The sequence below is a fragment of the Triticum aestivum genome, chromosome 3B (genome assembly GCF_018294505.1).
Source record: "Triticum aestivum cultivar Chinese Spring chromosome 3B, IWGSC CS RefSeq v2.1, whole genome shotgun sequence".
NCBI lineage: Eukaryota > Viridiplantae > Streptophyta > Magnoliopsida > Poales > Poaceae > Triticum > Triticum aestivum.
The window spans coordinates 127905767-127977855 of NC_057801.1; the positions used below are offsets into that span (position 1 = coordinate 127905767).

The 72089-nt window shown below is 50.2% G+C and overlaps 1 protein-coding gene and 1 non-coding gene across 2 annotated transcripts; one reads left to right on the plus strand and one right to left on the minus strand.

The window, feature by feature from the left end:
* The first annotated feature begins 13252 nt into the window (after window positions 1-13252).
* LOC123068967 (type IV inositol polyphosphate 5-phosphatase 3) lies at window positions 13253-16370 on the plus strand. Its single transcript, XM_044491674.1, has 7 exons — window positions 13253-13502; window positions 13612-13714; window positions 13825-13887; window positions 14356-14443; window positions 14533-15534; window positions 15636-15744; window positions 15825-16370. The coding sequence occupies exons 1-7, from the start codon at window positions 13467-13469 to the stop codon at window positions 16173-16175; spliced, it is 1752 nt and encodes a 583-aa protein (XP_044347609.1). The 5' UTR covers window positions 13253-13466; the 3' UTR covers window positions 16176-16370.
* A 118-nt stretch (window positions 16371-16488) lies between these two features.
* Window positions 16489-16559, minus strand: TRNAG-GCC (transfer RNA glycine (anticodon GCC)). The gene has a single exon. It is a non-coding gene; the product is annotated as a tRNA-Gly (tRNA).
* Window positions 16560-72089: the final 55530 nt, after the last annotated feature.

Genomic DNA, 72089 nt, shown 5'->3' on the forward strand with positions numbered 1-72089 from the left:
AAAAGAGTTGTAATTTGATTAACGGGATCACATCATTAGGAGAATGATGTGATTGACTTGACACATTCCGTTAGCTTAGCACTTGATCATTTAGTATGTTGCTATTGCTTTCTTCATGACTTATACATGTTCCTATGACTATGAGATTATGCAACTCCCGTTTACCGGAGGAACACTTTGTGTGCTACCAAACGTCACAACGTAACTGGGTGATTATAAAGGAGCTCTACAGTTGTCTCCGAAGGTACATGTTGGGTTGGCGTATTTCGAGATTAGGATTTGTCACTCCGATTATTGGAGAGGTAACTGGGTGATTGAACTAGGTATTGAGATACCGATGATCAAATCTCGGGCAAGTAACATACCGATGACAAAGAGAACAACCTATGTTGTTATGCGGTTTGACCGATAAAGATCTTCGTAGAATATGTGGGAGCCAATATGAGCATCCAGGTTCCGCTATTGGTTATTGACCAGAGATGTGTCTCGGTCATGTCTACATTGTTCTCAAACCCGTAGGGTCCGCACGCTTAAGGTTTCGATGACAGTTATATTATGAGTTTATGAGTTTTGATGTACCGAAGGAGTTCGGAGTCTCGGATGAGATCGGGGACATGACGAGGAGTCTCGAAATGGTCGAGACGTAAAGATCAATATACTGGACGACTATATTCGGACTTCGGAAAGGTTCCGAGTGATTTGGGTATTTTTCTGAGTACTGGAGAGTTACGGGAATTCGCCGGGGAGTATATGGGCCTTATTGGGCCATACGAGAATAGAGGAGAGAGGCCAAAAGGAAGGAGCCATGCGCCCCCCTCTGGTCCGAATTGGACAAGGGGCGCAGCCCCCTTTTCCTTTTTCCTCTCCCCCTCTTTCCCCTTCTCCTACTCCAACAAGGAAGGAGGGAGTCCTACTCTCGGTGGGAGTAGGACTCCCCTTGGCCCGCCCCCTCCTAGGCCGGCCGCCCCTCCCCCTTGCTCCTTTATATACGGGGGTGGGGGGGGCACCTCTAGACACAACAACAATTGATCCCTTGGATCTCTTAGCCGTGTGCGGTGCCCCCCTCCACCATAGTCCTTCTCGATAATGTTATAGCGGTGCTTAGGCGAAGCCCTGCGACGGTAGAACATCAACATCGTCACCACGCTGTCGTGCTGATGGAACTCTCCCTCGACACTCGGCTGGATCGGAGTTCGAGGGACGTCATCGAGCTGAACGTGTGCTAGAACTCGGAGGTGTCGTAGTTTCGGTGCTTGATCGGTCGGGCCGTGAAGACGTACGACTACATCAACCGCGTTGTTCTAACGCTTCCGCTTTCGGTCTACGAGGGTACGTGGACACACTCTCCCCGCTCGTTGCTATGCATCACCATGATCTTGCGTGTGCGTAGGATTTTTTTGTTTGAAATTACTATGTTCCCCAACAGTGGCATCCGAGCCTTGGTTTTATGCGTAGATGTTATATGCACGATTAGAACACAAGTGAGTTGTGGGCGATACAAGTCATACTGCTTACCAGCATGTCATACTTTGGTTCGGCAGTATTGTTGGATGAAGCGGCCCGGACCGACATTACGCGTATGCTTACGCGAGACTGGTTCTACCGACGTGCTTTGCACACAGGTGGCTGGCGGGTGTCAGTTTCTCCAACTTTAGTTGAACCGAGTGTGGCTACGCCCGGTCCTTGTGAAGGTTAAAACAGCACCAACTTGACAAACTATCGTTGTGGTTTTAATGCGTGGGTAAGAACGGTTCTTGCTAAGCCCGTAGTAGCCACGTAAAACTTGCAACAACAAAGTAGAGGACGTCTAACTTGTTTTTGCAGGGCATGTTGTGATGTGATATGGTCAAGACGTGATGCTATATTTTATTGTATGAGATGATCATGTTTTGTAACCGAAGTTATCGGCAACTAGCAGGAGCCATATGGTTGTCCCTTTATTGTATGAAATGCAAACGCCCTATAATTGCTTTACTTTATCACTAAGCGGTAGCGATAGTCGTAGAAGCAATAGATGGCGTACTGACAACGATGCTACGATGGAGATCAAGGTGTCGCGCCGGTGAAGATGGTGATCACGAAGGTGCTTCGGAGATGGAGATCACAAGCACAAGATGATGATGGCCATATCATATCACTTATATTGATTGCATGTGATGTTTATCTTTTATGCGTCTTATCTTGCTTTGATTGACGGTAGCATTTTAAGATGATCTCTCACTAATTATCAAGAAGTGTTCTCCCTGAGTATGCACCATTGCGAAAGTTCTTCGTGCTGAGACACCACGTGATGATCGGGTGTGATAGGCTCTACGTTCAAATACAACGGGTGCAAAACAGTTGCACACGCGGAATACTCAGGTTAAACTTGACGAGCCTAGCATATACAGATATGGCCTCAGAATACGGAGACCGAAAGGTCGAACGTGAATCATATAGTAGATATGATCAACATAGTGATGTTCACCATTGAAAACTACTCCATCTCACGTGATGGTCGGACATGGTTTAGTTGATTTGGATCACGTGATCACTTAGATGATTCGAGGGATGTCTATCTAAGTGGGAGTTCTTAAGTAATATGATTAATTGAACTTTAATTTATCATGAACTTAGTCCTGGTAGTATTTTGCAAATTATGTTGTAGATCAATAGCTCGCGTTGTTGCTTCCCTATGTTTTTATATGTGTTCCTAGAGAAAACTAAGTTGAAAAATGTTAGTAGCAATGATGCGGACATGGTCTGTGATCTGAGGTTTATCCTCATTGCTGCACGGAAGAATTATGTCCTTGATGCACCGCTAGGTGACAGACCTATTGCAGGAGCAGATGCAGACGTTATGAACGTTTGGCTAGCTCAATATGATGACTACTTGATAGTTTTGTGCACCATGCTTTATGGCTTAGAAACAGGACTACAAAAACATTTTTGAAACGTCATGGAACATATGAGATGTTCCATGAGATGAAATTGATATTTCAGACTCATGCCCGTGTCAAGAGGTATGAGACCTCTGACAAATACTTTGCCTAAAAGATGGAGGAGAATTGCTCAACTAGTGAGCAAATACTTAGATTGTCTGAGTACTACAATCGCTTGAATCAAGTGGGAGTTAATCTTCCAGATAAGATAGTGATTGGCAGAGTTCTCTAGTCACCATCACCAAGTTACTGGAACTTCGTGATGAACTATAATGCAAGGGATGACGAAAAGGATTCCCGAGCTCTTCGTGATGCTGAAATCGACGAAGGTAGAAATCAAGAAAAGAGCATCAAGTGTTGATGATTGACAAGACCACTAGTTTCAAGAAAAGGGTAAAGGAAAAGAAAGGGAACTTCAAGTAGAATGGCAAGCAAGTTGTCACTCCCGCGAAGAAGCCCAAAGCTGGACCAAAGCCTGAAACTGAGTGATTATACTGCAAAGGAAATGGTCACTAGAAGCAGAAATGCCCAGAATATTTGGTGGATAAGAAGGATGGCAAAGTGAACAAGGGTATATTTGATATACATGTTATTGATGTGTACTTTACTAGTGTTTATAGTAGCCCCTGAGTATTTGATACTTGTTCGGTTGCTAAATATTAGTAACTCGACACAGGATTTACAGAATAAACAGAGACTAGTTGAGGGTGTAGTGACGATGTGTGTTGGAAGTGGTTCTAATATTGATATGATCATCATCGCACACTCCCTATACTTTCGGGATTAGTGTTAAACCTAAATAAATGTTATTTGGCGTTTGCGTTGAGCATGAATATGATTTGATCATGTTTATTGCAATATGGTTATTCATTTAAAGTCAGCGAATAATTGTTATTCTGTTTACATGAATAAAGCCTTCGATGGTCATACACCCAATGAAAACAGTTTGTTGGATCTCGATCGTAGTGATACACATAATCATAATATTGATGCCAAAAGATGCAAAGTTGATAATAATAGTGCAACTTATTTGTGGCACTGCCGTTTGGGTCATATCGGTGTAAAGCGCATGAAGAAACTCCATAAAGATGGATTTTTGGAATCACTTGGTTATGAATCATTTGATGCTTGCGAACCGTGCCTTTGGGCAAGATGACTAAAACTCCGTTCTCCGGAACAATGGAACGAGCTACTGACTTATTGGAAATAATACATACCGATGTATGTGATCCGATGAGTGTTGATGCTCGTGGCGAGTATCGTTATTTTCTGGCCTTCACAAGATGATTTGAGCAGATATGAGTATATCTACTTAATGAAGCACAAGTCTGAAACATTTGAAAAGTTGAAAGAATTTCAGAGTGAAGTGGAGAATCATCATAACAAGAAAATAAAGTTTCTGCGATTTGATCGCGGAGACAAATATTTGAGTTACGAGTTTGGTCTTCAATTAAAACAATGTGGAATAGTCTCACAGTTCACAGCACCTAGAACACTATAGCGTTATGGTGTGTCCGAACGTCGTAACCGCACTTTATTGGATATTGTGCGATCAATGATGTCTCTTACCGATTTACCAATATCATTTTGGGGTTATGCATTAGAGATAGCTTATTCACGTTTAAATAGGGCACCATCAAAATCCGTTGAGACGACGCCTTATGAACTGTGGTTTGGCAAGAAACCAAATTGTCGTTTCTTAAAGTTTGGGGCTGTGATCCTTATGTGAAAAAGTTTCAACCTCATAAGCTCGAACCCAAATCGGAGAAGTGCGTCTTCATAGAATACCCAAAGAAAACTGTTGGGTACACCTTCTATCACAGATCCGAAAGCAAGATTCGTTGCTAAGATGGATCTTTCTAGAGAAGGAGTTTCTCTCGAAAGAAGTGAGTGGGAGGAAAGTAGAACTTGATAAGGTAATTGTACCTTCTCCCAAATTGGAAAGTAGTTCATCACGGAAATCAGTTCGAGTGATGCCTACACCGATTAGTGAGGAAGTTAATGATGATGATCATGAAACTTCGAATCAAGTTACTACAGAAACTCGTAGGTCTTCCAGAGTATGGTCCGCACCAGAGTGGTACGGTAATCCTGTTCTGAAAGTCATGTTACTAGACCATGGTAAACCTATGAACTATGAGGAAGCGATGATGAGCCCAGATTCCGCGAAATGGCTCAAGGCCGTGAAATCTGAGATGGGATCCATGTATGAGAACAAAGTGTGGACTTTGATTGTCTTGCCCGATGATCGGCAAGCCATAGAAAATAAATGGATCTTCAAGAGGAAGATGGACACTGATAGTAGTGTTACTATCTACAAAGCTCGACTTGTTGCGAAAGGTTTTCGAAAAGTTCAAAGTGTTGAATATGATGAGATTTTCTCACTCGTAACGATGCTTAAGTCTGTCCGAATCATGTTAGCAATTGCCACATTTTATGAAATCTGGCAAATGGATATCAAAACTGTGTTCCTGAATGGATTTCTGGAAGAAGAGATGTATATGATGCAACCAGAAGGTTTTGTCGATCTGAAAGGTGCTAACAAAATGTGCAAGCTCCAGTGATCCATCAATGGACTGGTGCAAGCATCTCGGAGTTGGAATATACGCTTTGATGAGTTGATCAAAGCATATGGTTTTATACAGACTTTTGGAAAGGCATGTATTTACAAGAAAGTGAGTGGGAGCACTACAGCCTTTCTGATAAGTATATGTGGATGACATATTGTTGATCGAAAATAATGTAGAATTTTCTGGAAAGGATAAAGGAGTGTTTGAAAGGAGTTTTTCAAAGAAAGACCTCGGTGAAGCTTCTTACACATTGAGCATCAAGATCTATATAGATAGATCAAGACGCTTGATAAGATTTTTCAATGAGTACATACCTTGATAAGATTTTGAAGTAGTTCAAAATGGAACAATCAAAGAAGGAGTTCTTGCCTGTGTTGCAAGGTGTGAAGTTGAGTAGGACTCAAAACCCGACCATGGCAGAAAATAGAAAGAGAATGAAAAGTTATTCCCTATGCCTCAGTCATAGGTTCTATAAAGTATGCTATGCTGTGTACCAGACCTATTGTATACCTTGCTCTGAGTTTGGCAAAGGAATAAAATTTTGATCTAATAGTAGATCACTGGACAGCTGTCAAAAATATCCTTAGTGAGGACTAAGGAGATGTTTCTCGATTATGGAGGTGATAAAAGAGTTCATCGTAAAGAGTTACATCGATGCAAGCTTTTACACCGATCCAGATGACTCTAAGTCTCAATCTGGATACATATTGAAAGTGGGAGCAATTAGCTAGAGTAGCTCCATGCAGAGCATTGTAGACATAGAATATTTGCAAAATACATACGGCTCTGAATGTCACAGACCCGTTGACTAAACTTCTCTCACGAGCAAAACATGATCATACCTTAGTACTCTTTGGGTGTTAATCACATAGTAATGTGAACTAGATTACTGACTCTAGTAAACCCTTTGGGTGTTGATCACATGACGGTGTGAACTATGGGTATTAATCACATACAGATGTGAATATGGGTGTTGAATCACATGCTGATGTGAACTAGATTATTGACTCTAGTGCAAGTGGGAGACTGAAGGAAATATGCCCTAGAGGCAATAATAAAGTTATTATTTATTTCCTTACATTATGATAAATGTTTATTATTCATGCTAGAATTGTATTAACCGGAAACATAATACATGTGTGAATACATAGACAAACATAGTGTCACTAGTATGCCTCTACTTGACTAGCTCGTTTATCAAAGATGGTTATGTTTCCTAGCCATGGAGAAAAGAGTTGTAATTTGATTAACGGGATCACATCATTAGGAGAATGATGTGATTGACTTGACCCATTCCGTTAGCTTAGCACTTGATCGTTTAGTATGTTGCTATTGCTTTCTTCATGACTTATACATGTTCCTATGACTATGAGATTATGCAACTCCTGTTTACCGGAGGAACACTTTGTGTGCTACCAAACATCACAACATAACTGGGTGATTATAAAGGAGCTCTACAGGTGTCTCCGAAGGTACATGTTGGGTTGGCATATTTCAAGATTAGGATTTGTCACTTCGATTATCGGAGAGGTATCTCTGGGCCCACTCGGTAATGCACATCACAATAAGCCTTGCAAGCATTGCAACTAATTAGTTAGTTGCGGGATGATGTATTACAGAACGAGTAAAGAGACTTGCCGGTAACGAGATTGAACTAGGTATTGAGATACCGACGATCGAATCTCGGGCAAGTAACATACCGATGACAAAGGGAACAACGTATGTTGTTGTGCAGTTTGACCAATAAAGATCTTCGTAGAATATGTGGGAGCCAATATGAGCATCCAGGTTCCGCTATTGGTTATTGACCAGAGATGTGTCTCGGTCATGTCTACATTGTTCTCGAACCCGTAGGGTCCGCACGCTTAAGGTTTCGATGATAGTTATATTATAAGTTTATGAGTTTTGATGTGCCGAAGGAGTTCAGAGTCCCGGATGAGATCGGGGACATGACGAGGAGTCTCGAAATGGTCGAGACGTAAAGATCGATATATTGTACGACTATATTCGGACTTCGTAAAGGTTCCGAGTGATTCAGGTATTTTTCGGAGTACCGGAGAAGTTACGGGAATTCGCCGGGGAGTATATGGGCCTTATAGTTATTGGGCCATACGAGAATAGAGGAGAGAGGCCAAAAGGAAGGAGGCCTGCGCCCCCCCTCTGGTCCGAATTGGACAAGGGGCGCAGCCCCCTTTTCCTTTTTCCTCTCCCCCTCTTTCCCCTTCTCCTACTCCAACAAGGAAGGAGGGAGTCCTACTCTCGGTGGGAGTAGGACTCCCCTTGGCGCGCCCCTCCTAGGCCGGTCGCCCCTCCCCCTTGCTCCTTTATATACGGGGGTAGGGGGGCACCTCTAGACACAACAACAATTGATCCTTGGATCTCTTAGCCGTGTGCGGTGCCCCCCTCCACCATAGTCCTCCTCGATAATATTGTAGCGGTGCTTAGGCGAAGCCTTGCGACGGTAGAACATCAAAATCGTCACCACGCCGTCGTGCTGACAGAACTCTCCCTCGACACTCGGCTGGATCGGAGTTCGAGGGACATCATCGAGCTAAACGTGTGCTAGAACTCGGAGGTGCCGTAGTTTCGGTGCTTGATCGGTCAGGCCGTGAAGACGTACGACTACATCAACCGCGTTGTTCTAACGCTTCCGCTTTCGGTCTACGAGGGTACGTGGACACACTCTCCCTGCTCGTTGCTATGCATCACCATGATGTTGCGTGTGCGTAGATTTTTTTTGAAATTACTACGTTCCCCAACATACCCGGCCTCCCGAAACTTTTTGATATCCTTCTCCTGGACGGTAGAGGCCATCCACTTGCCTCCTGCCCCGGATCCGGACATTTTCGGAAGAACCTTTGTTGGTGGAGAAGATGAACGCTCGGGTGTTAGGGCTCAAGCGAAAGAGAATGGATGAGCAGAAGGAGAAGGCATGGATGAAAAGGAAGAGGACTTTCCTCTTTATAGAGGCAATGAAACTTTGCGCCTCCTCGCTTGCCTAATGAAACCTGCTCGTTCTCCACTCATCGCGTTTGGTGGTGCGGTTGGGTTACCCACACCCGTATTGATGAGAATCCCGCGATAAGGGGGGCACGACCTCTGCTTCGACAAGACGTGCCAAGGAAACCGCATCACAATATGCGCAGTTGCTGGTTAGACGAAAATGGTTTGAATAAAAACCGGACCATGGCGTGATATCACTCTACGGAAATTGTCAGTAGATGTGATTTGTTAAAAACTATGCTCTCTACGGTGAAATGTGGGAATTGCCTTTTCATAGCCGGGCACGATCCTTGTGTTCGAAATCTTCGACGGAGTATTCGGAGATGGAACCCGCCTTGCAATGCCGAAGACAATCTGCGCGTCGGACTCATTGTCATTGAAGCCTGGTTCAGGGGTTACTGAGGGAGTCCTGGATAAGGGGGTATCCGGACAGCCGGACTATATACTTTGGCTGGACTGTTGGACTATGAAGATGCAAGACTGAAGACTTCGTCCCGTGTCCGGATGGGACTCTCCTTTGCGTGGAAGGCAAGCTTGGCGATTCGGATGATAGATCTCCTTCTCTGTAACCGACTCTGTGTAACCCTAGCCCCCTCCGGTGTCTATATAAACCGGAGGGTTTAGTCCGTAGAAGAAGAACAATCATACCATAGGCTAGCTTCTAGGGTTTAGCCTCTACGATCTCGTGGTAGATCAACTCTTGTAATACTCATATCATCAAGATCAATCAAGCAGGAAGTAGGGTATTACCTCCATCGAGAGGGCCCAAACCTGGGTAAACATCGTGTCCCCAGTCTCCTGTTACCATTAGCCTTAGACACACAGTTCGAGACCCCCTACCTCGAGATCCGCTGTTTTTGACACCGACAGCCGCCCCTAGGGCGCGCCGGGCAGGCTTGTCGCTCCCTCGTGGGCCCCCATGACGTGAGACCGACACCAAAAATTCCTATAAATATCCAAACCCCCAGAAAGAACCCTAGATGAGAAGTTCCGCCGCCGCAAGCCTCTGTATCCACGAAAACTCAAACGGGACCCTCTTCTGGCACCCTGCCGGAGGGGGAAAATCATCACCAAAGGACGTCTTCATCATCCCGGTGGCCACCATGACAAGGAGGGAGTAGTTCACCCTCGGGATTGAGGGTATGTACCAGTAGCTATGTGTTTGATCTCTCTCTCTCTCATGTTCTTGATTTGGCACGATCTTGATGTACCGCTAGCTTTGTTAATATAGTTGGATCATATGGTGTTTCTCCCTCTCTATCTTGTTGTAATGGATTGAGTTTTACCTTTGAGGTTTCACTATTATCGGATTGAATACTTTTATGGATTTGAGAACACTTGATGTATGTCTTGCTTATGGATACCCGTGGTGACAATAGGGTGTTCTATTATTCACTTGATATATGTTTTGGCACTCAACTCGCGGATTCACAAGGTGACATTGGGGTGATCTATGCATATGGGTTGATGCACGTTTTCGTCCTATTTTCTCTGATAGAAATGTTGGAGCACTCTTTGGAGTTCTTTGTGTTGGATTGGATATTATGAATCTGAAGTTGTTTGATGCGTATCATATAATTGGCGCACGGATACTTGTGGTGACATTGGAGTATCTATGTGACATTAGAATTGGTTGATGCACCCCTAAAAAAAGATTTTGTTGATGCATATCATATGGTGTTATTTTAGTACGAACTCTAGGGCTGTTCGTGACACTTATAGGAATAACTCCATAGATTGATCGGAAAGGATAATTTTGAGGTGGTTTTGTACCCTACAAACAATTTCATCTTTTGTTCTCCGCTAGATAAGAACTTTGGAGTGATTCTTTGTCGCACGTTGAGGGATTTTATATGATTGAATTATGTTAGCACTGTTGAGAGATTGCACTAGTGAAAGTATGAACCCTAGGCCTTGTCTCTAAGCATTGCAATACCGTTTGTGCTCCGTTTTATCACTTGCTACCTTGTTGTTTTACTTATTTCAGATTACAAAAACATATATCTATTATCCATACTACAATTGTATCACCATCTATTCGTCGAACTACTACACCTATACAATTTGCCATTGTATTGGGTGTGTTGGGGACACAAGAGATTTCTTGTATTTGGTTGCAGGTTTGTTTGAGAGAGACCATTTTCATCCTATGCCTCCCATGGAATGATAGACGTTAGGTCATCCACTTGAGGGAAATTTGCTACTGTCCTACAAAACTCTATGCTTGGAGGCCCAACAGAGTCTACAAGAAGTAAAGTTGTGTAGTAGACATCACTGCCGGATAATACATATGAAGGGCGGTCCGAGTGCGTCCGCAGGCATGCCCAGACGCGTCTGCGGACGTATAGGGGGTGCGTTTGCCAAGTCCAGTTGTAAATGATCTTATGCTTTGTTATTTGCAAGATAACCACGGTGACACAGTTCGCGTCTACCGGTCACGGCAGCCACGCACTGTGCAGCTTGTGTTGCCGAGCGCTAACGGCTTGACAGCCAAACAAGTGTGCAGGCTTGTCTCCGGGCAAAATCCGTCCATGTGAATACACAGAACAAACAGGAAAGGAGAAAGGCCCCTAGCGCAACCCCCGCGTCACTCCCAGGAGGGGCGACTCGGGCGGAATCCTAGCGCAGCCACCACCTCTTCCCGCTCCGATCTTGCTTCCCCCGCCGCCATCGAAGGAAAGCCTTCAGTCAAAGGTTGCGAGCTGACGGCGGCGACGGGTCCTCATCCTCCTCGTGTGACTGATGGCGTCAGGGGCCCCATCCTTTCTCGCATTGCGGGGTTTTCGGCTGTGGCTTCATGGTGGCCCTGGACGAGGTGGTTCGTTAGGTGGAGATGGGCGCCGACACGGTGACCCCGGATTTCTTCGGTGACTTCGACAGCCGCTGTGGCCGCGAGGGCGGCACGACGGTTGGTTCGGGGGGCTCGGTGCGACTCAGCTACACATCTCCGCGTGGTGCGGGTTGTGGCGACGATGGCCGCTGAGATATCCGGCCTGCTGTAGGGAACCAGCGGTGGCGCGGTCCTTGGGTCCTTTTTGCTCTAAGATGGTGTTTTGCCGGTTGCTGACCCTCATTGATCTGTCCGTTGACGAGTTTTGGAAGGCTCGGTCGGAGATCTTCATTGGGCGCGTGTAGATTTCTGGAGCGGATGGGATTCAGTTGTGTGCGCCCATATTTCATCCCGAGTGGTTTCAGGAGGGTGTGACGCGAAACTTCGGTATCTATTGACATTATGGGGCACGTCGGTATTTCAATTTCCATTGTAAAGACACTGTCGGAGAACATCATGGTGTCTAAGAACTGAGGCCTTGTAATGGCAGATCGAGTCTTCGTGGCGATGAGGATTTTGCTTGGTGATTCGTGACTCGTTGCAGCGGTACGGCAAGTGGGGGCGACATCACAGGCGGAGTACATAGTCTTAGCTTTCAGGGTGAAAACCCAAGGCCTGGACTTAATTGGTTGTGCCTGGTAGTGACCTTGTTGAAGGCATTGTTTTGAGAGCGCGGATCTTTTCCACAGTGAAAACGTAAAGATTTAGGATCGGGCGAGGGATGGTGCTTGTGCACTGTTTCATTCTTGGAGGCGGCGCTTTTGAAGAATTTGCACTTCAGGTGTTGTCTAGGTAGTTGTTCGTGCTGCAACTACAAGAAATTGATCACTCTAGTGAGATCTTTTTTTCTTTTTTCTTCTTCCTTTTGTCTTTTGGCTGTGTGCACCTATAATGTCTTTATGATATTGTGTTGTTGCAGAGATGGGATGTAATTGAAATCTCGACGATATTAACATACTCCCCTTGTCGAAAATCTCTATTCTCTATGGAACGGAGCAATGTAGATCCTGACTAATCAGCAGCAGCAGAGCCCAAGCAAATGAGAAAGTGACGCGAACAGCTGCTAATCAAGAAGCAATTGAAGGGAAAAAGAAAAGTCTTAATTGCCTCTGTCAAGCCGTAATCAGGATCGTGCGCAACGATCACGACACGCCCCTCCATCATTGCTCACAGATCGTGCCGGCGGTTTCAAACTTTCAAGGGGGCCCATGCTTTGCTTGCCACACGGTGATATGATGACCACACCACGGTGAGACAGGTTTAAAATGCAGGAAAATGTGCCACACGGTGATGCCATGACCCCATGGATTTTACAGGGAATTTGCTATGGCAATTAGCCAGTGCGAGACAATGATATATCGGGTGGGTTATACTCCATGATTCGGTTGGGTTCAAAGTGACCACCGAAGATGACCTACTTGATTCCCTCCATCATGTGGCATAGATTGTGGTTTGGTGGCAACCAACAAGAAGTACAGAAACGTCTTCTCCGATCTTGAGAAGAGGAGCGATAAAGCAAAAAAATCACAAGGACAACGCGTGTCAGTGAGTCAACAAACACGTAATGGCCGAGAGATTCGACATCGCCGCATCATTCTTAATCCCATTCCGATCAGCTGAAGTCGTCTGCACTATCAGACACCGAACTCCCGGCCACAAAATAAACAGGAAACAGGATAATAACCATGAAACACCACTCCAAAAATGAATAGGCTAATCGGAGGTTCCTTTCCGGTAAAGATAATCATTTTATTTCAGCAGACCATGGCATCTCCGTGATGATGGATCAAATGTCAACAGGTTGGGCTAATTAGGCCGGCGTCAGCGTAAGTGCGCAGTAATGGCCGTGTCGCCGAAAGGAAAACAAGTACACACGCGTGACCCATCGATGGATTGAACGTCTCGCCTATATATATTCACGGCTAGCTTGGCGCCACCTGCTGTCTACTCGGCCCAGCGCGCGAACCACCACCATGTGCCCTTGTCCCGTCTGAGCGAGAATCGTTGTCGCAAGCTCACGGGCGCCCGCACCACCAATCCACCACAGCACCGGCTGTACGGCGGCTTTTAGATTCAGTTGGCATCCGGGGCACTGCAGAGCACAGGGAAGAAGAAGAAGAAGTAGGACCAGAGCTGGGGGAGATGGTGGCACAGAATCAGAGGACGCCGGGAGACCAGGTAGAGGAGGGGCGCCGCTCAGGGCCCGTCGATCGATCGAGTGTAGGGTGTGTGTGTGTGTGGTGTGTTCTTGGTGATTGATTTGGTGTGTTGTGGGCTGGTGATGCAGGTGTTCTGGCCCAAGGTGGTGCTCAAGAAATGGCTCAACCTCAGGAGCAAGGACGCCAAGTTCAACGCGGACGAGGACGACGGCGACGACGACGGGGAGCAAGGTGGGTGGGTGCTAGCAAGATCGAGTTCCCGGTTCGAGTTGCGCTCGCCGGGGATCGCAGCCTCCTTCATCCCCTTCTCACCATTTTTGCTTCCTGTCCATCTCGTGCAGAGGAGAACTGCGGCTGCGACGGCGCCGGGGCGGAGCGGGAGGCCGTCGGCGTGAACATCGCCGGTGAGCTCTTTCACATCTCAGTTTCACCTCATTTTTATGTTTGGAAAATTGGTTGCGTGCTTCCGCGGATCCATGAGCTGTTCTTATCCGATCCTGAAGACGGGGAAAAGTGCAGCTTTGGACCGTTTAGCCCTTTTGGGGAAACATTGCTGATACCAGATTCCCACCGTCAAAAGTAGATCAGTGCCAGTACTTGATTTTGGTTGAGGACTTGTTGTCGATTTTGCGCATTTTCACAATCATCAGCGTTGCTTCTGACCATCGAACACCTGTTACTACTCCCTCCGTTCCAAATTACTAGTCGTGGTTTCAGTTCAAATTTAAACTAAAACCACGACGAGTAATTTGGAACCGAGGGAGTACGTGTTACCACTGCCAAATTTGCATTCTGAACTACTGGTACTAATCGGAAGCAAAATTCAGAGTAATTCCTCATGAACCGCCCTGTTGTTCTTGAACGATCTGCAGAAGAGAGCCTGGATGCCGCGCCGTACAAGCTGCGGCGGCGGAACTCGGAGACGATGCGCGCGCAGTACATCAACACCAAGGAGCTCAGGTACAGCCCAAGTGTTCGGCACGATCGCGGCGCATTCCCGTTTTCTCGCGGTTCTTGGCGTGGTGCTGATTGATGGATTCGTGCTGCAGGATCTGCATTGGCACGTACAACGCCGCCGGCATAGAGCCGCCGGAAGGCCTCGACATCGCCGAGTGGCTCGGCACCACCGGCGGCGAGCAGGCCGACATGTACGTGCTCGGCTTCCAGGAAGTGGTGCCGCTCAACACCGGCAACGTGTTCGGCGCGGAGGACGTCCGGCCGGCGCTGGCGTGGGAGGCGCTCATCCGCGACACGCTCACGCGGACGCAGCCGTCCTGCTCGAGGCCCAAGTACCGGTACCGCAGCCACCCGGCCACTCCGACCCGCGACGACTCCGACGAGCTGTTCCCCGGCGGCACCGACACTGAAACCGACGACGACGCGCCCTTCAGCTTCCCGGTGTACCCCGAGGAGTACGTGGCCGCCACCCCCAGGATGCTCGGGGCCATGGAGGACGAGCAGCCAAGGGCGCAGCAGAGGGCGCTCCTGAAGACGATGAGCAAGACGGACAGGATCGGGCTCGCCTGGCCGGAGCAGCCGTTGGACCTGATGGCCACCGCGTCCTTGTCATCGGCGTCGTTCAAGTCGCCGAGATCGTTCGGCGCGCACAGGTCGTTCATGAAGTCCAGGGTCGCCGCCGCCGACTGCCCGGCCATGGTCCCCGACCTGGACCTGGATCTCGACGGCAAGGCCGCGCGTGGAGGCAAGAAGAAGGGCGGCGGCAGGTCGCCGTTCGTGAGGATCGTGAGCAAGCAGATGGTGGGCGTGTTCCTGACCATCTGGGTGCGGCGCGGCCTGAGGAGGTGCGTCCAGAACATCAAGGTGTCCACCGTGGGCGTGGGCGCCATGGGCTACATCGGCAACAAGGGGTCGGTGTCGGCGAGCATGTCCATCTACCAGACCATGTTCTGCTTCGTGTGCACCCACCTGTCCGCCGGCGAGCGGCCCGGCAACCTCCTCAAGCGGAACGCCGACGTGCAGGAGATCCACCGGCGGACGCGCTTCGCCGGGCCCGGCGGCCTCGAGCTGCCCAGAGACATCTACGACCACGAGTCAGTGATCAACTGATCATGCACGCAACACATCTTACTACTACGAAATTGCATCCACCAATGCATCACCCCGGTGATTTGACAGAGATGTTCTTCCGCAGGAGGATTTTCTGGCTGGGTGATCTCAACTACCGGATCGACGTGCCGTACGACAGAGTGCACGGCCTGGTGTCCGCCATGGACTGGCCTCAGCTAGCCGAGAAAGATCAGGTACGCAGTGTCGCTCTTCATCATCGCCGCCATGGAACTCTGAACCATGTTGCTGATGCTCCGTTTGTTGTGATGATCAGCTGAAGCGGGAGCTGAGGAAGGGGCGGGCGTTCGAGGGGTGGAGCGAGGGGGTGCTCGAGTTCGCGCCCACGTACAAGTACGAGGTCGGGACGGGGAAGTACATCGGCGACGACCAGAAGGGCGGGAGGAGGACGCCGGCGTGGTGCGACCGGGTGCTGTCGTTCGGGAAGGGGGTGAGGCTGCTGGGTTACGGCAGGTCGGAGCTGGCGCTGTCGGACCACAAGCCGGTGACGGCGACGTACGCGGCGGAGGTGGAGGTGTTTTGCGGGAGGAAGCTGCAGAGGGCGCTCACGCTCACGGACGCCGAGGTGGAGAGCGGCGACGTGGTCGTGCCGGACCTCGAGTTTTGAGCTGGTCGGCGGTGCCGAACACGACATGGACATGCAGCTAGTTTTCAGCTGCGTCGACAAATCTTGGACGGGATGGTGTCGTGTGGGTGATGCTCCGCTCTGACGAAACATGTGTGACGGTGTCACTGGCATCAGTCGGTCTGGTGGTCTTAATCATCGGCAGATCAATGAATCTATAGGATTTTTTTCCCGTCACCTTTGAGTTAGTTACCTTTCTCCCCTGTCAGGCTGTCAGTATGGTGAGATAGTGTGCTGTTTGAATCACACCCAGTGGCACAGAAGCATAAAAAACAGAAAGAATGAGGCAAAAATATGCACCAGCCGGAAATCGAACCCGGGTCTGTACCGTGGCAGGGTACTATTCTACCACTAGACCACTGGTGCTTATGATGCTAATCAAAAGGAAAAAAGGGATTACTTGGTTTGTGTTCTAAACAGAGAACAAAACAGTTTTTTTTTTGGCGAAACACAAGCTTTACTGCTTAAACAGGAGAATTATATAGAGCTTGAATACAACCTAGAAGAAAAGAGGGTACATAGTTAACCCATAAACATCTTCTACGATCCTCGCTAGCCTGTCTGGCGCATCTATGCTGTCCCGGTTTGCATGCGCGAGTTCGAAGGAATCAAAACTGGAGCTCACCTCTTGGACCTCATAAACAAATGGAAGCAATATCCGCCCTCTTGAAATTTGCAACATCGATCATCCGGACAACCTCCTGCGCATCACTCTCGATGATAACCTTGCGGAAGCCAAGATCCATTGCTAAACGGATACAATCCCGGGTTGCCAAGGCTTCCATGAACCTTGCATTTTGCGTGTACCGGTACCATATAGCCTGAGCTCAGATTAACTCACCATTGTGGTTTCGAATCACCATTCCCGTGTCTCCATGAGCCAAGTTTCCTGAATAGCTGGCATCAACATTCACCTTGATAAAGGTTTTCACTGGCGGTAACCAGCTCGTATTCTCTCTCAGCATTCGGTGCTTCTTCACTCCTTCTAATGTAGCAAGATCATGAATAGTATCAGTTGCAAATGGAACGACATCGTTCCCCATGTCTCATATTGTTCCATTCTGTCCAGACGCGTCCAGGTCCAGCACCCAACTAAGATAATGGCAGCAAGTGATTCCGAAACTTCCTTGTTGTCAACAATATCAACAGCCCAAGAGTCTGGATGAAGAACTGGAATTCTGGCCGAAAGGAAACGCTTTAGTTCTGATAAAAAAAACCTTGGCTCATGTACAAGAGAATGAAACAGAATTAAGCTACGGGTAATAAAAGGAGGCCTTTGGTCTGCCCTACTTAAGGACTGCATGGGTCATGTCTTTTTTTATTTTTTTTAAGAAGATGGGTCCTAGTCGTTGCTCGTGAGTCCTCTCGCGAAAGCAACGGCGGCCTGCACAGACAAGACTCACGAGAGGACACGATGTGATGCAACCACGTGACACGACCGCCGTGTTGATCATGTCACAGTATAGTTGAACGCGCATGACAGGTCCGCTCTTTTTCTTGCAAAATAATATCGAGCAAAATAGATGCAAAAAAGAAGACGAAATGCATAACCTTCGTTACATTAATACTACTAGACGTTAACGCGCCCTTATCCGCGCCGTTATTCACTCGTTAGATTAACACTTTTATATCTTTTCCTAAAAAATAAACTCTTTTATACCCTCCGTCTCAAAATAAGTGCCTCAAGCTTAGTACATCTTTGTACTAAAGTTTACAAAATTGAGACATTTATTTTGGAACGGAGGGAGTAGATTACTCTCGCGAAAAAAAAATCTAATAGATTACTGCGATCGGTTGTTTTGTTTGGATTTTATCTGTGTTGGGTTTATGTTTTAGTTATATTACCAGGGTGTTTTTTCCGTTTGTATATTGCGTTCGGTTGCAGTTGGAGACAATATTTTGTTCCAACAGGACAGTGGAGTTATCTGGTGCGTGGTTGGGGTGTCTTTACACATGATGTCAGCCGATGATGATTCGTTTGGGCCTATTATGAGCTTCTGTTTAACGCTAAAATGTGAATTATTGTTGCAACGCTAACATGGGTCGGCCTACAAAGCTCTTTGTTCGCTTAGTTTGGCTCCTTGCTCCTCTCATTCATTTAGTTTTTTCCGCTCGGCCCACTGCTACGTCAGAAAAAAGGCTATCTTTTTTGATAAAGTTAGTTGAATTAAAAGATGTTCAAGGATTTTTAAGAAAAATTGCAAATTTGAAAAATTATGCAATTACGAAATAATCATGTATTTTAAATATATTCATGGATTTCACAAAATGTTGGCGAATTAAATAAGTTCTCATATTTAAAAAATATTCACAAACTTGAAAAATACCCACAAATTTAATAAAATTAATGAATCTAAAAAAAGTGATTTTTATGTTTTTTATGTTCACAAAAATTAATAAGAACTCATGAATTAAAATGTGAAAAAAGAAAAAAAAGAGAAAAAAACTAAACAACACACACCATTATAGGAGAGGCCCAATGACCCCACCGTCCCCGAAGCATCAGGACACTTCAAATCAAGGGAACTTAGGGGCTGTTTGGTTCTCGCGAGTGTCGGCCCTGCCGATCTTAGCGAGCCAAATATTTGGCGCAGGATCTGGCTGTCCAGATTTGTCAACAATTTTGGCGTCAAAGTAAACTGAAAGAGTTGGGGTGGGCTGGGTGCGCCAAAAAATTGATGCCAATTCAAACAGGACGTCAAGCCTGGTCGACGACCAAATTTTTGGATTGGCAGCTAAGGGTTGCGATCAAACAGCCCCTTGGCATCTCTATACATATGGCAGTCCACCCAACGATGCTCTGGAAGTAATCATACTCCTACTACTGTGGTGTCGACAACACTATGTGAGATCGGCTCAAGCTATGGGGAGAAGAAGCTGTCGATATCTTGCAAATGCTAACGTTTGCCATGACCAGTTGCTGCCAGGGATTTCCGTTTCTTGCCAAACTGAATCTAGGCATTTTATTGCAACATGTCTTGTGAATTTATCATGACCTTAGCCGCCTCCTCCTCCAAGAAAAAAGTTAGGGTTCGTGCCTCTCGCTAGCGCCGCTGCAGGTCCGCCTCGTCTTCAGTGGCCCTAGGGCCCTGGAGGCGCGGTGGATCCTGGTAAGGGCCGGTGGGAGGGCTATGTTTTTAGTCGTTTTTTTCAATCTTGTTAGGGTTTGCGTCCTGACCAGGAAGGCGAGACGGCGGCGGCTCCCTGAAGATGGAATAAAGGTCTCGCCGTCTAGCCCCCGTTTGTCAGGCCCTGTTCATGTTCTTCCCTGTTTCTATTGCCGTTCTGGTGGTGCGTCTAGCATCATTGGTGGGCGTGTGGAGGTGTGTCTCCGGCGGATTTATTTTTGGTGGATTTGCTCAGATCTCGTTGTTGTTCGTCTACGTTCGCGTATCTTTGATTTGGATTTTTTTCTGATCTACGTTATTCTTCGTCGGCGGCGGTTGATATTCTGGTGTGCTCCTATGGTGCCTTAGCACGACGACTTCTCGACTGTCTACTACAACAAGTTGTGTCCGACTCTGGTGATGGAGGGGCGATGATGGTGGCGCGCCTTCGGCTCGCTTCAGTGCTTGTAGTCGTCGCTGGGTGGTCTACAAAACTGGATGTAATTTTTATTTCTAGTGTCCATTGTACTGTCATGATTGAAGATGAATAGATCAAATTTTTTTTCAAAAAAAGAATTTATCGTGACCTTGCAAACCACAAATTGGTAGCAAGGGGGCATGCATCTGATCCTGGGTGTCCGTGGATTGTTACCATGCACTTGTCCAACGGCGCACGCGTGACATGATTGCCCGCCATTCGCCCCAGCGATCCGCCACTGGCCACCAGATGCTAGCTACCACCCCGTGACCGACTAACATGCATATGCTTCACCTCTAGCAGCTTTACTGAAAAGGAAGTGTCACACTCCAACTGTCAACGCCCCTGACACGAGTGCCCCATAAGGCAGCGACCACGGCCAGCCTCGCGCTGTCCCGCGCGCGGCCCGCACCAGGATGCCCAGCTGCAGGACCAGCGACCCGGAATGGAGCAAGTGAAGCCCCACCAGGTCAAGTACTAAAGGAGACGGTGGCACCAGCAATCGCCATCCAGAGGATCACGGCAACGGCGGCACGAGTCTCCCCTTTTTCCCCTTCCTCTACCTCATGAACCCTAGATCGTGATTCGTGTAATCCGCCTCTGTAATCGCTACCAAGACTACTGTTAATCGAGAGCCCTAGTAGTTCCTATCATCTGGTATCAGAGACCACTAAGATTCCCACCTCCACTCCATTCTGGCGCAACTAATCGAGACCAGGGGCCTCAAGCAAGCGCGTACACACTTGGCAGCCATGGATCTGGCGATCGAAGCCTTCCTCGACCGCCTCGACAACACCCTCAAGGCCCAGAACAAGGCCATCGCGGAGATCCAGGTCTCCACCGCCAAGATCGACAATCTGGTTCACCGGCGTCCCGATCTGGAGAAGCGAGTGGCCGATCTCGGCGATGCGGTGGTGGCGCTCCACATGGTGCAACCACCAGCAGTCAAGACGGGAGACGAGCCTCAAGGGGCGATGCAGAAGCAAGGCCCTTCTGCGATGACCGGCGTCCTTCCGGGGGCCGGTGGCGGCGCGGGCAACGAGCTTCAAGGGCCAAGCGGCCACGACATGTTCAATTTGCCACGGGGGAACATAGCGGCGTCTTTTCAGACGCCGCCGCCACCCCCGGCAACAGGTCCGTCATCCTCTCTGACCACATCCCCACCCTCACTGTCGCCGTTTGCCCACGCGAGTCAGCTGCTAGCGGGTTTAGGGCAGTCTCACCCGTCCATCGCCTTCCCTCAGTTCACGGGCGACAACCCAAACTTGTGGAAGACGATGTGTGAACAGTACTTTCAAATGTTCGGCATCTTACAATCGTTCCGGGTTCCCATGGCGGCCCTGAATTTCTCAAGATCAGCGGCTGTTTGGCTGCAGTCCATTCAGAAACGCCTAGCAGATTTCGACTGGGAGCAATTCACTGCATTACTTTGCACTCGTTTTGGTCGCGATAGGCACCAAACGCTGATCATGTAGTTCTATTCTGTCCGTCAAACAACATCAGTAGCGCAATACATTGAGCAATTCGAACTGATTATTAATCATCTTGCATCTTATTCTAACACGATCCACCCGTTTTATTTTCTGACTCGTTTTGTCGAGGGCTTGGGGAAGGATATCCGAGCAGTGGTGCTAGTTCAGCGGCCGCCGGACCTGGATACGGCGTGTGCCCTGGCGCTGCTCCAAGAAGAGGTGATGGAGGGATCACTAGGCTCGCTGGTCAGGCCACCTGAACAAGGGCCAAGGCAGAGCGCTCCTCTGCCTCTGCCTCCACCGCCGGTGCGATCAGTCCCAGCGGCACCCACAACGGATCGGCGCGGCACGGAAGCAGCCCGTGCCGATCAGTCCAAGCTCAAGACGCTCCGTGACTACAGACGTGCCCGCGGACTATGTTTCAAGTGCGGCGAGCGGTGGGGGCATGACCATGTTTGCCCCACCATGGTGCAGCTGCACGTGGTCGAGGAACTCCTCGACCTCTTCGGCCTCGACAACAACATAGACACGCAAGTTGCAGAAGAAAGCACCAACGAGACAGCCATGGCGATTTCACTCTCAGCAGTGGCAGGAGGAACATCAGCCAAGGCGTTTCAGCTTCGCACGTGGATACAAGGGCAAGAAGTGCTTATGCTGGTGGACTCAGGCAACTCTAACTCCTTTGTCAACGAGCAGCTAGCAGCCAGACTGACGGGCGTTCAACCGCTTACCAAACCAGGCCGTGTCCGTGTCGCAGACGGGGGTGAACTACTTTGCACTCAAGTGGCTCCAGGATGTGTGTGGTATGCACAGGGGCATGAGTTTTATACAGATCTGAAGGTTCTCGCCCTGGGTATGTATGATGTAATCTTGGGTATGGACTGGCTCGAAGAGCACAGTCCAATGACCGTTGACTGGCGCGTGCGTTTCATCGAGATACCAACTCCGGCAGGACCACTGCGTCTCGTGGGGCATGACGCGGCCTCGACGAGCTGCCAAACAGTCAACAACATTCAGCTACAGAGCTTGTGCAGCAAAGGGGCGATCACACATGTGGTCCATCTTTGTGTGGTGGCACCGCAAACAGAGGAGCTGGAACCAACTCCAGAATGCATTCAGAGAGTGGTCGACCAGTTTCCTGACGTGTTTGAGGAACCAGTAGGTTTACCACCCAGGAGAGCATGCGACCATCGCATTCCTCTGATCCCAGGAGCTCAACGAGTTAATGTCCGGCAGTACAGATACAAGCCAACGCAGAAGACAGAGATAGAAGCTCAGGTCGAAGCTCTGCTCAAATCAGGGGTCATACAACGCAGCACCAGCCCATTCTCCTCGCCGGTCATTTTGGTCAAGAAGAAAGATGGCACATGGCGACTCTGCATCGACTATAGGCACTTGAATGCGATCACGGTACCCAGCAAATACCCTGTCCCGGTCATTGAGGAGCTGCTGGATGAGCTGCATGGTGCGGCCTGGTTCTCAAAATTGGATCTGCATGCAGGGTACCACCAAATCCGGCTCGCACCAGGAGAAGAACACAAACCAACATTCTCCAGACACCAAGGTCATTTCGAGTTCCTGGTGGTCTCTTTTGGGTTAACGGGTGCCCAACCCACATTTCTGGGTGCAATCCACGGCACTCTCAAACCCGTGGTCCGAGTCTGTGTGGTCTGTTTCTTTGATGACATCCTGATCTTCAGTGCCACTCTAGAAGAACACAAGCAACACGTCAGACAAGTCCTGGAACTCCTCCGCAAGGACAAGTGGAAAGTTAAACTCAGCAAGTGCGCGTTCAGCCAAAGCAAGATAGCATATCTCGGCCACGTCATCAGTGCGCAGGGCGTGGCAACGGATCCGACCAAGATTGTCTTGGGGAACGTAGTAATTTCAAAAAATTTCCTACGTACACGCAAGATCATGGTGATGGCATAGCAACGAGAGGGGAGAGTGTTCGTCCACGTACCCTCGTAGACCGTAAGCGGAAGCGTTAGCACAACGCGGTTGATGTAGTCGTACGTCTTCACGATCCGACCGATCCAAGCACCGAACGTACGGGGTCTCCGAGTTCAGCACACGTTCAGCTTGATGACGATCTCCGGCCTCCGATCCAGCGAAGCTCCGGAGATGAGTTCCGTCAGCATGACGGCATGGTGACGATGATGATGTTCTACCGGCGCAGGGCTTCACCTAAACTCCGCGACGATATGACCGAGGTGGAATATGGTGGAAGGGGGCACCGCACACGGCTAAGGAACAATCCGTAGATCAACTTGTGTGTCTACGGGGTGCCCCCCCGCCCCCGTATATAAAGGAGCCAGGGGGGAGGAGGCGGCCGGCCAAGGAGGGCGCGCCAAGGGGGGAGTCCTACTCCCACCGGGAGTAGGACTCCCCTCTTTCCAAGTAGGAGTAGGAGAAGGGGGGAAAGAGGAGGAAGAGAGGAAGGAAAGGGGGGGCGCCGCCCCCCTTCCCTTGTCCTATTCGGACTAGGAAGGGGAGGGGCACGCGGCCCCCTCCTGGCTCCTTCCCTCTTCTCCCTCGAGGCCCATGTAGGCCCAATACCCCCCCGGGGGGTTCCGGTAACCTCCCGGTACTCCGGTAAAATGCCGATTTCACCCGGAACCATTACGATGTCCAAACATAAGCTTCCAATATATCAATCTTTATGTCTCAACCATTTCGAGACTCCTCGTCATGTCCGTGATCACATCCGGGACTCCGAACAAACTTCGGTACATCAAAACTTATAACTCATAATAAAACTGTCATCGTAACTTTAAGCGTGCGGACCCTACGGGTTCGAGAACTATGTAGACATGACCTAGAACCATTCTCGGTCAATAACCAATAGCGGGACCTGGATGCTCATATTGGTTCCTACATATTCTATGAAGATCTTTATCGGTCAAACCGCATAACAACATACGTTGTTCCCTTTGTCATCGGTATGTTACTTGCCCGAGATTTGATCGTCGGTATCTAATACCTAGTTCAATCTCGTTACCGGCAAGTCTCTTTACTCGTTCCGTAATACATCATCTCATAACTAACTCATTAGTTACAATGCTTGCAAGGCTTAGGTGATGAGTATTACTGAGAGGGCCCAGAGATACCTCTCCGACAATCGGAGTGACAAAACCTAATCTCGAATTATGCCAACCCAACATGTACCTTCGAAGACACCTGTAGAGCACCTTTATAATCACCCAGTTACGTTGTGACGTTTGGTAGCACACAAAGTGTTCCTCCGGTAAACGGGAGTTGCATAATCTCATAGTTGCAGGAACTTTGTATAAGTCATGAAGAAAGCAATAGCAATATACTAAACGATCAAGTGCTAGGCTAACGGAATGGGTCATGTCAATCACATCATTCTCCTAATGATGTGATCCCATTAATCAAATGACAACACATGTCTATGGTTAGGAAACATAGCCATCTTTGATTAATGAGCTAGTCAAGTAGAGGCATACTAGTGACTATATGTTTGTCTATGTATTCACACATGTATCATGTTTCCGGTTAATACAATTCTAGCATGAATAATAAACATTTATCATGATATGAGGAAATAAATAATAACTTTATTATTGCCTCTAGGGCATATTTCCTTCAGTCTCCCACTTGCACTAGAGTCAATAATCTAGATTACATAGTAATGATCCTAACACCCATGGAGTCTTGGTGCTGATCATGTTTTGCTCGTGAGAGAGGCTTAGTCAACAGGTCTGCAACATTCAAATCCGTATGTATCTTGCAAATCTCTATGTCTCCCACTTGGACTTGGTCCCGAATGGAATTGAAGCGTCTCTTGATGTGCTTGGTCCTCTTGTGAAATCTGGATTCCTTTGCCAAGGCAATTGCACCAGTATTGTCACAGAAGATCTTCATTGGTCCCGATGCACTAGGTATGACACCTAGATCGGAAATGAACTCCTTCATCCAGACTCCTTCATTTGCTGCTTCCGAAGCAGCTAAGTACTCCGCTTCACATGTAGATCCCGCCACGATGCTTTGTTTAGAACTGCACCAACTTACAGCTCCATCGTTTAATAAAAACACGTATCCAGTTTGCGATTTTGAATCGTCCGGATCAGTGTCAAAGCTTGCATCGACGTAACCATTTACGACTAGCTCTTTGTCACCTCCATATACGAGAAACATATCCTTAGTCCTTTTCAGATATTTCAGGATGTTCTTGACCGCTGTCCAGTGATCCACTCCTGGATTACTTTGGTACCTTCCTGCCAAGCTTATTGCTAAGCATACGTCAGGTCTGGTACACAGCATTGCATACATGATAGAGCCTATGGCTGAAGCATAGGGAACATTTTTCATTTTCTCTCTATCTTCTGCTGTGGTCGCGCATTGAGTTTGACTCAACTTCACACCTTGTAGCACAGGCAAGAATCCTTTCTTTGCCTGATCCATTTTGAACTTTTTCAAAATTTTGTCAAGGTATGTGCTTTGTGAAAGTCCTATTAAGCGTCTTGATCTATCTCTATAGATCTTGATGCCCAATATGTAAGCAGCTTCACCGAGGTATTTCATGAAAAACTTTTATTCAAGTATCCTTTTATGCTATCCAGAAATTCTATATCATTTCCAATTAATAATATGTCATCTACATATAAAATTAGAAATGCTACAGAGCTCCCACTCACTTTCTTGTAAATACAGGCTTCTCCAAAAGTCTGTATAAAACCATATGCTTTGATCACACTATCAAAGCATTTATTCCAACTCCGAGATGCTTGCACCAGTCCATAAATGGAACACTGGAGCTTGCACACTTTGTCAGCACCTTTTGGATCGACAAAACCTTCCGGCTGCATCATATACAACTCTTCTTCTAGAAATCCATTCAAGAATGCAGTCTTGACATCCATTTGCCAAATTTCATAATCATGAAATGCAGCAATAGCTAACATGATTCGGACAGACTTAAGCATCGCTACGGGTGAGAAAGTCTCATCGTAGTCAACCCCTTGAACTTGTCGAAAACCTTTTGCAACAAGTCGAGCTTTATAGACAGTTACATTACCATCAGCGTCAGTCTTCTTCTTAAAGATCCATTTATTCTCAATGGCTTGCCGATCATCGGGCAAGTCAACCAAAGTCCATACTTTGTTTTCATACATGGATCCCATCTCAGATTTCATGGCTTCTAGCCATTTTGCGGAATCTGGGCTCATCATCGCTTCCTCATAGTTCGTAGGTTCATCATGGTCAAGTAACATGACTTCCAGAATAGGATTACCGTACCACTCTGGTGCGGATCTTATTCTGGTAGACCTACGAGGTTCAGTAGAAACTTGATCTGAAGTTTCATGATCATTATCATTAGCTTCCTCACTAATTGGTGTAGTTGTCACAGGAACCGGTTCTTGTGATGAACTACTTTCCAATAAGGGAGTAGATACAGTTATCTCATCAAGTTCTACTTTCCTCCCACTCACTTCTTTCGAGAGAAACTCCTTCTCTAGAAAGGATCCATTCTTAGCAACGAATGTCTTGCCTTCGGATGTGTGATAGAAGGTGTACCCAACAGTCTCTTTTGGGTATCCTATGAAGACACATTTCTCCGATTTGGGTTCGAGCTTATCTGGTTGAAGTTTCTTCACATAAGCATCGCAGCCCCAAACTTTAAGAAACGACAACTTCGGTTTCTTGCCAAACCACAGTTCATAAGGCGTCGTCTCAACGGATTTTGATGGTGCCCTATTTAACGTGAATGCGGCCGTCTCTAAAGCATAACCCCAAAATGATAGTGGTAAATCAGTAAGAGACATCATAGATCGCACCATATCAAGTAAAGTATGATTACGACGTTCGGACACACCATTTCGTTGTGGTGTTCCAGGTGGCGTGAGTTGCGAAACTATTCCACATTGTTTCAAGTGTAGGCCAAACTCGTAACTCAAATATTCTCCTCCACGATCAGATCGTAGAAACTTTATTTTCTTGTTACGATGATTTTCCACTTCACTCTGAAATTCTTTGAACTTTTCAAATGTTTCAGACTTGTGTTTCATCAAGTAGATATACCCATATCTGCTCAAATCATCTGTGAAGGTGAGAAAATAAGGATACCCGCCGCGAGCCTCAACATTCATTGGACCACAAACATCAGTATGTATGATTTCCAACAAATCAGTTGCTCGCTCCATAGTTCCGGAGAATGGCGTTTTAGTCATCTTGCCCATAAGGCATGGTTCGCAAGTACCAAGTGATTCATAATCAAGTGATTCCAAAAGTCCATCAGTATGGAGTTTCTTCATGCGCTTTACACCTATATGACCCAAACGGCAGTGCGACAAGTAAGTTGCATTATCGTTATCAACTCTGCATCTTTTGGTTTCAACACTATGAATATGTGTATCACTACTATCGAGATTTAATAAAAATAGATCACTCTTCAAGGGTGCATGACCATAAAAGATATTACTCATATAAATAGAACAACCATTATTCTCTAATTTAAATGAATAACTGTCTCGCATCAAACAAGATCCAGATATAATGTTCATGCTCAACGCTGGCACCAAATAACAATTATTTAGGTCTAATACTAATCTCGAAGGTAGATGTAGAGGTAGCGTGCCGACCGCGATCACATCGACTTTGGAACCGTTTCCCACGCGCATCGTCACCTCGTCCTTGGCCAGTGCTCGCTTATTCCGTAGTTCCTATTTCGAGTTGCAAATATTAGCAACAGAACCAGTATCAAATACCCAGGTGCTACTACGAGCTCTAGTTAGGTACACATCAATAACATGTATATCACATATACCTTTGTTTACTTTGCCATCCTTCTTATCCGCCAAATACTTGGGGCAGTTCCGCTTCCAGTGACCAGTCTACTTGCAGTAGAAGCACTCAGTTTCAGGCTTAGGTCCAGACTTGAGTTTCTTCTCTTGAGCAGCAACTTGCTTTCTGTTCTTCTTGAAGTTCCCCTTCTTCTTCCCTTTGCCCTTTTTCTTGAAACTAGTGGTCTTGTTGACCATCAACACTTGATGCTCCTTCTTGATTTCTACCTCCGCAGCTTTTAGCATTGCGAAGAGCTCGGGAATAGTCTTGTTCATCCCTTGCATATTATAGTTCATCACAAATTCTTGTAGCTTGGTGGCAGTGATTGGAGAATTCTGTCAATGACGCTATCATCCGGAAGATTAACTCCCAGTTGAATCAAGTGATTATTATACCCAGACATTTTGAGTATATGCTCACTGACAGAACTATTCTCCTCCATCTTGCAGCTGTAGAACTTATTGGAGACTTCATATCTCTCAATCCGGGCATTTGCTTGAAATATTAACTTCAACTCCTGGAACATCTCATATGCTCCATGATGTTCAAAACGTCGTTGAAGGCCCGGTTCTAAGCCGTAAAGCATGGCACACTGAACTATAGAGTAGTCATCAGCTTTGCTCTGCCAGACGTTCTTAACATCGTCAGTTGCATCAGCAGCAGGCCTGGCACCCAGCGGTGCTTCCATGACGTAACTCTTCTGTGCAGCAATGAGGATAATCCTTAGGTTACGGACCCAGTCCGTGTAATTGCTACCATCATCTTTCAACTTTGCTTTCTCAAGGAACGCATTAAAATTCAACGGAACAACAGCACGAGCCATCTATCTACAAACAAACATAGACAAGCAAAATACTATCAGGTACTAAGTTCATGATAAATTTAAGTTCAATTAATCATATTACTTAAGAACTCCCACTTAGACAGACATCTCTCTAGTCATCTAAGTGATTACATGATCCAAATCAACTAAACCATAACCGATCATCACGTGAGATGGAGTAGTTTTCAATGGTGAACATCACTATGTTGATCATATCTACTATATGATTCACGCTCGACCTTTCGGTCTCCGTGTTCCGAGGCCATATCTGCATATGCTAGGCTCGTCAAGTTTAACCTGAGTATTCCGCGTGTGCAAAACTGCCTTGCGCCCGTTGTAGATGGACGTAGAGCTTATCACACCCGATCATCACGTGGTGTCTGGGCACGACGAACTTTGGCAACGGTGCATACTCAGGGAGAACACTTCTTGATAATTTTAGTGAGAGATCATCTTAAAATGCTACCGTCAATCAAAGCAAGATAAGATGCATAAAGGATAAACATCACATGCAATCAATATAAGTGATATGATATGGCCATCATCATCTTGTGCTTGTGATCTCCATCTCCGAAGCACCGTCGTGATCACCATTGTCACCGGCACGACACCTTGATCTCCATCGTAGCATCGTTGTCGTTTACGCCATCTATTGCTTCTACGACTATCGCTACCGCTTAGTGATAAAGTAAAGCAATTACAGGGCGTTTGCATTTCATACAATAAAGCGACAACCATATGGCTCCTGCCAGTTGCCGATAACTTCGGTTACAAAACATGATCATCTCATACAATAAAATATAGCATCACGTCTTGGCCATATCACATCACAACATGCCCTGCAAAAACAAGTTAGACGTCCTCTACTTTGTTGTTGCAAGTTTTACGTGGCTGCTACGGGCTGAACAAGAACCGTTCTTACCTACGCATCAAAAACCACAACGATAGTTCGTCAAGTTGGTGCTATTTTAACCTTCGCAAGGACCGGGCGTAGCCACACTCGGTTCAACTAAAGTTGGAGAAACTGACACCCGCCAGCCACCTATGTGCAAAGCACGTCGGTAGAACCAGTCTCGCGTAAGCGTACGCGTAATGTCAGTCCGGGCCGCTTCATCCAACAGTACCGCCGAACCAAAGTATGACATGCTAGTAAGCAGTATGACTTGTATCGCCCACAACTCACTTGTGTTCTACTCGTGCATATAACATCAAAGCATAAAACCTAGGCTCTGATACCACTGTTGGGGAACGTAGTAATTTCAAAAAATTTCCTACGTACACGCAAGATCATGGTGATGGCATAGCAACGAGAGGGGAGAGTGTTCGTCCATGTATCCTCGTAGACCATAAGCGGAAGCGTTAGCACAACGCGGTTGATGTAGTCGTACGTCTTCACGATCCGACCGATCCAAGCACCGAACGTACGGGGCCTCCGAGTTCAGCACACGTTCAGCTCGATGACGATCTCCGGCCTCCGATCCAGCGAAGCTCCGGAGATGAGTTCCGTCAGCACGACGGCGTGGTGACAATGATGATGTGCTACCGGTGCAGGGCTTCGCCTAAACTCCGCGACGATATGACCGAGGTGGAATATGGTGGAAGGGGGCACCGCACACGGCTAAGGAACGATCCGTAGATCAACTTGTGTGTCTATGGGGTGTCCCCCGCCCCCGTATATAAAGGAGCCAGGGGGGAGGAGGCGGCCGGCCAAGGAGGGCGCGCCAAGGGGGGAGTCCTACTCCCACCGGGAGTAGGACTCCCTTCTTTCCAAGTAGGAGTAGGAGAAGGGGGGAAAGAGGAGGAAGAGAGGAAGGAAAGGGGGGGGGGGGCGCCCCCCTTCCCTTGTCCTATTCGGACTAGGAAGGGGAGGGGCGCGCGGCCCCCTCCTGGCTCCTTCCCTCTTCTCCCTCGAGGCCCATGTAGGCCCAATAACCCCCCGGGGGGTTCCGCTAACCTCCCGGTACTCCGGTAAAATGCCGATTTCACCCGGAACCATTCCAATGTCCAAACATAGGCTTCCAATATATCAATCATTATGTCTCGACCATTTCGAGACTCCTCGTCATGTCCGTGATCACATCCGGGACTCTGAACAAACTTCGGTACATCAAAACTTATAAACTCATAATAAAACTGTCATCGTAACGTTAAGCGTGCAGACCCTACGGGTTCGAGAACTATGTAGACATGACCTAGAACCATTCTCGGTCAATAACCAATAGCGGGACTTGGATGCCCATATTGGTTCCTACATATTCTACGAAGATCTTTATCGGTCAAACCGCATAACAACATACGTTGTTCCCTTTGTCATCGGTATGTTACTTGCCCGAGATTTGATCGTCGGTATCTAATACCTAGTTCAATCTCGTTACCGGCAAGTCTCTTTACTCGTTTCGTAATACATCATCTCATAACTAACTCATTAGTTACAATGCTTGCAAGGCTTAGGTGATGAGTATTACCGAGAGGGCCCAAAGATACCTGTTCGACAATCGGAGTGACAAAACCTAATCTCGAATTATGCCAACCCAACATGTACCTTCGGAGACACCTGTAGAGCACCTTTATAATCACCCAGTTACGTTGTGACGTTTGGTAGCACACAAAGTGTTCCTCCGATAAATGGGAGTTGCATAATCTCATAGTTGCAGGAACTCTGTATAAGTCATGAAGAAAGCAATAGCAATATACTAAACGATCAAGTGCTAGGCTAACGGAATGGGTCATGTCAATCACATCATTCTCCTAATGATGTGATCCCATTAATCAAATGACAACACATGTCTATGGTTAGGAAACATAACCATCTTTTATTAATGAGCTAGTCAAGTAGAGGCATACTAGTGACTATATGTTTGTCTATGTATTCACACATGTATCATGTTTCCGATTAATACAATTCTAGCATGAATAATAAACATTTATCATGATATGAGGAAATAAATAATAACTTTATTATTGCCTCTAGGGCATATTTCCTTCAGATTGCTGCCGTAGCCAGCTGGTCTACGCCGCAGGATGTGAAGGGGGTGCGTAGTTTCTTGGGCCTGGCAGGGTATTATCGCCGTTTTGTCCGTAATTTTGGGGTGATCACCAAGCCACTGTTCCATCTTCTGAAGAAAGGGGTTCCCTTCCTATGGACGTCCATGACTGAAACAACCTTCCAGGTTCTGAAATAGCATCTAACAATGACACCAGTCCTTGCTCTGCCCAAGTTTGAGCAACCATTCACAATGGAAACTGACGCCAGCAATCGAGGCATTGGAGCCATCTTGCAACAGAAAGGGCATCCCATAGCATTCATGAGCAAGGCCCTCAGCCCGCGTTATCAGGGCCTGTTGACGTATGAAAAAGAGTATCTAGCCATCATAGTTGCAGTGGATCAGTGGCGTCCCTATCTGCAGCATGCAGAATTTGATATTTACACCGACCAGAAGAGTTTGACACATCTGGAGGAACAACGACTCACCACACCATGTTAACAAAAGGCATTTGCAAAGCTGCTCGGTCTGAGGTATCGTATCAGGTACAAGAAAGGAGCTGAAAATAACGGAGCAGACGTGCTGTCCCGCGCGAATCCATCAATGATGCTGTCAGCCATCTCATCATGCCAGCCAGCGTGGCTCGAGGACGTGGTCAGCAGCTACAATAACAATCCCCATGCTCAGAAGTTGCTGGAATAACTAGCAGTTCAAGAGGATCCGAAGGGCAGATTCCAGCTATATCAAGGTATTTTGCGCTTCTGGGGAAGAATCTGGCTCGGGGAAGGGACACAGATTTAACAAAGAATCATGCAAGCATTCCACGACAGTCCAATTGGCGGCCACTCCGGCTTTCTAGTGACGTATAAGCGCATTTGGCGTCTATTCGCGTGGCCCAAGATGAAAGCATAGATCAGACAGTACGTCCAGTGCTGCACTGTTGGCCAACAAGCGAAACCAGGTCGCGCGGCATCTCCAGGACTGCTAGCCCCTCTGCCTATTCCCTCTCAGCCGTGGGACATGATAACCATGGATTTCGTGGACGGACTGCCGCAATCCAGCCGATTTAATTGTCTGTTGGTCATTGTGGACAAATGCACCAAGTTCAGCTACTTCCTACCTCTGGCTCATCCATACACCACAACGTCAGTAGCCCAGCTGTACATGCAACATGTGTACAAGATACACGACCTTCCAGGAGCAACCGTGTCGGACCGCGACCCAGTCTTTACCAGCCGTTTTTGGCAGGAGCTGTTCAGGTCAGCAGGCACTCAACTGCGTCTCAGCACGGCGAATCACCCGCAGACCGACAGTCAAACGGAATGGGTCAACCAGTGCGTGGAAACGTTCCTTCGTTGCTTTACTCAGGCATGTCCACGACGATGGAGTTTTTGGATTCCTCTAGCCCAATTCTGGTACAACAATGCCCATCATTCAGCGATTGGTATGACTCCCTTCAAGGCCATGTTTGGCTACGAACCAAAGCATTGGGGGATTTCGGTAGAAAATGTGACCTCAGTACCCACTCTGAACTCGTGGATAGAAGAAAGAGACATGGTTCAGGAACTACTGCAGCAACATCTGAACAAGGCTCGCCAAGTCATGAAGGCGCAAGCAGACAAGAAATGGTCGTTCAAAACATTCCAGATCGGGACGAGGTATACTTGAAGCTCCAGCCCTACATACAAACATCAGTGGCACCTCGAGCAAATCACAAGCTCGCATACAAGTTCTACGGACCATTCCCGATCATAGGCAAGATCAATGAAGTGGCCTACAAGCTCCAACTCCCTACCAATGCAACCATTCAACCAGTCTTCCATGTCTCGATGCTCCGCTACACCCTGCACCCGGGTATGACAGTGGAATCTCAACTACCTCATTGTCCTGATGAACTTGCGATTCCTACAACAATCTTGCAGACCCGATGGAAGCAGAAGAACGGCAAGATGCGCGAGCAGGTTCAAGTGTGCTGGTCCAACTCTGACGCGCTAGCAACAACATGGGAAGACAAGGAGAGTCTCCGAGCAAGATTTCCCTTTGCTGAGGCTTGGGGACAAGCCTCGACTCAAGAACGGGGGGATGTCAACGCCCTTGACACGAGTGCCCCACAAGGCAGCGACCCCGGCCAGCCTCGCGCTGTCCCGCGCGCGGCCCGCACCAGGAAGCCCAGCTGCAGGACCAGCGGCCCGGAATGGAGCAAGTGAAGCCCACCAGGCCAAGTACTAAAGGAGACGGTGGCACCAGGAATCGCCATCCAGAGGATCACGGCAACAACGGCACGACTCTTCCCTTTTCCCCTTCCTCTACCTCATGAACCCTAGATCGTGATTCGTGTAATCCGCCTCTGTAATCGCTACCAAGACTACTATTAATCGAGAGCCCTAGTAGTTCCTATCACCAATAAAAAGGAAAACATGGTTCTGGTTCTTGCAAAGTTTTTCTTAAAACTATACGAATTTATGAATCACGTGTTCTCTTTTGGTGCATGGCTTTCATACCATTTTTCTATTTATATATGATACACATATCTATGTGTATTTTAGAAGAAAAAAAAGTATTCTCCTGTGTATGATGTATGAATTACATGATGTATTGATCATGTGCAAAGGCATGTATATATAATGTACAAAGGTGGGACACGACATCAACTATACAAGGAACTTGGAGGTGGGCCCAATACACAGTTATGCACAACACATATACTCAACACCCCCACAGTCGAAGCGGCACCGCTGCTGACGCAAAGACTGGACCGGAACTCCTCAAATGACGCCGTATGCAAGCCCTTGGTCATAATATCTGCAAATTGTTGGGAAGTAGGAATGTGTAGAACACGAATATGGCCAAGAGCCACCTGTTCCCGAACCAAATGGATATCCAACTCAATATGCTTGGTCCGATGATGATGTACCTGGTTGGCGGAAAGGTAGACCGCTGACACGTTGCCGTAGTAGACCACCGTAGCATGACCCACAGGACAAGAGAGCTCCTGAAGGAGCTGGCGAAGCCATGAACACTCGGCGACGATGTTGGCCACCGCACGATACTCAGCCTCAACACTGGAACGAGAGACCGTAGGCTGCCGCTTGGATGACCACGAGATAAGTGAGGGTCCAAGGAAGACATAATAGCCCGAGGTGGAGTGATGAGTGTCACGGTAGCTCGCCCTGTCTGCATCGGAGTAGGCGGTGAGGGCGGTGTCGGCGGAGGCATGGAGCGTGACGCCAAGATCCATAGTGCCACAGACATAGCGGAGAATCCGCTTGACAGCGGCCCAGTGAACGTCCCGAGGAGCATGCATATGAAGACACACCTGCTGCACGACATACTGGATCTCCGGTCGAGTCAGAGTGAGGTACTAGAGAGCACCAACGATAGACCGGTAGAATGCAACATCCGAAGCGAGAGAACCATCCGTGGCAGAGAGCTTGGCTTTTGTACCAACAAGCGTAGCGGCGGGCTTGCAGTTAAGCATGCCAGCACAATCCTGGAGCTCATGAGCGTACTTCCACTGATGAAGAAAGAAGCCATCCGGACGGCGCACCACCTCAACACCGAGGAAGTAGTGCAAAGGACCCAAGTCCTTGATGGCGAACTCAGCGCGAAGACGAGCAGTGAGCTGATTGAGAAGACCAGTCGTGCATGCGTCAGGATGATGTCGTCGACATAGAGTAGCAAGTAGGCTATGTCGAAACCCTGGTGATAGACGAAGAGCGATGCGTCCGAGCGGGTGGAGAGGAACCCGAGATGGTGTAGAAATGCCGTGATGTGCTGGTACCAAGCGCGTGAAGCCTGCTTGAGTCCGTACAAGGACCGTGAAAGCAGGTACACGTGGTCGGGAAGTGTTGGATTAATGAACCACGTGGGCTGCTGGCAGAAGACCTGCTCCTTGAGTTGACCATGAAGGAAGGCGTTGGAGACGTCCATCTGGTGCACTGGCCAAGCACGGGAGACCGCAAGGTGGAGAACCGTGCGAATCGTGTCGGGCTTAACGACCGGAGCGAAGGTGTCGGTGAAGTCGATGCCAGCATGCTGCCGGAAGCCACGAACAACCCAACGCGCTTTATAGCGATCAAGGGTACCATCAGGGCGGAGCTTGTGTTTGAAGACCCACTTCTCGGTAATCACGTTGGCGTGCCGGGGACGGGGAACAAGCTACCACGTCCGGTTGCACTGCAGGGCGTCAAACTCCTCTTGCATCGCAGCCATCCAGAGCGGGTCATGAAGAGCAGATCGAACGGAGGACGATAACGGCGATGGCATAGAGGTGGATGCCGTGTGGATGTAGTCATCCGAGGCATAGCGCGAGCTTGGGCGAAAAACGCCCGCATGGGCATGGGTGACCGGACCGGCCACGGGAGACTCGGCCGCAGGCGCCGACGAGGAGGGCGTCGGAGTCACCGGGACCGCGAGCGCCGAGGCCACGGAAGCCGGCAGGGCCGCGGGTGCCAAGGGGGTCACGGGGGCATCAGGGCCAGCAGGGGCCGCAGCTGGGGTCAGGACCGCAGGGGCCACAGACGCCACAGGGGCCACGGGGGCCGAGTGGACCGCAGTAGGGGCCGGAACCGCGGGTGCCAGCGCCGCAGCCAGAGGAGGCGTCGTATGCAAGGGGCGTGCCTCAAAGCCAGGGGGCGGGCCAAGGGCGGCACCCGAGCGCCCGGGGAGAGGTGTCGAGGATCCCGCGTCATCGGTGGCGGGAGGAGCAGCCGGGGAAACCTGCTGAGACGGAAACACATGCTCATCATAGTAAACGTGCCGGGAAGAGAACACACGGTGGGAGACGGGATCGTAGCCCCGATATCCCTTGGACTTAGAGGGGTAGCCGATGAAGATGCAAGCGACAGAACATGGTGCAAGTTTGTGAGGAGCGATGTCTAGGATAGCAAAGGCACCCAAAAATATGCAAGCCATCATAAGACGGGGGAGTACCAAAGAGAAGATGGTGAGGTGCAAAGTTCCACTTTGGGCGGCAAGGGCGAAGGTTAAGGAGAAGAGATGTAGTAGCAAGTGCATCCGATCAGAAGCGAGGCGGCACTTTAGCCTGAAGCAGGAGTGTGCGAACGCAGTCATTCAGAGTGCGAAGGACGCGTTCGGCTCGATCGTTCTGCTGTGAAGTGTACGGGCATGTGAGACAAAAAACAATATCGTGGTGCGACAGAAAAGTACAGAATGCAAGACTGTCGAACTCTTTTCCATTGTTAGTCTAAAGAGCAAGAATGGGACGCCCAAACTGCATGCTGACATAGGAGTAAAAAGCCATCAAAGTGGAGAGTGCATCTGACTTTTGTCGCAAAGGAAAGGTCCACACATAATGAGAATAATCATCAAGGATAACCAGATAATATGAATAGCCCAAATTAGTAGGAACCAGAGAGGTCCACACATCGCTATGAATCAACTGAAAGGGAAAACAAGCAATGGTGGTGGAGTTATTTAGCGGGAGGTGAGCATGTTTGCCGGCACGACAGACATGATAAGTGTGATCCTCTATTTTATTACAACTGAAACTGAAACTCCTAAGAATACGACAAAGGGTGTAGGGATTGGGATGACCCAAATGAGCGTGCCAGAGATCGACGCCAGCGGAGAGAGCAACCGGTGCGGTGGTGCTGGATGAAGGCGAATGCACCGGATAGAGCTCATCAGGGCTGTCACATTGGTGGAGTACCATCCTGGTTCAAGCGTCCTTAACACAAAAACCAAGCTCGTCAAGTTCAACAGTGATAGGATTTTAACGAGTGAGGGAGTCTTGGACTAGGGGATGTCCGGACAGCCGGGCTATCATTATCCGCCGGACTCCAAGACTACGAAGATACAAGATTGAAGACTCCGGCTCATGTCCGGATGGTACTTTCCTTGGCGTGGAAGGCAAGCTTGGCAATACGGATATGTAGATCTCCTACCATTGTAACCAACTCTGTGTAACCCTAGCCTCCTCCGGTGTCTATATAAACCGGAGGGCTTTAGTCCGTAGGACAACATACATTACAACAATCATACCATAGGCTAGCTTCTAGGGTTTAGCCTCCTTGATCTCGTGGTAGATCTACTCTTGTACTACCCATATCATCAATATTAATCAAGTAGGACGTAGGGTTTTACCTCCATCGAGAGGGCCCGAACCTGGGTAAAACATTGTGTCCCTTGTCTCCTGTTACCATCCGCCTAGACGCACAGTTCGGGACCCCCTACCCGAGATCCGCCGGTTTTGACACCGACATTGGTGCTTTCATTGAGAGTTCGTCTGTGTCGTCACCGATAGGCTTGATGGCGTCTTCGACCAACAACGCTGTCCTAGGTGAGACTTTTCTCCCCGGACAGATCTTCGTATTCGGCGGCTTCGCACTGCGGGCCAATTCACTTGGCCATCTGGAGCAGATCGAAAGCTACGCCCCTGGCCGTCAGGTCAGATTCGGAAGCTTAAAATTCACGGCCGATGTCTGCGGAGACTTGATCTTCGACGGACTCGAGCCACAGCCAAGCGCGCCGCACTGTGACAACGGGCATGATCTAGCTCTGCCACCGAACAGTGCCCTGGTGGCTGCACCCGGATCCACTCCGGCCATTAGCCCGGAGCCGATCGCCCAGACCGAGGGTCGGTGGATAGACACGCCCTAGGGGCTTCAACATCCACGGCGATGGAGCCGAACACTGATCTTGTCCCCTGCGAAATTCATGATTCCGAGACGCCGGACTCCTCGCCGGACTCCGAACCTCCCGCGCCCCTACCAATCGATCCGGATTGGGCGCCGGTTATGGAATTCACCGCCGCGTACATCTTTCAGTACTCGCCTTTTGGCGATATCCTGAATTCACTAAGGCATCTCTCGTTATCAGGAGAGTCCTAGCCGGACTATGGCCAAGAGGGCTGGGGTACGGACGACGAAGAAATTCAAAGCCCACCCACCACCCACTTTGTAGCCACTGTCGATGATCTAACCAACATGCTAGACTACGACTCCGACGACATCGACGCTATGGACGACGATGCCGGAGACGAACATGAACCAGCGCCTACAGGGCACTGGAAGACCACCTCGTCATACGACATATATATGGTGGACACCCCAAAAGACGGGGATGGCGAAGAAGCAGCGGAGGCAGATTCCCTAAAGAAGCAGCCCAAACGCCGACGTCAGCGGCGCCGCTCTAAATCCCGCCACAGCAAGAATGGAGATTCCGACACGGGAGATAATAATACTCCGGAGAGTGCCGAAGACAATCCCCTCCAGCAAGACTCAGCGCAGGAGGATGCAGAAGCAAGCCCTCATGAGAGGGCGGCAGACGAAGAGGTTGAGGATCATAACTATATGCCTCCCTCCGAAGACGAAGCAAGCCTCAACGACGATGAATTCGTCGTACCAGAGGATCCAGTCGAACAAGAGCGCTTCAAGCGCAGGCTTATCGCCACAGCAAACAGCCTAAAGAAAAAGCAGCAACAGCTTCAAGCTGATCAAGACCTGCTGGCCGATCGATGGACCGAGGTCCTCGCGGCCGAAGAGCATAAACTCGAACGCCCCTCCAAAAGTTACCCAAGACGCAAGCTGCTCCCCCGATTAGAGGAGGAAGCATACATACCTTCATCACCAGCGCACGATATGGCTGACCGACCACCTCGTGGTCATGACAGAGAGGCATCCAGGCCCCCAGCCAAGACCATACCCCAGCATCGCTCCAAAAGTACGAAGCCAAGAGGGAACGCGCCGGACTTGCGAGACATATTGGAGGACAAGGCAAGGCAATCTAGATCTATCTACGGATCACGTGGGCGCCCTACGACCCACGATGAATACCGTCGCGCCGGATACAATAACCCCGGTCGGGCCGAACACAGCAGACAGCGCTCTCTCGAGCTGCGTCACGATATAGCTCAATATAGGGGCGCCGCACACCCTCTATGCTTCACTGACGAAGTAATGGATCATCAGATCCCCGAAGGGTTTAAACCCGTAAACATCGAATCTTACGATGGCACAACAGACCCCGCAGTGTGGATCGAAGACTATCTTCTCCACATCCATATGGCCCGCGGTGATGATCTCCATGCCATCAAATATCTCCCACTCAAGCTTAAAGGACCAGCTCGGCATTGGCTAAATAGCTTGCCCGCAGAGTCAATTGGGTGCTGGGAAGACCTGGAAGCCGCATTCCTCGACAACTTCCAGGGCACGTATGTGCGACCACCAGACGCCGATGACCTAAGCCACATCATTCAGCAGCCAAACGAATCGGCCAGACAATTCTGGACACGGTTCTTGACAAAGAAAAACCAAATCGTCGACTGTCCGGATGCAGAGGCCCTTGCAGCCTTCAAACATAACATCCGGGATGAATGGCTAGCCCGGCACCTGGGGCAGGAAAAGCCAAAATCCATGGCAGCCCTCACATCATTAATGACCCACTTTTGCGCGGGAGAGGATAGCTGGCTAGCCCGCAGCAACAACCTCCGCAAAAATTCTGGCAGTCCGGATACCAAGGACAGCAACGGCAGGTCACGTCGAAACAAAAACAAGCGCCGTATTAACGGCGACGATAAGGAGGATACGGCAGTCAATGCCGGATTCCGAGGCTCTAAACCCGGTCAGCGGAAGAAGCCATTTAAAAGAACCACTCCGGGTCCGTCCAATCTGGACCGAATACTCGACCGCTTATGCCAGATACATGGCACCTCTGAAAAGCCAGCTAACCACACCAATAGAGATTGCTGGGTGTTCAAGCAGGCTGGTAAGTTAATTGCCGAAAACAATGACAAGGGGCTAAACAGCGACGACGAGGAAGAGACCCGACCGCCGAACAACAGAGGACAGAAGGGTTTCCCCCCACAAGTGCGGATGGTGAATATGATATACGCGACCCACATACCCAAGAGGGAGAGGAAACGCGCAGTTAGGGACGTCTATGCGATGGAGCTAGTCGCCCCAAAGTTCAATCCATGGTCTTCCTGTCCGATCACTTTCGATCGAAGAGACCATCCGACCAGCATACGCCATGGCGGATTCGCCGCATTGGTTTTAGACCCAATCGTCGATGGATTTCACCTCACGAGAGTCCTGATGGACGGCGGCAGTAGCCTGAACCTGCTTTATCGGGATACAGTGCGCAAAATGGGCATAGACCCATCAAGGATTAAACCTACAAAGACAACCTTTAAAGGTGTCATCCCAGCAGTGGAAGCCAACTGTATAGGCTCAGTCACACTGGAAGTGGTCTTCGGATCCCTGGATAATTTCCGGAGCGAAGAGTTAATCTTCGACATAGTCCTGTTTCGCAGCGGCTATCACGCCCTGCTCGGACGAACCGCGTTTGCAAAATTCAACGCGGTGCCGCATTATGCATACCTAAAGCTCAAGATGCCAGGCCCTCGTGGAGTCATCACGGTCAATGGGAATACGGAACGCTCCCTCCGAACGGAGGAACATACAGCAGCTCTCGCGGCAGAAGTACAGAGCAGCCTTCTAAGGCAATTCTCAAGTCCGGCAGTTAAAAGGCCGGATACAGCAAAGCGCGCCCGGAGCAATGCCAACCAAGACCACCTGGCGCGATCAGAGCACGCGTAGCAATGCGGCCCCAACCCTCGCCCGCGCATGATCGCAAGAATTACACTCCGCGTACATCATTACGCTTTGGAGATACCATGGGCGCAGGGAAAGGGGCACGGTCACAATGGACCAAGAGTGCGGCTCGACCACACCAGGGGCTCGCAAGTGTGCCCCCCTTCTTTTCTTTTTCACTTTACTACTTTGCGTACACAGGACTCCGTTAAACAGAAGCCCTGTCCGGCGGCGAACCTGCCGAACTCATGATGCAACAGTCAGGGACTAAAGAAGGCCGCGGCGAACATTCAGGTGGTCTCAATTACGAGCATTAAATTCGATTATATACACCAAGTCTGCAGCTCATCCCTGGAGGGGGACATGTTTATTTAGTCCAAATCCCTTGCTTACCGCACTATTTGTATCAGTCCGCTCTACTAGCAGACTTTCTTTCATAAATAATGCAGCACCTTTTTATTGCAATTGCATTATCTTTTATATATATGTTCATTACATGACATCTTGCACCCGTATATTTTGGTACGGCTGAATACGCTAGGGGCTTCTGTTCCCCAAATTGTGGTGTGATAAAGTCCGAACACTTTCACAAGTGCGGCACCCCGAACTTATAGCATTATATGAATCGGCTCCGAATCATGTCTTGGGTCAATAGTTGGGTTTGCCCGGCTCCCACGTTTTGGTGCCTTACGTTCCATTCTGTCGGCTAAGGTGGCACTGGGAGAACCATTGCGATTGCGCCCCGGTTGAGCCGGGCTAACGCCTCAGTGGAGAAAGCTAAAACTGACTGGCATGATAAGGCGAGAGACTGGTCGCTGTTCGAGAGGTTTTTTCGGGTCCTTAAAGACTCACGCCGCTTCGAGCGAAGTTTCGGATAATGTCCGACGAAGGCGTGGATAGCGCCCCGGATTCGGTCTTCCGAATACCAGGGGCTTCGCCGAAATTTAAAATTATAGAATTCTATGGCTAAGTGAGAGTGTTCAAGCATTATAAGTCTGATTGCCTTGTTCGTCGTGTTGAGCACCTCCCTAGATGGACCCAAAAATGGGAACAAGAGTGCTCAAGTTTATCCCGAACACCCCAGCACTTGTGGCTTGGGGGCTGAAGCCAATGACTTGCCATCTCTCAGATTTTACAAACGGCCGCACAGAAGGTAATATTTTAAATTAAACAAGCGTTGCTCATGGCGCATATGAACGAAGTTTTCAGCGCACATGATAAATACACAGTGAGTTCACTCAAAGATTACATTTCGGGAGCACTCATCTGCAATATCGCAGGCTCCCTTCAGGACAATTTTATAATACTTCTCCGGCGTGCGATACTCCTTGCCCGGCGGCGGTGGGTCCGTGAGAAGCTTCTTCGCATCCAATTTGCCCCATTGCACCTTTATGCGGGCAAGGGCCCGACGAGCGCCCTCAATACAAGCGGAGCGCTTGACTACATCCAGCCTGGGGCATGCATCCACCAGCCGCCGCACGAGGCCAAAGTAGCTCCCAGGCATGGCCTGTCCAGGCCACAGCCGGACTATGAGGCCCTTCATGGCCTCCTCAGCTACCTTGTGGAGTTCGACCAGTTGCTTCAGCTGGTCGCTTGGGGGCACCGGATGGCCGGCCTCAGAGTACTGAGACCAGAAGACCTTCTCCGTCGAGCTCCCCTCCACGCCACGATAGAATGCGGAGGCATCAGACGCACTACGCGGCAGATCTGCAAACGCCCCTGGAGAGCTCCGAATTCGGGCAAGTGTCAGGTAGTTCACATTAACATGCCTGCTCTGCATGAAAAATGCCTTACCCGCCGCTATCTTCTTTATGTCCTCAACTTCCTGAAGGGCCTTATTGGCCTCGGCCTTGGCGGACTTGGCACTTTCGAGAGCCGAGGCAAGCTCAGACTCTCGAGTCTTGGAGTCACGCTCCAAACTCTCATGCTTTTCCATGAGAGCCTGGAGCTCTTGCCGAACTTCCGCCACCCGTGCCTCTTGGTTTTCTCGCTCAGCCCGTTCCACGGCCGCACTGCGTTCGGCCGCGGACACAGCATCCTTCAGGGCTGCCACCTCGTTAGTGCCCCCTGCAATACACATATTATCCTCGTTAATTTTATTGCAACCAAAATCCTTTTCTGTAAGGTACTAATTTAAAGTGGTGTTATTCACCTTCTTTTTCCTCGAGCTGCCTCTTGGCATGGTCGAGCTCTTGCTCGGACTGCTCGAGATCCTTCTTTAGCACCTCGACCTCCGCCGTTAGTGCGGCAGAGGTCAGCAACGCAGCCTGCAAACCCATATTGACATATTTTAGGCAACCCTGCGTATATCTTGTTAGATCCTCAGTCCGGCTTTTCTTTCCGAACACCGAACTAAGCATCAGGGGCTACTGTCTATGCGGTATTACATTACATAATTTTAACTTCTTACCTCAAAGCCTGTTAGAAGGCTGCTGCAGGCTTCGGTCAGCCTGCTCTTAGCGAGCTGAACCTTCTCTATCACCGCACTCATGATAGTGTGGTGTTCTTCCTCGATGGAAGCGCCTTTAAGCGCCTCCAACAGGTTATCCAGCGCCTCCGGTTGGACGGAGGCCGCCGGTGTCACGGTCCTGCCCTTCTTTCGAAGGGGCCGCTTGCCGGACTCTGGAACCACTGCGGGTTCCGATGTAGAGTCCGGCACAAAGTCCGGGAGGCTGCCTGACGGTGCCTCCGGAGCCTCCTCCTGATGGGTCCCTCTCTGGGATCCCACCTCGGCGTCCTCGTCAGCGCGTGGGGTAGAGGCAGTTGGGATGGAATTAACATCCGACGAGGCCAATGACCCGCTTGATGAAGCGGGAAGATCATCATCGGCCGGACTACGGACAGAACGCGGCATTAGAAGGACACTGCGCGACGTAAAAGAAATTACACATCAAGGATCCGGATACTTACGATCTTGCCGGACGCCTGGCCCTTGGAGGCCACTCATCCTCGCCAACGCTGATGTTGGCAAAACTGTCCGGGGGGATAGTTCTCCCCCTCTTGGACCCTTCGGCCTCCCCGATTGGGGAAGCCTTCCTCTTCTTCTCTCCCTCCTCCGGGAGAGAATACTCCTCCTCCTCGTCTTCGAGGGAGGAGTCCTCGTCGTCATCAGACGCCTGATTGCGGGAACTCTTTCGAGTCCCCGCGGCCACCTTCTTGGCCTTCTTCTCCGGCACCACGTGCGGTGCCGGAACCAGTAGCCCTATTAAGCGGGCGTCCACTGTGTCTTCTGGCATGGGAGCCGGGCTGATAAGCAGCTTGGCCTTCTCCATCCATTCCTGTCAAAGGAAGAGGCAGAATGAAACCCCACTAAAAGTTAATTTAATTATCACAAGTGTCCCGTAATGGGGTTGAATCACTTACCTCGTCAGTTTGACACTGCGAGCTGAATCCGCGATCTTCCGTCGCGGATGCGGGGGCTTCGGCGCCCTTGAACAGCACCCTCCAGGCGCCTTCGTATGTTGTATCGAAGAGCCCGCTCAGCGCCTGGTGCTGTTCCGGATTGAACTCCCACAAATTGAATGCCTGTTATTGGCATGGGAGGATCCGCCGGATGAGCATGACTTGGACCACGTCGACGAGCCTGAGCCTATTGCTCACTGTCGGTGTCAAAACCGGCGGATCTCGGGTAGGGGGTCCCGAACTGTGCGTCTAGGCGGATGGTAACAGGAGACAAGGGACACGATGTTTTTTACCCAGGTTCGGGCCCTCTCGATGGAGGTAAAACCCTACTCCTGCTTGATTGATATTGATGATATGGGTAGTACAAGAGTGGATCTACCACGAGATCAAGGAGGCTAAACCCTAGAAGCTAGCCTATGGTATGATTGTTGAGATGTCATGTTCGTCCTACGGACTAAGGCCCTCCGGTTTATATAGATACCGGAGAGGCTAGGGTTACACAGAGTCGGTTACAATAGTAGGAGATCTACGTATCCGTATCGCCAAGCTTGCCTTCCACGCCAAGTAAAGTACCTTCCGGACACGAGCCGGAGTCTTCAATCTTCTATCTTCGTAGTCTTGGAGTCCGGCGGACATTGATAGTCCGGCTGTCCGAACACCCCCTAGTCCAGGACTCCCTCAGTAGCCCCTGAACCAGTCTTCAATGACGATAAGTCCGGCGTGCATAATGTTCGGCATTGCAAGGCGGGTTCCCCTCCTTGAATAATTCGGAGAAGATAATGAACACCAGGATAGTGTCCGGCTCTGCAAAATAAATTCCACATTCCAACGTAGAGAGAATAAAATATACACTTAGCTCAATCTGCGGACGTATTATGCGGCGTGACATCACACCGCCACCAGGCCTTTGTTTGAATCATTATACCACCTCAGCATTAGCTGAGCGGTTTCCTCGGCACGTCTTATCGAAGCAGAGATCGTGTTCCCCTTATTCCGGGATTCTCATCAATACGTGTGTGGGTAACCCAACCGCGCCATCAATGATGGTGCTTGGGAGATAAGCGAGTTTTACCGGGCCGGTGAGGGACGCATAGTTTTGTCCGCCTATATATAAGGGATAAGGATTCACCTTCTCACCTACGCCTTCTTCCTCCTTTGCTTATCCATCCCCGCGAATTCAAGCTCCAACGCCCGAACTCGCGCATCTCACCTCGACCTTCTCCGAATATGACTGGAGCGGGAGGCAAATGGTTAGCCTCCACCGTCAAGGAGGAGGACATCACCAAACTGCGCAGCGCCGGATACCTTTCCGGCAATATCGCGCATCGGCTGCCCGACGATGGGCAGCTCATCCCTACCCCCGGGCCTCATGAGAGGGTCGTCTTCCTTCCCCACTTCCTCCGCGGACTGGGCTTTCCGCTCCATCCATTTGTCCGGGGGCTCATGTATTATTACGGCCTGGATTTCCACGATCTGGCGCCGAATTTTATCCTCAACATCTCGGCGTTTATCGTCGTGTGCGAGGCCTTTCTCTGCATCCGGCCCCACTTCGGCCTGTGGCTCAAGACCTTTAACGTCAAGCCGAAGGTTGTGAAGGGTACGCAAGCGGAATGCGGAGGCGCTATGTTGGGCAAATTGCCCAACGTCCCCTGGCTAGAAGGGACCTTCGTGGACTCCGTCAAGGGGTGGCAATCGGGGTGGTTCTATATCACCGAGCCGCGCAAATCCATGTGGGCGGCGGCCCCCGAGTTTAGATCTGGCATCCCCATGCAGCTCACCTCCTGGAAACAGAAGGGCTTGCAGTGGGGGAATCCGGTGGAGGTGACGGGACTCCGAGCTTGTATCAAGAAGATGGCGAGCAATAAGCTCAGGCTCGTCGACATGGTCCAAGTCATGCTCATCCGGCGGATCCTCCCATGCCAAGAACGGGCATTTAATTTGTGGGAGTTCAATCCGGAACAGCACCAGGCGTTAAACGAACTCTTCAATACAACATACGAAGGCGCCTGGAGGGTGCTGTTCAAGGGCACCGAAGCCCCTATGTCCGCGACCAAAGACCGCGTATTCAGCTCGCAGAATCCAACTGACGAGGTAAGTGATTCGACCCCACTACGGGACACTTGTGATAATTAGATTGACTCTAGTGAGGCTTCAATCTGGCTCTTCCTTCGATAGGAATGGATGGAGAAGGCCAAGCTGCTTATCAGCCCGGCTCCCATGCCAGAAGACCCAGCAAACGCCCGCTTAACAGGGCTGCTGGTTCCGGCACCGCACGTGGTGCCGGAGAAGAAGGCCAAGAAGGTGGCCGCGGGGACTCGAAAGAGTTCCCGCAATCCGGCGTCTGACGACGACGAGGATTCCCCTCCTGAAGACGAGGAGGAGTACTCTCTCCCGGAGCAGGGAGAGAAGAAAAGGAAGGCTTCCCCCATCGGGGGGGCCGAAGGGTCCAAGAGGGGGAGAACTATCCCCCCGGACAGTTCCGCCAACATCAACGTTGGTGAGGATGAGCGGCCTCCAAGGGCCAGGCGTCCGGCAAGATCGTAAGTATCCGGATCCTTGATGTGTAATTTCTTTTATGTCGCGAAGTATCCTTCTAACGCCGCATTCTGTCCGTAGCCCGGCCAATGATGATCTCCCCGGCTCATCGAGCGGGTCATTGGCCTCGTCGGATGTGAATTCCATCCCAACTGCCTCCTCCCCACGCGCCAACGAGGACGCCGAAGTGGGATCCCAAAGAGGGACCCATCAGGAGGAGGCTCCGGAGGCGCCGTCAGGCAGCCCCCCGGACTTCATGCCGGACTCCACATCGGAACCCGCAGTGGTTCCAGAGTCCGGCAAGCGGCCCCTTCGAAAGAAGGGCAGGACCGTGACGCCGGCAGCCTCCGTCCAACCGGAGGCGCCGGATAACCTCCTGGAAGTGCTTAAAGGCGCTTCCATCGAGGAAGAACACCGCACTCTCATGAGTGTGGTGATTGAGAAGGTTCAGCTCACGAAAAGCGGGCTGACCGAAGCCTGCAGTATCCTTTTAACAGGCTTTGAGGTAAGAAGTTAAAATTATGTAATATAATACCGCATAGACAGTAGCCCCTGATGCTTGGTTCGGTGTTCGGAAAGAAAAGCCGGACTAAGGATGTATAACAAGATATACGCAGGGTTGCCTAAAATATGTCAATATGGGTTTGCAGGCTGCGCTGTTGACCTCTGCCGCATTAACGGCAGAGGTCGAGGCGCTGAAGAAGGACCTTGAGCGGTCAGAGCAGGAGCTCGGCCATGCCAAGGGGCAACTCAAGGAAAAAGAAGGTGAATAACACCCCTTTAAATAAGTACCTTACAGAAAAGGTTTTGGTTGCAAAAATGAACAAGGATAATATGTGTATTGCAGGGGCCACTAAGGAGGTGGCAGCCCTGAAGGATGCCGTGTCCATGGCCAAACGCAATGCGGCCGCGGAACGGGCTGAGCGAGAAAAGCGAGTGGCACTGGTGGCGGAAGTTCGGCAAGAGCTCCAGGCTCTCATGGAAAAGCATGAGAGTTTGGAGCGTGACTCCGAGACTCGAGAGTCCGAGCTTGCCTCGGCTCTCGAAAGTGCCCAGTCCGCCAAGGCCAAGGCCCAGAAGGCCCATCAGGAGGTAGAGGACATGAAGAAGATAGTGGCGGGTAAGGCGTTTTTCATGCAGAGCAAGCATGTTAATGTAAATTACCGGATACTTACCCGAATTCAGAGCTCTCTAGGGGCGTTTGCAGATCTGCCGCGTAGTGCGTCTGATGCCGCCGCATTCTATCGTGGCGAGGAGGGGAGCTCGACGGAGAAGGTCTTCTGGTCTCAGTATGCTGAGGCTGGCCATCCGGTGCCCCCAAGCGACCAGCTGAAGCAGCTGATCGAACTCCACAAAGTAGCTGAGGAGGCCATGAAGGGCCTCATAGTCCGGCTGTGACCTGGACAGGCCATGCATGGTAGCTACTTTGGCCTCGTGCGGCGGCTGGTGGATGCATGCCCTAGGCTGGATGTAGTCAAGCGCTCCGCCTGTATCGAAGGTGCTCGTCGGGCCCTTGCCCGCATAAAGGTGCAATGGGGCAAATTGGATGCGGAGAAGCTTCTCACGGACCCACCGCCACCGGGCAAGGAGTATCGCACGCCGGAGAAGTATTATAATATTATCCTGAAGGGAGCCTGCAATATTGCAGATGAGTGCTCCCGAAATGTAATCTTTGAGTGAACTCGCTGTGTATTTATCCTGTGCGCTGAAAACTTCGTTCATATGCGCCATGAGCAACGCTTGTTTAATTTAAAATATTACCTTCTGTTTGGCCGTTTATAAAATCTGAGAGATGGCAAGTCGTTGGCTTCAGCCCCCAAGCCACAAGTGCTGGGGTGTTCGGTGATAAACTTGAGCACTCTTGTTCCCATATTTGGGTCCATCTAGGGAGGCGCTCAACACGACGAACAAGGCAACCGGACTTATAATGCTTGAACACTCTCACTTAGCCATAGAATTCTATAATTTTAAATTTCGGCGAAGCCCCTGGTATTCGGAAGACCGAATCCGGGGCGCTATCCACGCCTTCATCGGACATAATCCGGAACTTCGCTCGAAGCGGCGTGAGTCTTTAAGGACCCGAAAAAACCTCTCGAAGAGCGACCAGTCTCTCGCCTTATCATGCCGGTCAGTTTTAGCTTTCTCCACTGAGGCGTTAACCCGGCTCAACCGGGGCGCAATCGCAGTGGTTCTCCCAGTGCTACCTTAGCCGACGGAACGGAAACGTAAGGAGCCAAACATGGGAGCCGGGCAAACCCAACTATTGACCCAAGACATGATTCGGAGCTGATTCATATAATGCTATAAGTTCGGGGTGCCGCACTTGTGAAAGTGTTCGGACTTTATCACACCATCAAGCGGGGAACATAAGCCCCTGGTGTATTATGCCGTACCAAAAATATACGGGTGCCAGAATGTCATATAATGAACATATATATAAAATGTAATGCAATTGCGATCATAAAGGTGCTGCATTATTAGTGAAAGAAAAAGTCTGCTAGTAGAGCGGACTGATACAAATAGTGCGGTAAGCAAGGGATTTGGACTAAATAAACATGTCCCCCTCCAGGGATGAGCTGCGGATTTGGTGTATATAATCAAATTTAATGCTCGTAATTGAGACCACCTAAGTGTTCGACGCGGCCTTCTGTAGTCCCTGACTATTGCATCATGAGTTCGGCAGGTTCACCGCCGGACAGGGCTTCTGGTTAACAGAGTCCTGTGTACAAAAAATAAGAAAAATAATAATAATAAAAAAGAGGCGCATTTGCAAGCCCCTGGTGTGGTCGAACCGCACTCTGGGTCCGTTGTGATGGTGCCCCCTCCCCTCTGCCCATGGTATCTCCAAAGCGTAATGATGTACGCGGAGTGTTATTCTTGCGATCATACGCGGGCGAGGGTTGGGGCCGCATTTGCTACGCGTGCTCTGATCGCGCCAGGTGGTCTTGACTGATATTGCTCCGGGCGCGCTTTGCTGTATCCGGCCGTTTAACGGCCGGGCTCGAGAATTGCCTTAATAGGCTGCTCTGTACTTCTGCCGCGAGAGCCGCTGTATGTTCCTCCGTTCGGAGGGAGCGTTCTGTATTCCCATTGACTATAATGACTCCACGAGGGCCTGACATCTTGAGCTTTAGGTATGCATAATGCGGCACCGCGTTGAATTTTGCAAACGCGGTTCGTCCGAGCAGGGCGTGATAGCCGCTACGGAACGGGACTATGTTGAAGATTAACACTTCGCTTCGGAAATTATCCGGGGATCCGAAGACCACTTCCAGTGTGACTGAGCCTGTACAGTTAGCTTCCACTCCTGGGATGACACCTTTAAAGGTTGTCTTTGTAGGTTTGATCCTGGATGGGTCTATGCCCATTTTGCGCACCGTGTCCTGATAAAGCAGGTTCAGGCTGCTGCCGCCGTCCATCAGGACTCTTGTGAGGTGAAATCCATCGACGATTGGGTCTAAGACCAATGCGGCGAATCCGCCATGGCGTATGCTGGTCGGATGGTCTCTTCGATCGAAAGTGATCGGACAGGAGGACCATGGATTGGACTTTGGGGCGACTGGCTCCATCGCATAGACGTCCCGTAGTGCGCGCTTCCTCTCCCTCTTGGGTATATGGGTCGCGTAAATCATATTCACCGTCCGCACTTGCGGGGGGAAACCCTTCTGTCCTCTATTGTTCGGCGGCCGGGTCTCTTCCTCGTCGTCGCTATTTAGCCCCTTGTCATTGTGTTCGGCAATTAACTTGCCGGCCTGCTTGAACACCCAACAATCTCTATTGGTGTGATTAGCTGGCTTTTCGAGGGTGCCATGTATCTGGCATGAGCGGTCGAGTATTCGGTCCAAATTGGACGGACCCGGAGTGGTTCTTTTAAATGGCTTCTTCCGTTGAGCGGGTTTGGAGCCTCGGAATCCGGCATTGACTGCCGTATCCTCCTTGTCATCGCCGTTAATGCGGCGCTTGTTTTTGATTCGACGTGACCTGCCGTTGTTGTCCTTAGTGTCCGGACTGCCAGAATTTTTGCGGAGATTGTTGCTGCGGGCTAGCCAGCTGTCCTCTCCCGCACAAAAGCGGGTCATTAATGATGTGAGGGCTGCCATGGATTTTGGCTTCTCCTGCCCCAGGTGCCGGGCTAGCCATTCGTCCCGGATGTTATGTTTGAAGGCTGCAAGGGCCTCCGCATCCGGACAGTCGACGATTTGATTTTTCTTCGTCAAGAACCGTGTCCAGAATTATCTGGCCGATTCGTCTGGCTGTTGAATAATGTGGCTTAGGTCATCAGCGTCTGGTGGTCGCACATACGTGCCTTGGAAGTTATTAAGGAATGCGGCCTCCAGGTCTTTCCAACACCCAATTGACTCTGCGGGCAGGCTGTTAAGCCAATGCCGAGATGGTCCTTTAAGCTTGAGTGGGAGATACTTGATGGCATGTAGGTCATCACCGCGGGCCATATGAATATGGAGAAGATAGTCTTCGATCCAAACTGCGGGGTCTGTTGTGCCATCGTAGGATTCGATGTTTACGGGTTTAAACCCTTCGGGGATCTGATGATCCATTACTTTGTCAGTGAAGCATAGAGGGTGTGCGGCGCCCCTGTATTGAGCGATGTCGCGACGCAGCTCAAGGGAGCGCTGTCTGCTGTGTTCGGCCCGGCCAGGATTATTGTATCCGGCACGGCGGTATTCGCCGTGGGTCGTAGGGCGCCCACGTGATCCATAGATGGATCTGGATTGTCTTGCTTTGTCCTCCAATATGTCTCGCAAGTCCGGCGCGTTCCCTTTTGGTTTCGTACTCTTGGATCGAAGCCGGGGTACGGTCTTGGCTGGGGGCCTGAATGCCTCTCTATCGCGACCACGGGGTGGTCGGTCAGCCCTGTCGTGCGCTGGTGATGAAGGTATGTATGCTTCCTCCTCTAATCGGGGGAGCAGCTTGCGTCTTGGGTAACTTTTGGAGGGACATTCGAGTTTATATTCTTCGGCTGCGAGGACCTCGGTCCATCGACCGGCCAGCAGATCTTGATCAGCTTGGAGTTGTTGCTGCCTTTTCTTCGGGCTATTTGCCGTGGCGATAAGCCTGCGCTTGAAGCGCTCTTGTTCGACGGGATCCTCAGGTACGGCGAGTTCGTCATCGTTGAGGCTTGCTTCGTCTTCAGAGGGAGGCATGTAGTTATCATCCTCAACCCCTTCGTTTGCTGCCCTCTCATGAGGGCTTGCTTCTGCATCCTCCTGCGCTGAGTCTTGCGGGAGGGGATTGTCTTCGGCACTCTCTGGAGTGTTATTATCTCCTGTGCCGGAATCTCCGTTTTTGCTGTGGCGAGTTTTAGAGCGGCGCCGCGGACGTCGGCGCTTGGGCTGTTTCTTTAAGGAATCTGCCTCCGCTGTTCCTTCGCCGTCCCCATCTTTTGGGGTATCCACCATGTATACGTCATATGACGAGGTGGCCTTCCAGTGCCCTATGGGCGCTGGTTCCTGTTCGTCTCCGGCATCGTCTTCCGTAGCGCCGATGTCTTCGGAGTCGTAGTCTAGCATGTCGGTTAAATCGTCGACAGTGGCTACAAAGTGGGTGGTGGGTGGGCTCTGAATTTCTTCGTCGTCCGCATCCCAACCATCCTGGCCATAATCCGGCCAGGACTCTCCTGATAGCGAGAGATGTTTTAGTGAATTTAAGATATCGCCGAAAGGCGAGCAATGAAAGATGTCCGCGGCGGTGAATTCCATAACCGGCGCCCAATATGGATCGATTGGTAGGGGCGCGGGAGGTTCGGAGTCCGGCGAGGAGTCCGGCGCCTCGGAATCACGAGTTTCGCAGGGGACAAGATCGGCGTTCGGCTCCATCGCCGTGGATGTTGAAGCCCCCGGGGCGGCGTCTATTCGCCAGCCCTCGATCTGGGCGATCGGCTCCGGGCTAATGGCCGGAGCGGATTCGTGTGCGGCCACCAAAGCACTTTTCGGCGGCAGAGCTAGATCATGCCCATCGTCACAGTGCGGCGTGCTTGGCTGTGGCTCGAGTCCATCGAGGATCAAATCTCCTCGGACATCGGCCGTGAAGTTTAAGCTTCCAAATCTGACCTGACGGCCAGGGGCGTAGCTTTCGATCTGCTCCAGATGGCCAAGTGAATTGGCCCGCAGTGCGAAGCCGCCGAATACGAAGATCTGTCCGGGGAGGAAAGTCTCACCCAAGACAGTGTTGCAAGTTGAAGATGCCATCAAGCCTATCGGTGACGACACAGAGGAACTCTCAATGAAAGCACCAATGTCGGTGTCAAAACCGGCGGATCTCGGGTAGGGGGTCCCGAACTGTGCGTCTAGGCGGATGGTAACAGGAGACAAGGGACACGATGTTTTTTACACAAGTTCGGGCCCTCTCGATGGAGGTAAAACCCTACTCCTGCTTGATTGATATTGATGATATGGGTAGTACAAGAGTGGATCTACCACGAGATCAAGGAGGCTAAACCCTAGAAGCTAGCCTATGGTATGATTGTTGAGATGTCATGTTCGTCCTACGGACTACGGCCCTCCGGTTTATATAGATACAGGAGAGGCTAGGGTTACACAGAGTCGGTTACAATAGTAGGAGATCTACGTATCCGTATCGCCAAGCTTGCCTTCCACGCCAAGTAAAGTACCTTCCGGACACGAGCCGGAGTCTTCAATCTTCTATCTTCGTAGTCTTGGAGTCTGGCGGACATTGATAGTCCGGCTGTCCGAACACCCCCTAGTCCAGGACTCCCTCACTCACCATCTTCTTGATGCAGGCTCGGAGTCCCGTCACCTCCACCGGATTGCCCCACTGCAAGCCCTTCTCTTTTTAGGAGGTGAGTTGCATGGGGAGGCCAGATCTAAACTCGGGGGCCGCCGCCCATGTGGGCTTGCGCGGCTCGGTGATGTAGAACCACCCCGATTGCCACCCCTTGACGGAGTCCACGAAGGTCCCTTCGAGCCAAGGAACGTTGGGCAATTTGCCCAACATGGCGCCTCCGCATTCCGCTTGCGTACCCTTCACAACCTTCGGCTTGACGTTGAAGGTCTTGAGCCACAGGCCGAAGTGGGGCCGGATGCAGAGGAAGGCCTCACACACGACGATGAACGCCGAGATGTTGAGGATGAAGTTCGGCGCCAGATCATGGAAATCCAGGCCGTAGTAAAACATGAGCCCCCGGACGAATGGATGGAGCGGAAAGCCCAGTCTGCGGAGGAAGTGGGGGAGAAAGACGACCCTCTCATGAGGCCCTGGGGTAGGGATGAGCTGCCCCTTGTCGGGCAGCCGATGCGCGATATCGCTGGAAAGGTATCCGGCATCGCGCAGCTTGGTGATGTCCTCCTCCTTAGCGGTGGAGGCTAACCATTTACCTCTCGCTCCGGACATATTCGGAGAAGGTCGAGGTGAGATGCGCAAGCTTGGGCGTTGGAGCTTGAGTGCGCGGAGATGGATAAGCAAAGGAGGAGGAAGGCGTGGGTGAGAAGGTGAATCCTTATCCCTTATATATAGGCGGACGAAAACTATGCGTCCCCCACCGGCTTGGTAAAACTCGCTTATCTCCCAAGAGCCACCATCAATGGTGCGGTTGGGTTACCCACGTCCGTATTGATGAGAATCCCGGAATAAGGGGAACACGATCTCTGCTTCGACAAGACGTGCCAAGGAAACCGCTTCGCTAAACGTGCTGAGGTGGTATAGTAAAAAACGATTCAAACAAGGGCTTGGTGGCGGTGTGATGTCATGCCGCATAATACGTCAGCAGACTGAGCTAAGTGTACATTTTATTCTCTCTATGGTGGAATGTGGAAATTATTTTTGCAGAGCCAGACACTATCCTGGTGTTCATGATCTTCTCTGGATTATTCAAGGGAGGAACCCGCCTTGCAATGCCGAACATTATGCACGCCGGACTTATCGTCATTGAAGACTGGTTCAGGGGCTACTGAGGGAGTCCTGGACTAGGGGGTGTCCGGACAGCCGGACTATCATTATCCGCCGGACTCCAAGACTACGAAGATACAAGATTGAAGACTCCGGCTCGTGTCCGGATGGTACTTTCCTTGGCGTGGAAGGCAAGCTTGGCAATACGGATATGTAGATCTCCTACCATTGTAACCGACTCTATGTAACCCTAGCCTCCTCCGGTGTCTATATAAACCGGAGGGCTTTAGTCCGTAGGACAACATACATTACAACAATCATACCATAGGCTAGCTTCTAGGGTTTAGCCTCCTTGATCTCGTGGTAGATCTACTCTTGTACTACCCATATCATCAATATTAATCAAGCAGGACGTAGGGTTTTACCTCCATCGAGAGGGCCCGAACCTGGGTAAAACATTGTGTCCCTTGTCTCCTGTTACCATCCGCCTAGACGCACAGTTCGGGACCCCTTACCCGAGATCCGCCGGTTTTGACACCGACAACGAGTGAAACAACGAATGGAAATAAGATTCTTAATAATATGAGGAGGCACAAGTATGTTAGACAAAGATAATGGCATAGAATTAGAAGGAAAAGAAGTGTGCCCGACGTGTGTGATAGAAAGTGTGGAACCATCGCCAACAATGATGCGGCGGTCGGTAGTGACGGGAGTGAAGGAGGCAAGATTACCAGGATGAGCAAACATGTGAGCTGTGGCCCCGGTGTCCATGTACCAATCACCACCGCCAGTGTAGTTGTTTGGTGTAGGGGCGGTGTGCAGCACGGCGAGGAGCGCCGGGTCCCAAGGCACCGGCAACAGGGCCGGCGAGGGAGGCGACGACACCATCGGGTAGCTGTAACCACCGCTCAACTATGGCGGTGGGTACCCTCCATAGGTCTGCATAGCCGCTTAGTACATCTGATGTGCCGGCGGGCGCGGCACGGGGAGGGTCGGTACAGGAGCCCGCAGGACCGGCATGGTGTATGCATGAACGACACCGGTCCACGGGTTGTAGCCGGAGGCCAACGGAGGAGGCACCTGAAGCTGCTGCTGCTGATGAGGCGCATTGGCGCTCTGCTGCGGCTGCCCGCCGTGTCGGCCGTCGTGCCGACCCCCGCGGCGCCGTTTGGCAGGAGGGGCCGGAGGCCCGTACGGCAGGGGGAGTAGCCCAGGCTGCTGTTGCACCGGGTAGGGTGGCGGCGGCGCCGGGTAAGGTACCTGAGGGCGCTGCGGCAGCGGCGTGGCTGTCGTGTCAAAACCGGCAGATCTCAGGTAGGGGCGCCCAGGCTGTATGTCCGTGGATTGATGGTAACAATAATCAAAGGGACACAGTATTTACCTAGGTTCGGTCCCTCTTAATGGAGGTAAAACCCTACTACTGCTTGATTATATTCGATGCGTATAGGGGTTACACGAGTTGATCTACCTCGAGATCATAATGGCTAAACCCTAACTTGGCTAGCCTGTCAATGTTATGATCATGCCTTCGTTCTAAACCCTCCGGTTTATATAGATACCGAAGGGGCTTAGAGATGTACAAAGTCGGTTAAACAGAAAGGAAATAATATACCCGGACACCTAAACATGCCTTTCACGTATACGGGATCCCAACCGGACATGAGAAGTGGTCTTCTTCCTTGTATCTTGACAGCCCATTAGTCCGGCCCATATCGAATATACCGAACGCCTAAGGACCCCTTAGTCCAGAACTCCCTCAGTAGCCCCTGAACCAGTCTTCAATGATGACGTGTTCGGTGCGCAGATTGTCTTCAGCATTGCGAGGCGGGTTCCTCTCCTTGAATAACATATATTAGCTTTCCTTCATAAAAGGATTGTATTCGGCTTTGTATAATTAACACAACCCTTAGCCACGAGGGCAGGATATAAAAATAAATAAGAATAGTGACTTTACTAACAACTTTTATAGCGAAGCGTCAGACTTGAACCTTCAGTGCTTTGAACTGTTTTCATAGTCCACGTTTTGTGTTTTGAGGTCGAGCCCCCTTGGCCCGTCTTGTCAAAACAGAGATTGTGCCCACTTATTACAGGATTTCTCATCAGTAAGATTTGGGTAACCCAACCGTTTATGGCGCACACTCATGTTGGGAATGGGCGAGCTTCAAGGCATAAGTGGGGGGACGGTTGGCATTTTTACCGCCTATAAGAGGGAAATAGATTCCTCCTTCTTCCCCATGCCTTCTTCCAGCCTCAACCTTCCAATCTCCGAAGCTCTAGCGCCCGAAAGAAAGCTTTCGTCTTCCTCACCACCACCACCTCCTCCGACCATGGCCGGATCTGGTTCCAAGGGCAAGTGGGAGGCCTCCTCTGTCACGGAGAAGGAGATAAAGGATCTCCAGAGCGCGGGGTACCTGGCCGCAAACATTGCGCACAGGCTCCCCGACAAGGGCCAAATCATCCCTACTTCGGCGGCCGGCGAAAGGGTCGTTTTCCTCCCCCATTTCCTTAGAGGGTTAGGTTTTCCACTCCACTCCTTCATCCGAGGACTCATGTTCTATTACGGGCTAGATTTCCATGATCTAGCACCGAACTCTTTCCTCCTCATCTTGGCGTTCATCGTCGTGTGCGCGGCTTTACTCCGCACCCCCACACTTTGTCCTATGGCTAAAAATCTTCAGTGTGAAGCCGAAGGTGGTCGATGGGTAGCATGCGGACTGCGGCGGGGCCATGATAGCAAGCTGCCCAATGCCACATGGCCCAAGGGGGCCTTCATTGAGACCGTCAAGGTCTGGCAGCAAGAGTGGTTCTATATCACCGAGCCGCGCCACACCAAATGGGCGGCAATTCCGGAGTTCAGATCCAGACCCCCCCCCACGAGGCTCACTTCGTGGACTGCTAAGGGCCTCGACTGGGGGTCCCAGACGGAGGTGCAGACGTTGCAGATGCGCATCACCAACGTGCTGGGCAACAATGTTGGTCTCACCAATGTGGTGCAGATCATGCTCTTCCGCCGCATCGTCCCCTGCCAACGCTGGGCCTCCCCCATGTGGGAGTTCAATCCGGAGGAGCCGTGGACCCTGGAGCACTTCTCTGGCATGGTGCACGAAGGAATATGGAAGCTGCTCTTCAAGGACCAAAAGAGCTGGCCTATGGAGACCGAAGATGTCGGACTCGACGCCGAGAATCCGGCCATGCCGGTAAGTATTAGCTTTCTGAAGATATGTCCGGTCTACATTTTCGAGCGATATGAATCTTATCAGCCCACCTCTTAATAGGGATGGAATAATAAGGCGGAGCAGATCAAGAGTCCGGATCTGTTACCCGAAGACCCAGTCACTACTCAGCTGACGGAGATGCTGGTCCCGGCGCCCTACCAGGCGCCAGAGAAGAAGGGAAAGGAGCCCAAGGGCGGGCCCCTCCGCAGAGGTCCTTCGGATGCTATGTCTGAAGGGACCGAGGTCGTCTCCTCTCACAAGGAAGACAAGGACGAAGAGGAGGAGCAGGAGGTGGAGAGCGACTCTCCTCGCAAGACGAGGAGGAAGAAGAGGACGACCTTTGAGAACCCGGAGGGGGCAACACCGAAGAGGGCAATACCGAAGAGGAAAAAGATTACCCTCTCGGCCAGTTCGGACTCGAAGTCCGAACACAGCCCGAGGAGAGCTTCCAGGGTGAAGCCCCCGGCCAAATCGTAAGTATCAAAAATCTTACTTGTTCAGTTTCTGCTTACCCGCATCCGTTGCATAAATTGTATCTTTGCTTATATTTCAGCCCGCCACGTGATATCCCGAACACCTCGACCTCGTCGGGAAACTCTCTGGCGCCTGAAGAGGAAGAGAGCGACGAACCATCTCAAGCCCCAACCCCAACTGGCATGGAGGACACCGAGGTGTCGTCCCAAAGGACCTCTCCTGGCCGAGGAGGGGCGGACGAGTTCATCCAGAAGGTGCCCGAGGTTAATACCTCGGATGCCGCAGATCAGGGGACAGCGATCCCCACGATCATCGAGGGTGGAGGGTCTCAGTAGTTCGGCCCCCCGCCGAACACCGTCCCGGAGACCATGTGGCTCCGGGTTCATATCAGCATCCCCTACTTCGACGGAGAGGGGCGTGATACGTCTCCAACATATCTATAATTTTTGATTGTTCCATGCTATTATATTACCCCTTTTGGATGTTTATGGGCTTTATTTTACACATTTATATCATTTTTGGGACTAACCTACTAACCGGAGGCCCACCCATATTGTTGTTTTATTGCCTGTTTCAGTATTTCGAAGAAAAGGAATATCAAACGGAGTCCAAACGGAATGAAACCTTCGGCATCATCATTTTTTGGAAGATTATCACCCTGGAGACTTGGAGTCCAAGCCAGAAGGTCTTCGAGGAGCCCAGGAGATAGGGGGCGCGCCCCCCCTACAGGGCATGACGCCCTGTCTTGTGGGCCCCTCGAGCACCTCCCGACCAACTTCTTTCGCCTATATATGCCTACGTACCCTAAAACCATCAGAAATCAAGATAGATCGGGAGTTCCACTACCGCAAGCCTCTGTAGCCACCAAAAACCTCTCGGGATCCCGTTCCGGCACCCTGCCGGAGGGGGAATCCATCACCGGTGGCCATCTTCATCATCCCGGCGCTCTCCATGATGAGGAGGGAGTAGTTCACCCTCGGGGATGAGGGTATGTACTAGTAGCTATGTGATTGATATCTCTCTCTCGTGTTCTCGACTTCACACGATCTTGATGTATCGCGAGCTTTGCTATTATAGTTGGATCTTATGATGTTTCTCCCCCCCTCTACTCTCTTGTGATGAATTGAGTTTCCCTCTTTAAGTTATCTTATTGGATTGAGTCTTTATTTGAGAACACTTGATGTATGTCTTGCCGTGTTTATCTGTGGTGACAATGGGATATCACGTGCCTCTTGATGTATGTTTTGGTGACTGTCGGTGTCAAAACCGGCGGATCTCGGGTAGGGGGTCCCGAACTGTGCGTCTAGGCGGATGGTAACAGGAGACAAGGGACACGATGTTTTTTACCCAGGTTCGGGCCCTCTCGATGGAGGTAAAACCCTACTCCTGCTTGATTAATATTGATGATATGGGCAGTACAAGAGTGGATCTACCACAAGATCAAGGAGGCTAAACCCTAGAAGCTAGCCTATGGTATGATTGTTGAGATGTAATGTTGTGTCCTACGGACTAAGGCCCTCCGGTTTATATAGACACCGGAGAGGCTAGGGTTACACAGAGTCGGTTACAATAGTAGGAGATCTACGTATCCGTATCGCCAAGCTTGCCTTCCACGCCAAGTAAAGTACCTTCCGGAAACGAGCCGGAGTCTTCAATCTTCTATCTTCGTAGTAGGGGAGTCCGGCGGATATTGATAGTCCGGCTGTCCGAACACCCCCTAGTCCAGGACTCCCTCAGTAGCCCCTGAACCAGTCTTCAATGACGATAAGTCTTCAATGACGATAAGTCCGGCGTGCATAATGTTCGGCATTGCAAGGCGGGTTCCCCTCCTTGAATAATTCGGAGAAGATAATGAACACCAGGATAGTGTCCGGCTCTGCAAAATAAATTCCACATTCCAACGTAGAGAGAATAAAATATACACTTAGCTCAATCTGCTGACGTATTATGCGGTGCGACATCACATCGTCACCAGTCCTTTGTTTGAATCCTTGGCACGTCTTGTCGAAGTAGAGATCGTGTTCCCCTTATTCCAGGATTCTCATCAATACGTGCGTGGGTAACCCAACCGCGCCATCAACGGTGGCGCTTGGGAGATAAGCGAGTTTTACCAGGCCGGTGGGGGACACACAGTTTTGTCCGCCTACATATAAGGGATAAGGATTCACCTTCTCACCTACGCCTTCTTCCTCCTTTGCTTATCCATCCCCGCGAATTCAAGCTCCAACGCCCGAACTCGCGCATCTCACCTCGACCTTCTCCGAATATGTCTGGAGCGGGAGGTAAATGGTTAGCCTCCACCGTCAAGGAGGAGGACATCACCAAGCTGCGCAGCGCCGGATATCTTTCCGGCGATATCGCGCATCGGCTGCCCGACGAGGGGCAGCTCATCCCTACCCCCGGGCCTCATGAGAGGGTCGTCTTCCTTCCCCACTTCCTCCGCGGACTGGGCTTTCCGCTCCATCCATTTTTCTGGGGGCTCATGTATTATTACGGCCTGGATTTCCACGATCTGGCGCCGAACTTCGTCCTCAACATCTCGGCATTTATCGTCGTGTGCGAGGCCTTTCTCTGCATCCGGCCCCACTTCGGCCTATGGCTCAAGACCTTTAACGTCAAGCCGAAGGTTGTGAAGGGTACGCAAGCGGAATGCGGAGGCGCTATGTTGGGCAAATTGCCCAACGTCCCTTGGCTAGAAGGGACCTTCGTGGACTCCGTCAAGGGGTGGCAATCGGGGTGGTTCTATATCACCGAGCCGCGCAAATCCACATGGGCGGCGGCCCCTGAGTTTAGATCAGGCATCCCCATGCAGCTCACCTCCTGGAAAGAGAAGGGCTTGCAGTGGGGGAATCCGGTGGAGGTGACGGGACTCCGAGCTTGTATCAAGAAGATGGCGAGCGATAAGCTCAGGCTCGTCGACGTGGTCCAAGTCATGCTCATCCGGCGGATCCTCCCATGCCAAGAACGGGCATTTAATTTATAGGAGTTCAATCCGGAACAGCACCAGGCGCTAAACGGGCTCTTCGATACAACATACGAAGGCGCCTGGAGGGTGCTGTTCAAGGGCGCCGAAGCCCCTATGTCCGCGACCAAAGACCGCGGATTCAGCTCGCAGAATCCAACTGACGAGGTAAGTGATTTGACCCCATTACAGGACACTTGTGATAATTAGATTGACTCTAGTGAGGTTGTTAATTTGCCTCTTCCTTTGACAGGAATGGATGGAGAAGGCCGAGCTTCTTTATCAGCCCGGCTCCCATGCCAGAAGACCCAGCGAACGCCCGCTTAACAGGGCTGCTGGTTCCGGCACCGCACGTGGTGCCAGAGAAGAAGGCCAAGAAGGTGGCCGCGGGGACTCGAAAGAGCTCCCGCAATCAGGCGTCTGACGACGACGAGGACTCCTCTCCCGAAGACGACAAGGAGGAGGAGGAGTACTCCCTCCCGGAGGAGGGAGAGAAGAAAAGGAAGGCCTCCCCAATCGGGGCGGCCGAAGGGTCCAAGAGGGGGAGAACTATCCCCCCGGACAGTTTCGCCAACATCAATGTTGGCGAGGATGAGTGGCCTCCAAGGGCCAGGCGTCCGGCAAGATCGTAAGTATCCGGATCCTTGATGTGTAATTTCTTTTATGTCGCGAAGTATCCTTCTAACGCCGCATTCTGTCCGTAGTCCGGCCAATGATGATCTCCCCGGCTCATCGAGCGGGTCATTGGCCTCGTCGGATGTGAATTCCATCCCGACTGCCTCCTCCCCACGCGCCAACGAGGACGCCGAAGTGGGATCCCAAAGAGGGACCCATCAGGAGGAGGCTCCGGAGGCGCCGTCAGGCAGCCCCCCGGACTTCGTGCCGGACTCCACATCGGAACCCGCAGTGGTTCCAGAGTCCGGCAAGCGGCCCCTTTGAAACAAGGGCAGGACCGTGACGCCGGCGGCCTCCGTCCAACCGGAGGCGCCGGATAACCTGCTGGAAGCGCTTAAAGGCGCTTCCATCGAGGAAGAACACCGCACCATCATGAGTGCGGTGATTGAGAAGGTTCATCTCGCGAAAAGCGGGCTGACCGAAGCCTGCAGTAGCCTTTTAACAGGCTTTGAGGTAAGAAGTTAAAATTATGTAATATAATACCGCATAGACAGTAGCCCCTGATGCTTGGTTCGGTGTTCGGAAAGAAAAGCCGGACTAAGGATCTATAACAAGATATACGCAGGGTTGCTAAAAAATATGTCAATATGGGTTTGCAGGCTGCGCTGTTGACCTCTGCCGCCTTAACGGCGGAGGTCGAGGCGCTGAAGAAGGACCTTGAGCGTTCGGAGCAGGAGCTCGGCCATGCCAAGGGGCAGCTCAAGGAAAAAGAAGGTGAATAACACCCCTTTAAATAAGTACCTTACAGAGAAGGGTTTTGGTTGCAAATAAAATTAACAAGGATAATATGTGCATTGCAGGGGCCACTAATGAGGTGGCAACCCTGAAGGATGCTGTGTCCGCGGCCGAACGCAATGCGGCCGCGGAACGGGCTGAGCGAGAAAAGCAAGAGGCGCGGGTGGCGGAAGTTCGGCAAGAGCTCCAGGTTCTCATGGAAAAACATGAGAGTTTGGAGCGTGACTCCAAGACTCGAGAGTCCGAGCTTGCCTCGGCTCTCGAAAGTGCCAAGTCCGCCAAGGCCGAGGCCCATAAGGCCCTTCAGGAGGTTGAGGACATAAAAAAGATAGCGGCGGGTAAGGCGTTTTTCATGCAAAGCAGGCATGTTAATATAAACTACCGGACACTTACCCGAATTCGGCGCTCTCCAGGGGCGTTTGCAGATCTGCCGCGTAGTGCGGCTGATGCAGGCACATTCTATCGTGGCGAGGAGGGGAGCTCGACGGAGAAGGTCTTCTGGTCTCAGTATGCTGAGGCCGGCCATCCGGTGCCCCCAAGCGACCAGCTGAAGCAGCTGGTCGAACTCCACAAGGTAGCTGAGGAGGCCATGAGGGGCCTCATAGTCCGGCTGTGGCCTGGACAGGCCATGCCTGGTAGCTACTTTGGCCTCGTGCGGCGGCTGGTGGATGCATGCCCTAGGCTGGATGTAGTCAAGCGCTCCGCCTGTATCGAAGGTGCTCGTCGGGCCCTTGCCCGCATAAAGGTGCAATGGGGCAAATTGGATGCGGATAAGCTTCTCACGGACCCACCGCCACCGGGCAAGGAGTATCGCACGCCGGAGAAGTATTATAATACTGTCCTGAAGGGAGCCTGCAATATTGTAGATGAGTGCTCCCGAAATGTAATCTTTGAGTGAACTCACTGTGTATTTATCCTGTGCGCTGAAAACTTCGTTCATATGCGCCATGAGCAACGCTTGTTTAATTTAAAATATTACCTTCTGTGCGGCCGTTTATAAAATCTGAGAGATGGCAAGTCGTTGGCTTCAGCCCCCAAGCCACGAGTGCTGGGCTGTTCGGTGATAAACTTGAGCACTCTTGTTCCCATATTTGGGTCCATCTAGGGAGGCGCTCAACACGACGAACAAGGCAACCGGACTTATAGTGCTTGAACACTCTCACTTAGCCATAGAATTCTATAATTTTAAATTTCGGCGAAGCCCCTGGTATTCGGAAGACCGAATCCGGGGCGCTATCCACGCCTTCATCGGACATAATCCGGAACTTCGCTCGAAGCGGCGTGAGTCTTTAAGGACCCGAAAAAACCTCTCGAACAGCGACCAGTCTCTCGCCTTATCATGCCGGTCAGTTTTAGCTTTCTCCACTGAGGCGTTAACCCGGCTTAACCGGGGCGCAATCGCAGTGGTTCTCCCAGTGCTACCTTAGCCGATGGAACGGAAACGTAAGGAGCCAAACATGGGAGCCGGGCAAACCCAACTATTGACCCAAGACATGATTCGGAGCCGATTCATATAATGCTATAAGTTCGGGGTGCCGCACTTGTTAAAGTGTTCGGACTTTATCACACCATAAAGGGGGGAACATAAGCCCCTGGTGTATTATGCGGTACCAAAATATACGGGTGCCAGATGCCATATAATGAACATATATATATATATAATGTGATGCATTTGTGAAAAATGCCTTCTAGCCGGATTGTAGATCGTTTGTCTTTGCCGACCTTTTCGCTTCGACCTCGGGACCCTAGAGTCCGGAGTGTGTCAGAATACCTTTTTGGTTAAGAAACAACCGTGGTATGCATGGAGACCAGGCGTAGGGGTCATTAGTGCTTTATCAGACAAGTGCCCAACTAGTTATGTTATATTACATGGTTAGTAAGAAACATCTTCCAGGGAGAATAGTTCTGTTAAGGGTTCCTTTCCCTGGGAGGCATGCCCTAAAGTGCATGTCCGGACTGCAAAGAAAGCAGTAAAACATCTGGGGGCAAATAGATAAATAGGTAAAAAGTCATCTTTTAAGTCACCGACCGAATATTCCCTTAAGAACGCTAGCTTTCGGCTTCACCCAGTCTGAGGTACACATCCCGCTGACCCGGCAGTAACAATCACAGAGGTGCTCCCTTTACCTCCTAGCCGAACAATCGGGAACATAGGGGTAAGCACAGGAGCCAGGCAACCCAGCTTGGCCAAAACTTAAGTCATATCGATGCATATAATGGCGAATAAAAGGTACATGTGGAAGCTTGACACATGTGCTGGGTATGAAACCCGTATAATTGAGCTTCTGTAAAAGAAGCCCCCAGGAATAATGAGTGCGGATGGCACATCATGCGTATGCAAAGAATGCAAAAATAGGCCCGGAGCATTATTAATGAAAGAAAAGTCTGCAAGTAGAGTGGACTGATACAAATAGTGCGGTAAGCAAGGGATTTGGACTAAATAAACATGCCCCCCTCCAGGGATTAGCTGCGGATTTGGTGCATATAATCAAATTTAATGCTCGTAATTGAGACCACCTGAGTGTTCGACGCGGCCTTCTGTAGTCCCTGACTTATTGCATCATGAGTTCGGCAGGTTCACCGCCGGACAGGGCTTCTGGTTAACAGAGTCCTGTGTACAAAAAATAAGAAAAATAATAATAATAAAAAAGAGGCACATTTGCGAGCCCCTGGTGTGGTCGAGCCGCACTCTGGGTCCGTTGTGATGGTGCCCCTCCCCTCTGCCCATGGTATCTCCAAAGCGTAATGATGTACGCGGAGTGTTATTCTTGCGATCATACGCGGGCGAGGGTTGGGGCCGCATTGCTACGCGTGCTCTGATCGCGCCAGGTGGTCTTGGTTGATATTGCTCCGAGCGCGCTTTGATGTATCCGGCTTTTTAATTGCCAGACTAGAGAACTGCCATAGAAGGCTACTCTGTACTTCTGCCGCAAGAGCCGCTGTATGTTCCTCCGTTCGGAGGGGGCGTTCCGTATTCCCATTGACTGTAATGACTCCACGAGGGCCTGGCATCTTGAGCTTTAGGTATGCATAATGCGGCACCGCGTTGAATTTGGCAAACGCGGTTCGTCCGAGCAGAGCATGATAGCCGCTGCGAAACGGGACTATGTCGAAGATTAACTCTTCGCTTCGGAAATTATCCGGGGATCCGAAGACCACTTCCAGTGTGACTGAGCCTGTACAGTTAGCTTCCACTCCTGGGATGACACCTTTAAAGGTTTTTTTTGTAGGTTTGATCCTGGATGGGTCTATGCCCATTTTGCGCACCGTGTCCTGGTAAAGCAGGTTCAGGCTGCTGCCGCCGTCCATTAGGACTCTTGTGAGGTGAAATCCATCGACGATTGGGTCTAAGACCAATGCGGCGAATCCGCCATGTCGTATGCTGGTCGGATGGTCTCTTCGATCGAAAGTGATCGGACAGGAGGACCATCGATTGAACTTTGGGGTGACTGGCTCCATCGCATAGACATCCCGTAGTGCGCGCTTCCTCTCCCTCTTGGGTATATGGGTCGCGTAAATCATATTCACCGTCCGCACTTGTGGGGGGAAACCCTTCTGTCCTCTATTGTTCGGCGGCCAGGTCTCTTCCTCGTCGTCGCTATTTAGCCCCTTGTCATTGTTTTCGGCAATTAACTTGCCGGCCTGCTTGAACACCCAACAATCTCTATTGTTGTGAGTAGCCGGCTTTTCGGGGGTGCCATGTTTCTGGCATGAGCGGTCGAGTATTCGGTCCAAATTGGACGGACCCGGAGTGGTTCTTTTAAATGGCTTCTTCCGTTGAGCGGGTTTGGAGCCTCGGAATCCGGCATTGACTGCCGTATCCTCCTTGTCGTCGCCGTTAATGCGGCGCTTGTTTTTGATTCGACGTGACCTGCCGTTGTTGTCCTTAGTGTCCGGACTGCCAGAATTTTTGCGGAGATTGTTGCTGCGGGCTAGCCAGCTGTCCTCTCCCGCACAAAAGCGGTTCATTAATGATGTGAGGGCTGCCATGGATTTTGGCTTCTCCTGCCCCAGGTGCCGGGCTAGCCATTCGTCCCGGATGTTATGTTTGAAGGCTGCAAGGGCCTCCGCATCCGGACAGTCGATGATTTGATTTTTCTTCGTTAAGAACCGTGTCCAGAATTGTCTGGCCGATTCGTCTGGCTGTTGAATAATGTGGCTTAGGTCATCGGCGTCTGGTGGTCGCACATACGTGCCTTGGAAGTTATCAAGGAATGCGGCCTCCAGGTCTTCCCAACACCCAATTGACTCTGCGGGTAGGCTGTTAAGCCAATGCCGAGCTGGTCCTTTAAGCTTGAGTGGGAGATACTTGATGGCATGTAGGTCATCACCACGGGCCATATGAATATGGAGAAGATAGTCTTCGATCCACACTGCGGGGTCTGTTGTGCCATCGTAAGATTCGATGTTTACGGGTTTAAACCCTTCGGGGATCTGATGATCCATTACTTCATTAGTGAAGCATAGAGGGTGTGCGGCGCCCCTGTATTGGGCGATGTCGCGACGCAGCTCAAGGGAGCGCTGTCTGCTGTGTTCGGCCCGGCCAGGATTATTGTATCCGGCACGGCGGTATTCGTCGTGGGTCGTAGGGCGCCCACGTGATCCATAGATGGATCTGGATTGTCTTGCTTTGTCCTCCAATATGTCTCGCAAGTCCGGCGCATTCCCTTTTGGTTTCGTACTCTTGGATCGATGCCGGGGTACGATCTTGGCTGGGGGCCTGAATGCCTCTCTGTCGCGACCACGGGGTGGTCGGTCAGCCATGTCGTGCGCTGGTGATGAAGGTATGTATGCTTCCTCCTCTAATCGGGGGAGCAGCTTGCGTTTTGGGTAACTTTTGGAGGGACGTTCGAGTTTATAATCTTCGGCCGCGAGGACCTCGCTCCATCGATCGGCCAACAGATCCTGATCAGCTTGAAGCTGCTGCTGCTTTTTCTTTAGGCTGTTTGCTGTGGCGATAAGCCTGCGCTTGAAGCGCTCTTGTTCGACGGGATCCTCAGGTACGACGAATTCGTCATTGTTGAGGCTTGCTTCGTCTTCGGAGGGAGGCATATGATCATGATCCTCAACCTCTTCATCTGCCGCCCCCTCATGAGGGCTTGCTTCTGCATCCTCCTGCGCTGAGTCTTGCGGGAGGGGATTGTCTTCGGCACTCTCTGGAGTGTTATTATCTCCTGTGCCGGAATCTCCGTTTTTGCTGTGGCGAGATTTAGAGCGGCGCCGCTGACGCCGGCGCTTGGGCTGTTTCTTTAAGGAATCTGCCTCCGCTGTTCCTTCGCCGTCCCCATCTTTTGGGGTATCCACCATGTATACATCATATGACGAGGTGGCCTTCCAGTGCCCTGTGGGCGCTGGTTCCTGTTCGTCTCCGGCATCGTCCTCCATAGCGTCGATGTCTTTGGAGTCGTAGTCTAGCATGTCGGTTAAATCGTCGACAGTGGCTACTAAGTGGGTGGCGGGTGGTCTCTGAATTTCTTCGTCGTCCGCATCCCAACCATCCTGGCCATAATCCGGCCAGGACTCTCCTGATAACGAGAGATGCTTTAGTGAATTTATGATATCGCTAAAAGGCGAGCATTGAAATATGTCTGCGGCGGTGAATTCCATAACCGGCGCCCCATCTGGATCGATTGGTAGGGGCGCAGGAGGTTCAGAGTCCGGCGAGGAGTCCGGCACCTCGGAATCACGAGTTTCGCAGGGGACAAGATTGGTGTTCGGCTCCATCGCCGTGGATGTTGAAGCCCCCGGGGCGGCGTCTATCCACCAGCCCTCGATCTGGGCGATCGGCTCCGGGCTAGTGGCCGGAGCGGATTCGTGTGCGGCCATCGAAGCACTGTTCGGCGGCAGAGCTAGATCATGCCCATCGTCACAATGCGGCACGCTTGGCTGTGGCTCGAGTCCATCGAGGATCAAATCTCCTCGGACATCGGCCGTGAAGTTTAAGCTTCCAAATCTGACCTGGCGGCCAGGGGCGTAGCTTTCGATCTGCTCTAGATGGCCAAGAGAATCGGCCCGCAGTGCAAAGCCGCCGAATACGAAGATCTGTCCAGGGAGAAAAATCTCACCCTAGACAGCGTTGATGGTTGAAGATGCCATCGAGCCTATCGGTGACGACACAGAGGAACTCTCAATGAAAGCACCAATGTCGGTGTCAAAACCGGCGGATCTCGGGTAGGGGGTCCCGAACTGTGCGTCTAGGCGGATGGTAACAGGAGACAAGGGACATGATGTTTTTTACCCAGGTTCAGGCCCTCTCTATGGAGGTAAAACCCTACTCCTGCTTGATTAATATTGATGATATGGGCAGTACAAGAGTGGATCTACCACGAGATCAAGGAGGCTAAACCCTAGAAGCTAGCCTATGGTATGATTGTTGAGATATAATGTTGTGTCCTACGGACTAAGGCCCTCCGGTTTATGTAGACACCGGAGTGGCTAGGGTTACACAGAGCCGGTTACAATAGTAGGAGATCTACGTATCCGTATCGCCAAGCTTGCCTTCCACGCCAAGTAAAGTACCTTCCGGACACGAGCCGGAGTCTTCAATCTTCTATCTTCGTAGTAGTGGAGTCTGGCGGATATTGATAGTCCGGCTGTCCGAACACCCCCTAGTCCAGGACTCCCTCAGTGACCAACTTGTGGGTTCCACCCATGAACCTATGCATAGGGGTTGGCTCACGTTCTTGACTCTCTGGTAGAAACTTTGGGGCACTCTTTGAAGTACTTTGTGTTGGTTGGATGAATCTGAGATTGTGTGATGCATATCATATAATCATGCCCACGGATACTTGTAGTGACAATGGAGTATCTAGGTGACATTAGGGTTTTGGTTGATTTGTGTCTTAAGGTGTTATTCTAGTACGAACTCTTTTATAGATCGATCCGAAAGAATAACTTTGAGGTGGTTTCGTACCCTACCATAATCTCTACGTTTGTTCTCCGCTACTAGTGGCTTTGGAGTGACTCTTTGTTGCATGTTGAGGGCTTGTTATATGATCTATCTATGTTATTATTGTTGAGAGAACTTGCACTAGTGAAAGTATGAACCCTAGGTCTTGTTTCCTATCATTGCAATACCATTTACGCTCACTTTTATCATTAGTTACCTTGCTGTTTTTATATTTTCAGATTGCAAAAACCTATATCTACTATCTATTTTGCACTTGTATCACCATATCTTCGCCAAACTAGTGCACCTATACAATCTACCATTGTATTGGGTGTGTTGGGGACACAAGAGACTCTTTGTTATTTGGTTGCAGGGTTGTTTGAGAGAGACCATCTTCATCCTACGCCTCCCATGGATTGATAAACCTTAGGTCATCCACTTGAGGGAAATTTGCTACTGTCCTACAAACCTGTGCAATTGCAGGCCCAACAACGTCTACAAGAAGAAGGTTGTGTAGTAGACATCAAGCTCTTTTCTGGCGCTGTTGCCGGGGAGGCTAGGTAAATGGCACTCATTCACACCCCGTCAACTAAGCTCTTTTCTGGCGCCATTGCCGGGGAGGTGAGTGCTTGAAGGTATATCTTTAGATCTTGCAATCGAATCTTTTTGTTTCTTGCTTTATCACTAGTTTAGTTTATAAAAGAAAACTACAAAAATATGGAGTTAAGTTTGTCTCATACGCTTCATCTTTTTAATATCTTTCGTGAGTTTGATGGAAAAGAAAATAGTGCTCAAGTGCTAGAAGAAGAATGCATTAAACTGCTTGGTACTAAATCTTTGAATGATGAGCATGATTGCAATGTTGTTAGTATGAACTCTTTGAATATCCATAGTACTAATGATGATTGCACTAGTTATGATGAACATGTCTCCTATAAGCATTTTGATTTTTGTGGAGTGGATTGGATTTGCATGGACACACCAAATAGAGAAAATAGATATTGCAAGAGCCATACTTATTTAAAAACTAAAGGTTTGCAAGAAAGTCTTGATGAGTGTGCTAGAAGATTCAATATTTTTCGCACTCCTTGTGAACTTTGCAATGAACATGGTCATTTAAATCTCCAATGCAAACTGTTTTATTATCGAATCGTGTCCAAAAATTGTGATAGCTTGATTACCCTTGGGCATCATAAAGAGCTTAGCCTTCTTTTGGGGTATGAAGAAATGAAACGTATAACTGAGGGTATTCCAAAATTTAATCTTGATAGATTTCTTGATTTCTTGAGGATATTTATATGTTTTGTGCGGAGAATTGCATTGAAAATCCTTATATTGCCAATTACCTAAAGAAAAGAAAGCAAATAGAAGATGATGAGAATACTAATGAAAGGGAAGAGACTTTCCAATATCCTCCTATTATTTCCCATGATGAATTAGGTAACAAGGATGAGCTTTCTATTCAACCAATCTCATCAATAAGGAGCTCAAAGAGGAAGGTTGAACCCACACATAATATGAAGAAGAAAAAGAAAAGAAGGAGAAACAAAGGTAGAAAGGTATCTGAGGGAGTCCCGGATTAGGGGGTGTCCAGATAGCCGAACTATCACCTTTGGCCGGACTCCTGGACTATGAAGATACAAGATTGAAGACTTCGTCCCGTGTCCGGATGGGACTTTCCTTAGCGTGGAAGGCAAGCTTGGCGATATGGATATGTAGATCTCCTACCATTGTAACCGACTCTGTGTAACCCTAACCCTCTTCGGTGCCTATATAAACGGAGGGTTTTAGTCCGTAGGACGAACAACAATCATACCATAGGCTAGCTTCTAGGGTTTAGCCCTCTGATCTCGTGGTAGATCTACTCTTGTACCACCCATATCATCAATATTAATCAAGCAAGAGTAGGGTTTTACCTCCA

What these genes read in the sequence shown, in the direction of transcription:
- LOC123068967 (XM_044491674.1), top strand. Translation starts at nt 13,467, where the DNA reads ATGGTGGCACAGAATCAGAGGACGCCGGGAGACCAG. An exon ending in AGAGGACGCCGGGAGACCAG is followed by an intron (nt 13,503 to 13,611) that starts GTAGAGGAGGGG and finishes CTGGTGATGCAG; the next exon opens with GTGTTCTGGCCCAAGGTGGT. An exon ending in ATCAACACCAAGGAGCTCAG is followed by an intron (nt 14,444 to 14,532) that starts GTACAGCCCAAG and finishes TTCGTGCTGCAG; the next exon opens with GATCTGCATTGGCACGTACA.